This window comes from Lacerta agilis, chromosome 3, assembly GCF_009819535.1.
Source record: "Lacerta agilis isolate rLacAgi1 chromosome 3, rLacAgi1.pri, whole genome shotgun sequence".
Taxonomy (NCBI): Eukaryota; Metazoa; Chordata; class Lepidosauria; order Squamata; family Lacertidae; genus Lacerta; species Lacerta agilis.
This window is the reverse complement of record NC_046314.1, coordinates 39,250,229-39,322,317: the sequence shown is the minus strand read 5'-3', so window position 1 is coordinate 39,322,317 and position 72,089 is coordinate 39,250,229. Positions and strand designations below refer to the sequence as shown.

General features: G+C 43.1%; 1 protein-coding gene across 1 annotated transcript; it reads left to right on the top strand.

The window, feature by feature from the left end:
• Positions 1 to 32,690: 32,690 nt before the first annotated feature.
• TBX18 (T-box transcription factor 18) lies at positions 32,691 to 64,425 on the top strand. Its single transcript, XM_033143350.1, has 8 exons — positions 32,691 to 33,429; positions 36,074 to 36,269; positions 39,403 to 39,504; positions 43,859 to 44,030; positions 54,938 to 55,105; positions 55,895 to 55,959; positions 58,001 to 58,095; positions 63,601 to 64,425. Exons 1-8 carry the CDS (start codon positions 33,138 to 33,140, stop codon positions 64,323 to 64,325), a joined length of 1,815 nt encoding a protein of 604 aa, XP_032999241.1. The 5' UTR covers positions 32,691 to 33,137; the 3' UTR covers positions 64,326 to 64,425.
• Positions 64,426 to 72,089: the final 7,664 nt, after the last annotated feature.

Sequence of the window (72,089 nt, the reverse complement as noted above, 5' to 3'; positions counted from 1 at the left end):
TCTGAAGGAAATCAGCCCTGAGTGCTCACTGGAAGGACAGATCCTGAAGCTGAGGCTCCAATATTTTGGCCACCTCATGAGAAGAGAAGACTCCCTGGAAAAGACCCTGGTGTTGGGAAAGATTGAGAGAAATGAGAAGGGGACGACAGAGGATGAGATGGTTGAACAGTGTTCTCGAAGCTACTGACATGAGTCTGACCAGACTGTTGGAGCCAGTGGAAGACAGGAATGCCTGGTATGCTCTGGTCCATGGGGTCACGAAGAGTCGGACACGACTAAATGACTAAACAACAAAATATTGTAACATTGATTCTGCAACTAAATTATTAATATGGTTGTATAATTTTCATCCAGGGCCTATTTGGGCATAGTACAAAATGTCTTTAAAACATGACACTGTCCAAAAGGGAACTAAGTGATCTAAGATGGTCAGTGCCAATCAGACTGTAGACATAGGAACAAAGGAAGCATGAGTCAGCCAATTGGTCCATCTAGCTGGATATTGTCTCCACTGACTGACAACAGCTGTCCAGGGTTTCAGAGAGAGATCTCTTCCAGCCCTACGTGGAGTTGCCAGGAATTGAACCTGAGACTTTCTGCATGCAAAGCAGATGCTTTTCCATTGAGCTATGGTCCTACCCAAAACAAGTCCACGAGGAAATAAGATAAGATAAGATTTCTTTATTGTCATTGTACAAGTACAAGTACAACGCTGTACAAGTGCAACGAAATAAGAGGGAGCTACCAGCATATTCTAGAGAACTACAATGTTTGAAGACATACCAAAAAAGAAATGTTAAATAACAAGAAGCAGAGATATTGAGTTCCCACCACCACTGCCCCGTGCCACAATCAGCCTCATGCTGACTGAGCATGTTCACTAGCCAAATCATGTTGAAAAGGAAAATAGAAAACTTGCGGGGGCGGGGAATGCAATAGGCTGTTGGAGGTGGGAATGGCTGGTTGGTAGAAACCAGTCGACTTGTGCAAAGCAGCCTTACTGAATTCTCCTGATTTTCCCCATGCACCTGTGGCCTCCAGACATTGTCGTGACCCTCAGGAGCAGCTGTTACAGGAGGCACAGGGAGCTGTAGTTGGGACAGGAGACGGGAAAGGTCCGCTGCATGAGCGCTGTTCCACTTGCTTGTCTGTCAATCCAGCCAAACGTCTGAAAGCCCGGAGAGCTGAAGCTGCATCAGAAGACCCATATAACTACAGTCGCAGTGCTGAAAAATGGCTCCCCCGGTCGTTTCGTCCACCAGCAGCTCAATAAGGCTCCTGCAAATGCAGTCTTGGTTGGGAAGCGCCAGTTAGAACTGGCTGACTGACTGCATTTAGCTTTGCGGGTCACACAAGCAGTGAAGGCCTGTGGAGATAAATGAATGTAGACTCGCCTCTGATAATGCCTCTAGCATTGTAATATTGGTGTAAGGGTTACAGAGCGAAAACTGCTGCATAAGTGATCTGTCAATTTGCTCCAGTAGATGGCAGTCTCTCTATTAACTACAGATCTTCTTTGGAGTACTAGTAATATTCCCTACTTATGCAGCTGACTCAGGAGCAGGAATAATAAGGATCCCCCCCCCCGGTGTAAACACACCCACGTCGTTCTGTCTCAGGGACTACTTTTCTTCTGCTTATCCCATGTGCTTTCTCAAATTATTATATATTCTGGAACATAATGAACGCGTTGCTCTTTCGGTGTGGAAAAATAACTTGTCCTATAATTTCACTACGTTCTTTGAAGAGATGTCAAACTTATTACAGATGCACCGCATTTCAACTTAACAAGCTCTTTTTCTCCACAACCATCCTTTAGAATCAAAAGAGCATTCATTTACAAAAGAAGAAAATATTTGTATCTCTCAGTTCTTTCCTCTCTCTTCCTCTCTTTAAAATAAAGTACAGATCATGCAAGGTTTTTTTTTAATGTACATACACTGCAGCACTCAACATTTTAATTGCCACTTCCTCCATGAAAAATATTGGAAATCTTCCATCTTGCCATTAGCACTTCCAAAATAGCTGTTAACAATATCTTCTCCAGACGCAGAAACGTTACAATTAATGCTGGAATGTTCTTCAAAGACTATTGCCTAAAATATATCCTATAAATGCAATTCAATGGAATTCTGCTGCTTTAATATTCATTAAATGTGTTGAGGGAAGTGACTTAGCAACCAGAAAAGACCAGCCCACAATCAGGCTGCTTGAAGTGGGTGAAAAAAGGAAGTGGGGGTGTTTCCTGTCAAGTTAGATCAGGCTCAGCTGAAAAGGAACAGGGTGGCTTTAGTTGGGGGGGGGAGAGAAGCAGGGTAGTATCTCATGGTTTGGTCTGAAGGCGCATGAGGACACCACCTTGCTATCAGGTCTGGTTAGTGTCTGGATGAGACACCTCCTGGGAACCCACTTTGAGTTCCTTTAAGCGGGGGGAAGTGTGAAATAAATGCAAGAAAATTAATAATAACTAGCATCAGATGAAGGCGGGTTCACTTGGGAGTAAGTCCCATTCCATAGTGGGGCCTACTTACAAGTGGACTTATATATCAAATTGCACTGCATTGGCCTTTATGGGGAGTCTGGAGAGGATCTGATTAGCAAACACATCCGTTCCAGGGAAACAGCATTTTCTCAGGAAAGCACCACGGTTTTGCTACACTTGGTCCCACTCTCCCAAGCTGCAAGAAGTTCCAGCAGTACAGAGATCTCCTAAACTTCCTTTGTAAGAAGCAGTTGTTGTGGTGGGCAGTGGCGGAGCAAGCCGATCGGGCGCCTAGGGCAGCTTGTGTGCCCTGCAGGGGTGGGGCCAGCTGCCCGCGGGGGCTGGGCAGAGCGAGCCAGGGCAGGACTCTCTGCGGGGCCTCCAAGGAATCTGTCTGCCTCTTCCCCCTCAGCTGCAGACGGACTGTTTGGAACAGCGCGGAGAGACGCTGGCTCGGGTGCGCTGCAGGCCCCGCAGTGAGTACCACCTGGCATTTTGTCACCCCCCTCACTGCCCCCACTGCACCCCCCTTTGTCTACCACTGGTGGTGGGACAGTGTCCTAGAGACACTCAGACCCTATTTTCCAGGGACGTCCCTGATTTAGAGAAGTCATCGTGGTTTCTGATTTGATCCTGGAATGTCCCACTTTTCCTTTGGGTGTCCCTATTTTCATTGGAGAAATATTGGAGAGTGTGGAGTTATCTGACCCCCGAGCCATCTGAAGTCAATCTTGTATAGGGAAGTTTAAAATATATATATATGTTAAATGATTTGTTTTTTTTTTATATGTTGGAAGCCGCCCAGAGTAGCTGGGGCAACCCAGTAAGATATGTGGGGTATAAATAGTAAAATAGTCATTATGGAATGGGACGTCCCTATTTTCCTCAGAGAAATGGTCCCTCCCAACACCAGCATATCTGTGTGAAAGGTCCGGCCCATCCTTGAGGCAAAGTGAGGCAGTGGCTTCAGGACAGCAGGCTTGGGGCAGGTGGAAGGGGCTTCCAAGAAGTGCACAGCTTACCGCCGCCACCTCCTCTGCACCTGATGGAGGGCAGGTAGCAGCCAGGTGGGGGGGGGCACACAGCTGATGAGGAGGAGGTAGGCAGCAAAGGAGGAGTTGGGAGAGTTGCATTTCATGTTTTGCCTCTAGCAGCAAAATGTCCTGGGCCAGCCCTGCTGTGGGACAGGACAGGGGTGACATCCAGGGCTTTACAAGCACAGTGACAGGAGAACAGGATTGGCTCCACTTCTGGGTCTGCACAGCCCTTACCTCTCTGCCTTCTGGCTCCTGTCCAGGTAAGTAGCTAAGATGCTGGTGTCAGGAGAGTGGCTGTACAGCAGCATCACACCAGCTGCTCCTACTTAGATGCCCAGCTCCAGGATGTGGTGCTGGGGTACCATGGATCAAACCTATGGCAGTTATTAAGGGTAATCAGCTACTCTCACTCCTCTGCAACAAAAATAGCAATTGGTCCTCTCTCTATCTCTCTCTCTCTCCCCCCCTGGTGCCCATTCAAGGTACAGACTGGATCCCATCCTCAGCAGCTTCTTTTCAGCCACTTCTGTTGAAGAGCAAGAAGAACCAAAGCTGGACCAGAAGCAGTCAGAAGCAGTTGATACCAGAGTTGATTTGGACTTACCTTTCTTGGACCCATTATCTGGCCAGGACCAATTTCTATGTTTGTTGAGGTGTGAGAGTGGCTGGTTCTACAAGCAAAACATACATTGAAAGCACATTCCACCACCACTCCAAAAAAAAGAAAGAAAAAGAATTATGGGAACTGTAATTTGTAAAGGATGTTTGGAATTGGATCACTGTGAGGATAGTGGGGTTGTGCTTTAACTGTGCAGTAAATGTATGGTGTGTACACAGCCTTGGGTGTGGTTAATTTAGTTAATAGCTAAAGGAAATTAATTTGTGGTTTCCCCCGTTAAGATTGTGGAACTCAAATTAGTAAGATTTGGGGGGGGGGGTTAGGAACTGGGAACTATGCAGCAATGCCTATCAGTATTGATTGTTGACGGGGGGCCATCTCCATGCGTGAGGCCTGGGGCAATTGCCCCCTCCTGAATAAGGATGTTCCAAGGCCAATTCAATGTGTTGATTTTTGACCTTTAAGCCCTACATAGCTTGGGATCAGGCTACCTGAAAGATCATTGTCCCCTCCTCCTATTTGGAGTCACCTTCCCCCCTCTACTCACTGCTAAAACAGCTACCTAGAAGGGCCCTAGCAAGAGCAGAGGGAACAGGTTTGTGAGGAGCCCATCTGATTCACCAAGGCCCTAGGCCACTTCTTCACTGGGCTGATTGATGGCACCAGGCCTGACCTAGACATTGCTCAGTTCTTGCCTAAAAAGCCTGGAACAGCGCAGCATCTGGGGCATTCTGGAAAGAAAAAACGAAAGTGGCCAGGAGTGACTGCCTTAATCTGTTCTTCCTTGGCTGCAGCCACTAGCAAAAAAAAAAAAAAATGAAATGAAAAGCACAACCAAATGAAAGCAAGAGAAAAATTGATGAGCATAAGTAACTAAACAAATGTAATATTAATGAATAAAGGATGAAACCAATGTGAATTTAATGACTGACTAAATGAAAGAAGACTTTAAAACAAGCAAAGAACTGAATTGGAGTGGGGGGAGGTTTGTGCACATCACAGCATTACTAGAAGAAGGTTCAGTCTGCCATTGCGGTAGCACTTAAGGACCAAAACACTTTTGTTTTCTAAGGTTTGGGGGAAGAAAGTTCAGAAATCCTTATTTTCTGACATCCGATGCCCTTTTAAAATGTGTTGAAGGGTTTATTGGGTTGTTTTTGTTTTTGTTTTTATTATGTATTTTGTGATTTCATTTTGTGATTTTATATTGTAACCACCCTGAGACCTTTGGGTATAGGGCAGTATCAATAATAATAATAATAATATACTTCAAACTTGTCCTTGAATTTAACATGAGTCTCTCTTTTTTGGCTTCATAGAAGTTAAGTTGCTCCAAGTCCAAGTCATTTGGCTTAAGCAGCCTCCGGCCAGAAATCCTGGGAAAGAGATGGACTATCATGGATTGAAAAGCTACAGAACGCCCCCACCCACCCACCCCAATCAAAGAAAAAGCTGCAGCAGTCTCTGGTTCTTCTTTTTGTCAGCCAGAGAGAAATTGGACGGCCTTCACAAAAGCAATAAAAAGAGCAACAGGCAGCATGATTCTGAATGATCGTCGCACAACTTTAAGTAGCATTCAGACTCAAAAGGGCAAAAGCCAAGAGTTTTAAATACAACAATAAATGGAAGTTTGGGGATTGAAGTGACTATTTCCACTCCAGCAGTGGAATTTCTACAGTGCATGAAATCAAAAAGTTGCCCATTTACAGTGTACATGAGCATGACATCATTGACAACTAACTAATATTCTCAGTGTATCCAGAGCCTTCTACTGCCAAAGAATAAATTGCTTTCAAGACATGTCTACATGCTTCACACACACACTTTAGCTCTCGTATGTAAAATGAACCCTAGAGTTCAATCTCTTGGCTTCCCAGACACAGAGACAGGGTACATACAGACCACTGCTATTTTCAGGTGGGTTTCAGTGGCATACCAGCAAATTCAGGTTGTACAATTTGAGCAGGATGGCAGGTCTTGCCATCCAAGTGTCCCTATTTTCCAGGGACATCCCTGATATAGAAAAGCCGACCTGGTTTCTGATTTGATCCCAGAATGTCACGCTTTTCCTTAGCACATCCCTATTTTCACTGGAGAAATGTTGGAGGGTATGGAGTTATCAGACCCTCAAGACAAGGAGATACGATACAACCTTTACACTAGAAGACAACTGAAGGCAGCCCTGTATGGGGAGGTTTTTATGTTTAATGTTGTATTATGTTTTTATATATGTTGGAAATTACTCATAGTAGTTGGCGCAACCCAGTCAGATGAGTGGGGTATTGTTGTTTCTGCTGCTGCTGAATAGGACATCCCTATTTTCAGAAATGTTGGAAGATATGGTCTTGTCCAACAAACTTGTTTCATTGATATATAAAACTTTTTGAGAAAAGGAAAGCAATGTGGACTAGACCCATGGGGAAGGTAGGCAAAACCCCAAAATTGAGGACAATCTGTATACCAACCAGAACCAGCTATAGAGCTCCACCAGCAGTTTTTTGCATGACATCCTGGGATGTATTTCAAAACAAAGACCACTGCAAGAGTTGGTTCCATTAAAACATATATTTGACACTGACACAGGCATCCATGCCAAGAACCTCTACTTCATTCCTATCTAATGGATTTGGAAGATCTTAATCAAAACAAGACTCTGCTTTGGTAGTTTAGTTAGTTGTTCCTTTGTGATTCTTTTTAATGAGCCTGGAAATAAAATCTTAAAAATACATATTTTCATTTTTTTAAAGTTTAGTCCTCTTCCACCCCACCCTCATTTCTAGCTAACTAACCTTTTAGATATAAAAGATGATAGGAAAGACACGGTAATCACACATGTACCAAATTTTGCAGGAAGCTGTGGAGAAAGAGCCCTTATTAAAAGCAGCTCTTTTTGATGGTTTTTTCTCCCTTTTCCTCTCCCAGGTCACCAGCTGAAGACACAAGCCAACTGGAGGGCCTCTGCTTGTGCTGTAGAAGTCTTTCATCTATTGTGTGTGTTGGACAAATAAATGTTCTCCTCTGTAAACAGCTTTGATATCCTACTCACTCAGAACAGCTACTTCTGTACAAGTCATCTGGGTCTCTCAGAACATAGATGAATTGTCTGTTTAGCAGGTTACTCTCTCCCTCTCTCCCTCTCTTTCTCTCTATATATAATCGTAGCAAAGAAGCTGGGATGATCAAACCAATGGGTGGGATTCTCTAGATTTGTTTAAGGCCTGCAGATGTCTATTGAGAGTGCCATGAGTGCTAGGCATTGTTTGTTGGGACTGGGGAGTAGAATTGTTTGTAATGTGCAGACTTCCCATGTGTCATTTTGGGGACAGGCAGTGTCCCCAAAGTTTCCCTGATTCTCATCATGCTGGAAAATGCAGCCATCAGACAATGGTGCAACAGCTAGAGAATACTTTCATAGGCTGTCTGTCAGTATGTTTTTATTATTTGTGTTCTGCAATGTGTTTTTAATGTTGTACACCACCCTGGGATCTTCTGATAAAAGGCAGTAGATAAATGGAATAAATAATAATAATGACATTGACATTGACATTGACATGGCCATTAAATTGGACTTGGTTGGTCCTATGTGGAGATTTTGAGAGCTGTTTTCATGATGTATAAAATGAGGTTACACACTGACTTCAGGAAAGGGGCGTGACTTCATGTGGTCCAGCCCCTGACAATTGGAACAGATCTTATGCATAGCCTATCTCTGCCAGATGTCCATCCAGATGTCTATCCATTGTAGCTGCTCACTAGTTGAAAGTGGGAAATAACACATTATAATTCCTGGAAATTATTAGAAACAAATCATACCAGTTCTCAGAAACATTTATTAAGAAACACTGCTGCTACAATACACAGAGCCTCTAGACTCTGCTTAGTGGAATTGGTTTTTGAAAATGTTCTCTGAGAAAGGGGAGAATGTGCCTCTTCATTTATTCCAGTCATAGAAGCCCAACTGAATCCATGATCTAATAAATTTGCTTTGGCAGCAACAGTTTCTTTTCTCTTGGAAAAAAAGTAAGCTTGTGAAATGTGAAGGTCCATTGAATACACTCCTCACAGTATATGGACAATAGAAAATTCGCTTGCTAGTGTTAGTTAGAACTATGCTGGCAACTATAACTCTCTATGGCAGGAGTGGGGAACTCTCTCCCCCCCCCCAGGGCTGCATTGTCCCAAGGGTAATGTGTCAGGGGCACCATAGGGGTGAGGCCAGAGTCCAAAATGTGCAGTCAAAAGTGAGTGGCTCCACCCACCACATTCTTTCTTTCTCTTCCTCTTCCTCTCCCTCTCCCTCCCCACTATCCCCTCTCCACCACCACCCCTCTCTCTCACACACACAAACATACATTCACACACACACCTCTGTAATTTGCATCGGGGAAGAGTCTTATCATTCATATTATGCATGAATCTGTGCGTTGATTCTTGCATATATACACACACATCTCACCGTTTAATAAATAAATAATAAAGAAATTCCTCTTCAACCAGGTCTTTGGTTGATTCTAAGGTATTTTAAATGTGTTGTGGGAGGGGGAGTTATTGTTTAAAAGGTAAAGGTAAAGGACCCCTGGATGGTTAAGTCCAATCAAAGGTGACTATGGGGTTGCGGCGCTCATCTCGCTTTCAGGCCGAGGGAGACGGAGTTTGTCCACAGACAGCTTTCTGGGTCATGCGGCCAGCGTGGCTAAACCGCTTCTGGAGCAATGGAAGACTGTGACGGAAGCCAGAGCACACGGAAACCTTCCCAACACCTATTTATCTACTTGCACTGGTGTGCTTTCGAACTGCTAGTTTGGCAGCATGGGTGGCGCTGTGGTTTAAACCACTGAGCCTCTTGGGCTTGCTGATCAGAAGGTTGGCAGTTCAAATCCCCATGACGGAGTGAGCTCCTGTTGTTCTGTCCCAGCGCCATCTTGTGTTGCATGTTAATAATGCAAAGCGCTGTTTTTTAACTAATGTAGCTGCCTCTGCCTCTCTCTCTCTCTCTCTCTCTCTCTCTCTCTCTTAAGAGTGCTGCCATTTTGGTGTTAGAATCCAATCTGCTGCACTCATTGTACTTTTCCAGGTTTCAGCCATGCAATTGAACAAGATGAGCACCAAACACTAGCAAGCTCATCTGAGCTCACCCACAACCTGAACTTTGCTCTATTTTCTGGACTGCTATGGATGTAGTACAGATTTTTTTGATGCCACACCCAAACATGGACCAACTCTTATACCCATCCATCAACAAGCCACAGTTTCAGTTTCCAGATGGAGGGGTAGGAGGGTGGGCAAGTGACATACCCCAAGCCTTGCCCATGACCCTCATAAATTCTACCCTTGGTTAATTCAACTTGTGAAGGTGAGGTCAGAACCACCCCCAAAGCAGGATGTTTCCTAGGGGGCTGGGCAGTTTCTCTTCCAGACATTTCTGTCAGCTTGCGTTATAAAAATCACAACAGAATCTGTATCTTTAAGAACTCAATTGGGAATAGCATGTACACCACTTTGGGTTCCATGACGGAAGATGAGCTATAAAAGTAAAGAGGGGGCGTGTGGAACTGAATTTTCCTTGGGCTCGTTCTTAATCCAACTAAGGCCTACTAATTGACTGCAACTTAGAATTTGGCTTCGTATTTCTTCTTTTATGTATGGTTATGTATGCATAGAATGACTCTTTTTCTACCTCAATGTATTTTCAAGGATTTTGCAGTGAGTTGCATAAAGATGGCATCACTCCCATGGCTTCATTCTCTTGGGTAAACAGAACTATATAAAAGCATAGCCCTTTAGGGCACTGGCTTGCTCAAGCTATTGCAATGAGAGTCAACTTTCTTTCTACCTCGCAGGGTCCTCCCTTGCCACCTGAAGTGGAATTCCACCCCCCGCTGTCACACCTGATCTACCTTGACCACCTAACGAGTGGTCTCTTTTATCACCTTGGCTTCACCAACTGGCCAGTTCCTTTGGACATCATTAGGTCAAATAATGAACCTCGTGCTGTGGCTCTTTAACTCTGAACGTCTACTTCAGATTCAATTAAATTTCTGAGAGTAGGCAAGAGGCCATTGGAACGTTGTTTTTTCCTTTGCTTTAATGGGCTTTGGCCTGGGAGGCTAGTGCTTTAGTAGTTGATCCAGCATAATAGAGGCCTTTAAAATTCCCCCCTTGAGATCTCACTAACTATATCCACCAACTGAAGTCCTGAGTATGATGAAAGTGCTACATATTTCTAACTCTGGACAAAAATATTGCAGTGCAAACAGAGGTTGTTGGCGTTTCCCACCCCCCACCCCCACCCCAATAAATGGAGTATTTTGAAGTAATGAAAAAACCATGGCTAGCCAAAACTCATAGCCAAAGCTTGAGAAGCTGAGCAAAAAAGAGCCATTTTGTTTCATGGAAGCGGAGTCTGCAAGACCTGCATCTCGGCCCCTCTCTCACGGAAGGAAGGCAGAGCTGGCATTGCTTTGTGGTTTACAACAAGAGCAATGAACTGAGGAGGCCATCATTCAAATGATGTTTACAGCCATTATTTATCATATCCCTCCCTTCCACTGGGATACTTGAAACAACTAATCAAATCATTGCTGCCGACAACAGTTACACTAAATCAATACCTTTTTGTGTGTGCAAACCAGTGTGGGCAATTGTTGTTGGGAACGGAATAAATATAGGCCAATGAAACAAATATGCTAACAACAATCATAACTGTGTAACACAAAATGGAGGACTGGCTCCTCCCTCTGCTGCTGGCAATTCATAGTCAACTGCTGACTGCCATGAAGATTGTAAATAACATGAGGGACTCACTTACTGTATATGAGTCTGACCAATAGGGCTCGTCTTCACCTTTACTCACCCTGTATTTTGATAGTATTGCATACTGATTAATTCTCCCCGGTCCAAGAGCTTTTCTCATTGTTCCATGACTGTGCCTTGCTAGAATCCAATCTTACCCACTGAATTGGATCTTATCAGAAAATCCAGAGAGAGATTTTACTTAACCAAGCTTCAGTTCAGCAGGTAAGATCGGATTTCACAAGGCACAGCCCTTAGTGAATGAGGCCTTAGTCCATCTATTCTTGATGCAAAGAAAGACAGAAAGATAGAAAGACCAAAAAAAGGACATTGTATAGATACAGAATAAGTGATCCCTTTGGACATGATCTTTTTACCATTCCAACAGAAAAAAAAAATTGTGTAGCTTGTACACAAGTGCCGTGCTTCACAGAGCTGGACCAGCTGTAATAAACCACAGCATAGCATCACATTTTGAAGGCTGCAGAAGGTTCCTAGACTGACACAGCACAATAATGTATAGATTACAATAACGCCATTGCAGAACAGATCTGCAGAAGCATCATGATCTCCCAAACTAAAATCCAGAGTTATGATGATCCCCAAAACTTTTTACTATGGACAACCAAAACAAGGTCATTTCCCATGCTTAGAACTTCTCTGATTATGTCATCTTTGGACCTGTAGTTCCAAGCACTTCATTATTCTTTTTCCTAAATTCCATAGTGATTGGTCTTGAGCCTTCACAGAATGGTTGACTGAACTGACAAATCATTTGTTTGTCTGTTTTAAAATAATATTTGCTAGGAAACCGATCTCTCCATATTTGGACTTATCTACTTTTGATAACTGGGGAACAACTGGGTGTAACAACTCAGGGTGGCTCCAGGTGACCTGCTTATTCAGTTTGCCTCCTAATTTGCTTACGCAAAATTTAGGCAACAACCTGGAGACATGTTCAGATCCTTAGATGCGGAGTGGCTGACAAAACAATGCAGCCAATGAAATGTGCCTTACAAAAGGGAGCCCAATCATCATCTGATCCTCTGGTGGGGGAACCTATGGCCCTACAGATATTTGACTACAACTCCCATTGTTCCTGAATGTTGACCCTGCTGGGGCAGATGGGAGTTGAAGTCCAAGAACATCTGGATGGCCAAAGGCTCCCCCGCTCCTGCTCTAATGATTTGGAAGTAGCAATATTACATAAGCAGAAAACATCCACGAAGCATCCTGTGTCCTATATATCAAAACATCCCAAAAATGTTCACAGTGAGGATCAAAGAGCCCCTGGCCTTTATTATGCAGAATTTCTTCCACTGGAAGCTTAGGTTGCACAGTTGTCATGAACTTGGGAGGGGGATTTCACATGTTTTGATGCTTTGGAAGAAGAAAATCCTGCTTGGTCCTAGAGAAACTCATTATTTTTATAAGAACAAAACAGTATTTATATTCATAGCTTGGAATGCCTTTCTTCAAAGCCCAACTCTAGCTATGCATCCAAAATCCATGATGCACTTCTAAGGACAGAGAAGCGAGTCAACATTTGCCTCTTGGAAGATCATTTGCTTGCTTGGGTGCCCATTAAACCCTGCCAAGTATTATTTCCTATTCTCATGTACCGTCTTACAGAATGTAAACAAAAGTGCCATCTGGCTCTTCTTTAATTCTATTAGGCTCCCTTTGATCTTATGTAAACTCTGATCAGGGAACGATCTAAGGCTCCTTTCTCCACTTTAAACATGTGCATAACTTCCATCAATGTCAATGTGCCTGTGGAGAGAGAAATAGAAGTTGTGTAATGTATACTGCACTTTGGCATCTTTGTGTTTTGGGGAAGGGAGAGAAAATGTAAATAGTAAAGACACTTGTGCCCAGTATAGATTCAGTGCCAAAGAAACTCCCTTCAACTTTCTAGGTCTGTTAGGTACTGCAGGTCTGAAATCATGGTCCTCGAATATTCATCCAACCAGCCAGGCCCTGTGCAACAAACCCATTTTCAGCACACACACAAAAATCAAACTTTTGCAATAAAGAAAGTGACAGGGGAAATTCATTGAAGAGCTTAGGGCGACAATTGCTTCATGCAGCATCATATAACCTCCTCATGAACAGATCAGAATGCATGGTCATAAGCAGCTGACATCATATAACGTTCTTGCGGAGGGAGTAGGTGGAAAACAGATGTAGTATGCATGCGCATTCAACTGCCTAACAGCATCCATGTCACCGAGGAGATCATAGGCGCAGAGACAAGAAAAGAAGAGCTGTTCCATTGTCTGGAGAGGTCACTTCCTGGTTCACATGGAGAAGCTGTTTTTAACAGATCCCTGCAATGGAAGCACACATCAGTACTGAAGCAGCAGCACTGGATGTTGAATTTTGTGCCCCTAAGAATTTTGTGCCCAGGGCAACCCACCCATGTCCTCCCACGCTACATCACTGCACCCCCCCCCCTTGGGGCCTCAAATCTCAGCCATGTCCTATGCAGCACCAAAATTTGGCATACACCCCATTTCTTGCCTTCCATTAAATATCATAGTTGCAGTGATCAGTTGGGTGGTTCTAAGCAGTATTAAAATAGCTCAAATAAATAAATAGGCAAGAGGCATTGTTACACTTCAAGGGCCTGTCAAAAGCTCTCAAGCACAGTTGGTGGGAGATGTAGCCTGGGAAAATCCCACAGGCCAGATAGAAAGGACTGGAGGGCTGCACTAGACCCCTGGCTCTCTGACCCCCAGGGTATAGGGTTGCTGCCTTATGTGCACATTGTATGTGTAACACACAGCAGAGTAATTGAAATGGCTTAATCTGTGTGAGTTTCTAGTGTGGCTCCATTACTTACAAGTGGCAAAGCCATGAGTGACTTAATACAGTTTATCCCACATGAGTGCTAATAAAGAATTTATTCTGCAGCACTCTGTGTGTTCTGTACATTCCTCATGTTTCAGAAACGGTGGGGGGGGTACTTATGGAAGGGTGTTCCCCCGCCCAACAATCCTTCTAGCCATAAAGCCAGGTGCTCTACATACAGCGAGTCCAACTGCTTGGAATTCAAAGAGGGGAGAGAAAACTAACTAATAAATCCGAGACACCTTTTAAAATGACTTTAAATTGCAATTTAGTATATAAAAATGTCACGGCTTGATAGGTGATGGTTTGGGGCTTTCCAAGGATGTGGGCATCGTTTCTTCAAGCAGACATGTCATTAGGCACCGTGAGGTATATTTGCAGACGGGCTGTAGGTCCCACACACTTTTTTCTTTTTTCTTTTGGCCTGTTAAACTTAAAAACTGCAGTTGGCACACACTCCTTTTCACAGCTGTAAAACCATTTGCCTGTCCAAACGGGCAGAGGCAGAGGTGTAAATGCTTTAGCTTCCATGAATCAATTGGGCCTACCCAAAGAAACAAAAAGGAAAAGATTCATCTGCAATCAACGTTTCTTAGAGATGATTCAACAACAAGCATTGGCTATTGCCAAGTGCGCTCATGTGCCCCTCTGTGCAGAGCTTGTATGCACATAGAGTACCTAAACAAACATGCTTCATCATTCATTTCAATGCAGGAAAAGTTCCATACTTCACTAACTCATGGCTTCTAACCCTAAGAGCTATGTTGTACCTCCACTGTTGTCAGAAGCTGGGAGGGTGCTGTTGTGCTTCCCACTTTGGCATCTGGTTGGCCACTGCATCCGCAGTGGATTTATACAGGACCGGCCTCACACCATTCTGCTGTATTAGTTGTTCTGCAAGATGCTTCTGCAATGTAATTGCAGTATTGCCGCCTGGAGAGGCACAATAGCACTATAGTGTAATGTAAGTGGGACCACCACCACCCCCAAAAAACCATCACATTTCTGGTATAAAAAGTTACAGGATTTCACCAGAAAGCTATGGGCCATGCACCAACTGGAAATGAAGCCATATGGCCATCCTGAAACATTTGCAGGTGCAAACAGTATTGAAACTGAGATATTGTGTAAATGTCCCAATACCGTCATGGGCACAAATCATCAGGCTAGCACCATTGAAAGGTCTGTCTGTGTGGATCAAATGGTGGGATCTGCTGCACTGTTAAATCCCATGCTCTAGTCCGCTGGCTCACAAACTCCAGAGCAGGGGTCAGCAACCTTTTTCAGCCGTGGGCCATCATCCCTCAGATCATGTGGTGGGCCGGACTATATTTTTTTTGGGGGGTGAACAAATTCCTATGCCCCACAAATAACTCAGAGATGCATTTTAAATAAAAGTAAAAACACGCTGATTCACAGACTGTCCGCGGGCCGGATTTAGAAGGTGATTGGGCCGCATCCAGCCCATGGGCCTTAGGTTGCCTACCCCTGCTCCAGAGGCAAGGTAGATGCATTTCTCTAGAGAAGTCTTTTGGTCTGGTCTGGATGATTGCAAAGGAATTGGATTTTGGCAAGCTTTTAAAAAAATATATCTTTCTTCCAGATGATAAGAAAAATTAGACTCTGACCCTAGACCCAGATTAGGAGGCGGGGGCAGTGAGAGAGGGAAAGAAAGAAAATTGTGCTGCATGTTGAAAAAAATATGCTGTCTCTTCTGAGACTGCTAACCAGATGGTGTCCAAGTTTCTCATTTCTATGCACATGTATATATCTTACAGTATTCTAATATGCAGGCAGGTAGATAGATGGATACTTTTTTATATTTTAATGTACATCTGATGCAGGCTGCTTCCAGGTTCCTCCCACAGACTCAGCGAATACTTCACTGGTGGGGAGGGGGTGTCACAGCCACTTCTGCTCCTATAACCTCCAGCGCTGCTTCCGATAAAGAATATTATTGTGGGGGGGTCTGCAAGTACAAACCATGAATCATAAATATGTGTGTGTGTTGCGCTAGTTCCATTAATAGGTTGCAAGTACAATGATGAACCCATCCCATAATTAATTTTTTTTTGCTGACATACCCACTCAACATCCATGCACACACACCGGCTCAAACATTGCTGAAGATTGTAGGATGCATTCTAGGCACATGTTCGGTTCACAAAAGGCAGCAAAACCCATATTAGTATGAACTTAATCTGAAGTTGGTCCCCACATTATTTTTCAGTGCTCAAAGTACTCTACAATCTGCTTACTTGGGTCTTTCATGGTACTCCAGCATTCCAGTTTGGTGGAGTCAAAGAAGCAAACTTGTTCTAGCCCTGAGCTTGATTACTGTGCCGCAAATTGGTTCTAAAAGGCAATGGGCGGCTTTAGGTGACACAACAAACCATGGATTTCATAATTAACCAGGGTTTATCATGATGGGAATAAGCTTTGTGCTCACATACTGTCTCCCTTGCCTCACCTCCAACAGAGCCATGAGGAACTGATCAAGAACTTTCACTTCCATTTTTCATAAACACCAGAGTCATGCCTGCAGTGGCCCATGCTGGGTTGGCCCTTTCAGTTTGTCAAGGAAATTGTCAGCATGATGAGCTGAACGTTAACCAGTTTACCAGATGAGATCCTTGACACTCCCCCCCCAAAAAAAAATCTTTTAAGGATAGACAATGTTGTCTGCACTCACATTCAGTAGGTGCTTGTGCAAACAGTTTACTGTGTCACATGGAGATTTGTTTATTGGGTGCAGATTTTTTAAAATGTTATTTTGCCATTAAGAAACTGCCTTTCTTAGATTATTCTATTTGCACATATCTGTTGTCAAATTTGAACTGGAAACAGAATTATTATTATTATTATTATTATTATCACCATCATCATATATTTATTTATACCCCACCTTTTGCCCTGCAGGGAATCAAGGTGGTTAGATATCATGCCCACCCCATCCCACCCACCTCCTCCCCCCCCTTTCTGCCTAATGTCTCAACACCCAAAATTGATCTGTAAAAATGTTACATGGAAAAATGCGAGAGACATTGTACACATTTTTGTAAACCAAGAAAATCTTTAATTAAAAAAAATAAAAATAAAAATAATACCAAAGACCAAGTAGTCGCTTTTCCTTGGTCATGAAAGTGGTGTATTCTGTGGGAGTGTTTTGCTTCCATTGTGAAGGACTTTGGTCCTCTTAGAGCAGGGCTATGTATCTGTGGCTCTGCAGAGCTGAACAAAAACTCTCAACATCCCTGCTCATAAGCCATGCAGTATGGGGCTGATGGGAGCCATAGGGCTCTCCCAGTGCAGTTTTTATGCATAAGCAGTTCCTGCATTCAATATTTACCATTCTGATTCAGTTAGAAGAGATGTTGTGGCCACTTTTGTGTTTTATAAAAGCCACCAACTATACTCTCAGCAAGCAAGTGTATCAGTTAGATGCTAGGCCATCCAGTTATGAGCATAACAGAATGAGTGGAACTGTCTCTGCAGCAGCCCCTAGCTGTGGAATTCCATTGTTATATCTCTAAAAATGGTGGCACGACTGACAATTTGAATTTGAAAGTTTTCATGCCCTTGTTATTATTTAATTAGTTAATTTATACCCTGCCCTTCCTCCCAAAGGAGCCTATATGTAAACTAAAGATGAGAAGAGGTTCGGTATACACTGCAATTTACATATCAATTACAGTGTAATTTTTTTAAAAAAAAAAAATTTAAATGACCCAATAACATCAGCTCAAGCTTTCAGAAGAATTCCATAAGCAAACAGTTTTACGATAATTGAAAGAATGTGCCATTGGGATGGGGAGAAGCATGCTTCTCCAAAATCTCATTAAATAATTTGATCTGAGTTAAATCACTGGAAAATTGAGCTTTGGCTAAGAAGTGGGCTGCAAATCCAAGAAATAAACACTGAAAGGCAGCAGTCCCTCCTTTCATCACTACTCAGCTTAGGTCCCTTAGTGCACTATTGATCTAGCCATATGAATATTGGCTAACACGTTGCCCAAAATCCTGACACTCAATGGTTAGAATGAAAGCATGGCATTTTTGTCACTCAGCTGGTGCACTAAACTGGTGGGATTTCCTTAACAGTGGCAGTTTTAGGATACCAACCTCAAGCCACATTTCTCTGAATAACTGTATGAGGGGGGGGGGGAAATTACATGAAAGGGAGTTGAATCCTCCAAGTTGTTTCCACAGACTCTGTTAGCAAAGCTTGGTGTTAAAAGTCTTTCTGTTGAGAATGTCAAATCCTTGCAAGTGTTTTCCAGCCCCTTTGAAATTTCAGTGCTACTATCACAGCTTTGTAAATCTTCCTGAATGTTTGAATTTATTCTTACACATTCTCGCGGCCCCAGAAATTGGCATTAGAAAACCAATGTGTGTTGTGTGTTTTTTTAAATTAACTGCTCCTATGGATCCCCTATTGTGATGCCACAATGGCAAAACATATTTCCCCAGGCCCAATTTTTACATTAAAAGATTGGAGGGGGGGTATCATTGACTGCTCACATGGGTTCTCTGCTGTGATGTCAAAAGGTTTATTGTGACCTTCAAAGGAACCCCCCCCCCATTTGTCCATGTAACAAAATACATATTTTAAAATGTTTTTCCCCTAACTGCTCATTGTTCTTCACCAACTTTGCTGTGATCCTGTCCTGTCTGTATCCCCAAAGGCAACCAATTTATTTTTATGCATTAACAATCATCAATAAAACAGACAAAATAAGCAAATGGTGAATAAGCAAATATGTATAACTAAATCGTACGTCTGGATAGAGTCAGTGAGATTTTTAAAAATAGTTTTCAGCAGATGTGTAAAGCAGGATAATAAGAGTCACATTTTTAGTATTCACAAACATTGACCTTCACTGTATTCTGGATGTGGCTTGATTTTCTAGCTGGATAGCTGTGGATTTATTCCTATATATCTGTGTCTGGAACGTATATAGCCTACCTCACTGCAATGGATTAACTAGGGGAAATAGCTATTGTTTGATCAGGGAAAGCTCCCCTGGCGCCCTCCCCGTCCCAGCCTAGTCCAGCGCAAAATGAGAATCGGAGATCCCAGGCAGGCTGCTATAAAGGCGTCAGAAGAATGCTGAAAGGCTCCCCCAAACAGGCACGCCCCGTCTCTTTCTCCCTGTGCTCAGAGTCTGGCGGGCGAAGTGAAAGAGACAAGACCTTCACCAAATTCAGCGCGAAAAGAAGCCGCACGGAGGGAGGGGGGTGGGAGATGCGATTCCCTGTTGGAGAGGTGATCGGTGGGGTCACTGAGAAGGGCGATCCATTCCCCACTTCCCCGCCCCCGCGGAGTGCTCCGAATCCCAGCTGCCGTCGAATAAACGTGCCGTTTGTTCCTTGCACCTCGAAAAAGGGTGTCTCCGCGGAGTCCTTTCTTTCGAGGACAGGCGCCGAGGCGCTGCTTCCGCTTACCCTCAAGGCAGGCCCTGCCCAGCCCAGTTCCGAGGGCAGCAGCATCCCGCTGATAGGGTCCACACGTCGGATCCGAAGTCACTTCCTTTCCGGTTTGTTCCTGGCAGTGGGCGTCAGACGTGCTCTCGCTCGCTCGCTCGCTCTCACGCGCGCCTAGGGCGTCGGCAGGGCTACTCTGGGCTTAACTGTTTGCAGGATCGCCGCAATATGCCGCCGCACTTCCTCCCATCCCGGCGAAAGTCTCCCTCCCTCGTACCGGTTTCTCTGCTTGGGCAGAGCAGGCGAGCTCTGTAGGCGAGCGGCGCTCCGCGGGAAGGGGGGGGGACTTTTCTGCGCCCTCCAGCGTAAGTGAGGCGCTTTGCGGTCCCGCTGGCTTCTATGCCTTCTTACCTTTTCCATTGACTTGGTCTGGATCGGGTGGCCTGCGTTTAAATCTATAGGGAAGGGCTCTCCGTAAGAGATAAATTAGAATAAGAATTACTTGTTGTTCCACTGCGAGGAAGCGGGGGACTAATCTCCTCCTTGCTTCTCAGCCCACAATGCGATTCAGCCGGAATACGCCCCATTGAATACGATGTGAGCTGCTGCCGAGTAAACGCGCGCATAATATTGGGCCACAATAGCGATTTATTTCGGGGCTTGGTGGGATAGGCAGCGCGATCCTACGCCTATTTCCTAAGTAATAAGTCCCAGTGACTTCATGAGACTGGATCCCAAGCAAGCCTCTTCATTTCCAGCGCAAAGTGCTCTTAAAATGCGTGCCAAATGGTTCGGGTGTCGCTAGCCCGCGGCTCCGTCTCTAAGGGGACTCATCCCTAACTTAGGCTGCTTCGGGCCTAATTTGCTATTTGTACAGACAGATTTCCCACCCGTCGAAAAGAAAAGAAATTTTAGCTGATCTCAACAGTTCTGGGCAAGCAGGTTTCCTAATCTTTGCGCCTGCAAATTGTCTGCCGTTTTCAAACCGCGAGGCGTGAATCCTTACCCAGGCGACCCTGACCACCTTTGGAGAGTCTTGCTGGTTTAAATGGAAGAACGAAGCAGCTGCAGATACATTGTCCGGCGACCCAACCCCATTAAACTCAGTGGGACTGAATTGTGGATAAACGTGGGCGGCAGGTGTAGCCAACGTGGCGCCCACGAGATGCTTGCTGGACTCCCAATTCCCATCACCCCTGCCTGGTCCAGTATGGCCAAGGTGATGAAAGTTGTAGTTTAGCAATATCTGAAGGGCGTCGCGTTGGCGACCTCGGATGCACAGGATCGCGCTGCCCGTCTCCCCCAAAAGCCCTGTCATTCGACGGAGCTGACTCTCCAGGGAAGTGTGCTTAACCGAACAGCGCAAGCATTTCCTAAGAAAACAGTCCCATTGATTTCAGGGAGGCGCAAGTCGTATAGGATCGCAGACAAGTGCATAGGATCACAGCCGAAATGTACTGAACATGGGTTGGATCCTACTCCAGGATGACCTTAGAGAAGAAAGAAAGTCTTCCCTGGAGGGCCCGTTGCATTTGAGCCTCCTCAGCCAATAGATGGTGCGTCGTGAGCATACCCCAAAGCCCAGATCACAAGATTCCCTCCAAAAAAAGTTTCCTTTTCAATCAGTTCACGCCTGCGCCTGTTCCCCCGACTTCGCCACGTTCCCCACCTCGCTCTCGCCTCTGCGTGTCCTTCCCAGCAATTCCAGGTCTCTTATCTTCCAAGGAAGGTATATTGCAAAAATTAACATTACAGATGTCCTACACACTGCGAAGCCCATAAAAACGCGTTTACAACGGTGACTTAAAAAAAAAAAAACACCTCGAAATTTATAACTTTCATATGGACCTTTCTGGTGCAATATGCAACCTCCATATGTTTCCTACATTCATAATTCAATTCTTCATTTCTTTCTTTCTTTTTCTCGCCCGTTCTTTTTCTCCCTTTGTGGGGGTTTCCCCCCCCCTCCTCTCTCTCTCTCTCCCCCTGGACAGCTGGAGCAGGTAGTGCTTCTCCAAGTCCATCTCGTGTAACCTGAGAACCCGCCTTGCGCGCCGAGCGAGGCTCGCTCGCAGCAGCAACCGGCCCAGAAGAAACAAACCTCTCCCGGCCTTCGCCTCCCCAGCGCCCCGCGCGCTTCTCCTCCGCGGAGGCGGCCTGCTGGCTCTCCGGAACTCGCGCAAGGCAGCGCCGCGCACATCCAGGGATATGGCCATTGACTTAGTGCCTACACAGAGAACTAGGGGTGTTTTTGCCCAAATCGTGCTTTTCTGTTATTTTCATTTACGGCAAACACACTTTGGCGGATTGGCCCTGCGTGTTACGTTTAGAGTTTGCCACTGAAGAAAGGAACGAGAGCAGAAGTGTTACTGCGCGCTCCCAAGTCGGTTTGTACATAGCCAGAGTTGCAGTGAAGTGAAGTTTAGACTGCGGATTGGTCTTTCTAAAGGACACCACCTCTTTCTTGCTGCATACGTGTGCCACTTATGCTCAAGGTGACGTACATGGGTCTCCTCTTTCCGTATTATCCTCACAACAGGGGTTCTAACTTGAATAAAATATTGGGGGGGGGCAGGTGAGCCCCGCCCTGCATAATCGATCACATGACGCGGTTCACGCAGACCATTTGAATGGCAATGGCCATCAACTTTGGCTGGGGTGCAGCCCCCTCAAATATTTTATTGGGGAAGGGCGAAGACCCCCCTCGGCCTCTAGGAGTTGGGTCCTATGCCTCCCGACATCCCTGCGAGGTAGACTAAGAGGCAGGGACTGTCCCAAGGTTACCCAGTGAGCCTCATAGCTGAGAGGGGATTCGAACCCTCAAGTCCTAGTCCACCAAACTGGTAGCATAAGGCGCATCACTTCGGCATGCGGTAGACCAGCCCACAGCTCCTTCTGGGTGACGCGCTGGTCTTCCTGTCCCAGAGTCCTGCCTTGATAGGCACCCCAATCCTAGATACGTCGGCTGAAATCATTGCATTTAGAGGAACCGGCTTCCGTAATAATAATAATAATAATAATAATAATAATAATAATAATAATACCCGGATCCTAAAAATGGCACGGATCAGAGTGGAAATGCCACCACCGCCTGAATAAGAATTACAGTACAGGTTCACCTTTACCATGAGGGAGAATAAGAGTTATTATGGCCATACAGTAAGTCGTGAGTGGTTAGATAATAACAGTTTTCTTATCTAACTTTCTTATCTAAGTTTCCTTATCTTTTTCAGTTTGTAAATGAAGTTATATCTGAGCTAGGGACTTTTCACCCACGAAAATCCTACCCATGCCTCATTGTGTAGGTGTGTAAAAGGAAGGAAGGAAGGAAGGAAGGAAGGAAGGAAGGAAGGAAGGAAGGAAGGAAGGAAGGAAGGAAGGAAGGAAGGAAGGAAGCCCAACTGTGCTCAGTGGAGTTCACCTGTTTATGGATGGGTTTAGGATCGCAGCCTTTAGAAGATGCCAGCCACGAGGCGCTGGGATATGACATCAAAAGCAGCAAGAAGCCACGTTAGAGATGGTGAGGAAGGAGAAGGAAAAGGAGAAGGAGAAGGAGAAGGAGAAGGAGAAGGAGAAGGAGAAGGAGAAGCCTTTATTAGGACCAACCAAAATTGTCCCGAAAACGTGGCAAGCTTTCGAGTTCTCCAAAGCTCTTCAGATGCTCCACCAAGCTTCCTCTACTTTAGGCGTCCTTGTTTCCAGGAGTGCCAACTTGAATAAAATATGGGGGAGGGGGAGCAGGTAAGCCCCGACCAGCATAACTGATCACAAGACCCTTGCATACCGTTTGAATGGCAATGCCCAAGAACGGAGGGGACGGAGGGACCTCGGCTCGGCCCCTAGAAGCTGGCTCCTATGCTTAATTCTAATTTCCAGAATTAGTATTTAGGGTGGGTGCCTGTGGCTCTCCTTCGAAGCAAGCACTTCTGCACCAATAGAGGTTTCGTTTAAGGAGGCGCGTTTGATGTCAGGAGTGTTGAGCAGGAAGACATCCTGAATCCAAAAACTAGCGGAGGGGCCCGGTTTACACAGGAAGGCAAGATGAGTTTCACACAGGCGATAAAGGGAACTCTGTAGGGGAGAGGGTTGTTACTGAGCATTCCCTAATCCAGATCTTAAAAGAGGAGGACTCTTTGCTGAGCCAGCGTCGTTCACACAACCGGTGGTTCTCAGTCCTGGCTACTAAGGAGCTTGAAAACGGTTTTAAATTTGTCGTCTAAGGTCAGAACAAACCGGATCCTCTACTGCCACAACTTGTTCACCGCTTCCTTCGACTGGATTGCGGGCAGTGTCTCTTAAGAGTTTGGGGTTTGTCTGGTTAGTTCTTCTCCAGGGCAAATTTATCTTCTCAAGAGGGTCAGCCCACACCTCCAGACCCTCAAGACAGGACTTTGGGGCAGAGGGCTAGGGCCAGGGCCCCTCTCAGCACTTCCGTTTTGAAGGCAGAGAAACGGTTGCGATGCATTGACAACTAAAGAGCGGAGGGTGTAAAAACCACAAAGTCCAAATTTGCAAATGTCAGCGATTTCACCCTCTGTTGGAAATAAGAGATCGTATTTTGCCTTGATAGCGCTGGTGAGTTTCTACCGCCAGAAGCTCTATTAATTCCATTCCTCCAGAGTTTTTATCAGCCAGGAAATGCAGGCGAGAATAAAGAGTTTATTTCCATCCTACAACCTTATCCTGGTCGCTTTGATCCTTTCCCACGGAAGGACTCCCGGGTCTACTTTTTGAGCTCAGAGTGTCAGGGAGGAGGCAGCCGGCCGACCTTACAAGGGCGTAGCCTCGGAAGTCAGTCCTGGAAATTGCGAAACGTGTCTCCCCCCCCCCCCCAGTGAGAAAATCTGCGCGGCAGAAGATGGCTGCGCGGCAGAAGATAGCCCAAACGGCCAAGCCCCATTGAAGCCAGCAGGGCTTAAACATTCCCAGTCAAGAAGCAGGCAGGGTGCTGGCTCAACCAATTGCAGCAACAAGGCAGGATACAGTATTTCATATTATTATTTATATCATTAATCTTGTTGTTACACCGCTCAACGCCAAAGTAGGCTTCTAGTTCTAGCAGATTTACAAAATCAATCAAATCTCCTCCAAACGAAAGCGAGCTTCCTGTCACCCGGGCCCCACGTCCATTCTCAACAATGCCCAGGCGGAAAGATCTTGTATATTTGCATTTTGCCCGGTGGGCCTCCGCTCGGTAGAGCAGAATGAATCCCACTAGCTTGGGGAAGGGGGTTGTTTCTAAGCAAGGGTAGGAGGAATTAGGAGCCCGGGCTGATTTTGAAAGGCAAGGTTCAATCCTGGAAGACATGAAATAATAACTGAGTGGTCTCTGAGCATGTGCAAAGAACCGTTCCTTCAGCAGGCACTCTGCAATGAGTCCGCCCCTCCTCGCCCACTCCCCTGCAGCTGAAATGGGAGAAGGGCGGCAGGGCTTGCAGACATTCCTCCCTTCTCCTTCCTTCCTTCCTTCCTTCCTTCCTTCTTCTTTCCTTTCCTTCCTTCCATCATTAACAGTGAATCACCGTTTCACCTCGTTCATTTCAAGGCGAAATGGAATCTGAAGTCCGTATGGCTCCAAAGCCCTTGCAGGGTTTGTGCCAGGTTTAGCAGCCACATTGGGGGGGGGGGGAGACAAACACCTGTGGCCCATCCCTCCGGGGTCTTTGCCCCAAGCCGCAGCCAGATCCGTGTTTGGGAGGAAGACGAGGGCGCACTTCTCTCGCCCCTGCCTTCTTCCTGCCTCACGTCTGTTGGGAGCTACACTGACTGCACCCCGACTCCACAAAGTAGTTAAGGGTCTAGTAGCCCAGTTTGTGCACCAAATCGACCCGAAAAGCATTCCCACCCATTTGCTGCTGCAGTGTTTGCCATGACTTCGACGGGACGGGGCTGTGCTTTTGAGGACCGCGATGTCCTTCGCGGCTGCAGCGCCCGGTTGGACAGAGGCGCGGCCTTAAAACTCACTGGCGTCCCTCGGAGCTCAGCGGGACGCAAACACCTAAGTGAGAGAACCTGCTAATACAATTTCCATCATCCGTGCCTATCGGCCCCTTGCTGGTTGGTTGGGTGGGTGGGTGGGTGGGTGGATGGAAGGATCTTTGGATCTTTGCGCGCGTTTCAAAGACCTCCGGGGGTCTGCCAAGAGCGTCGCTCTCTGGCCCACCCGGGCAGAGAACGGCTGAACCAAAACAACCGCCTGGATCAGAAGGCAGGTCTCCTGCCAAGAGTTACTCATTAGCATCGGCTGGTCAGGGGGGTCGGAAGTCCCTGCGGAAGTCTGCGGGACGCACCTCCACTGGAGCGCAACCTGGAAGAAGCGAGACGACTCCGCTCCGAGTCCCGTTGCTAAGCACACAACAAGGGACGCGCCGATTCCACCACCCGCAGAGTGCACGCGTAAGACGCGTTTTGGGGTTAGGCCAAGCGTCCTCGGGATGGGGGATTAGGGGCTGCTAGGCTAGGACAAAGGGCCGGGCGGAAAATCGCGCTGCTAAACCTCGCCTGCCTTTCCGTGGGGCTTGCGCAGGAAGACTGACCCCGCGTACTTTATGCAGCAGCACTCCTACTCTCCTAGGATCGCTTGTTTGGGAGTGAGGGTAAGGACGCCTAGGATCGCATTTACTCCACATCTTGTAGGGCAGTGGGCCTCACTTCCAGTTGAGGGTGGGCCCTTGGAAACACACACACACACACACACACACACACACACACACCCCTAGTACACCCTTAGCAAAGGGATGCTTACAAGCACTAGAATGTCTTCTACTTATTGGACGGAGCAGGCGGTTTAAAGTGATCCAGGATGATGATCCTGAACATGGACGTATCCAAGGGAGGGGGAAGGGAGGGGCAGCTCCCCCCCCCCATCAATAAAAAAAATACACAGCAAACTGAGGTTCTGAATAAATGTATTGGAGGAACCAGATGTAGATTCCTCTTAAACCCGCATATCTTGTGGAGGAAACAAATCAGGGATAATACTCTTATTCCATTTACACCGGCGTTATAGAAACTTTTCCGGGACCCTTCTGTTACTCCCTAAACAATAGGGAACTTTTAAACAATCTTTCGGCGTGCTTAGTATGAGTCCTATATCTGATGCAGCCCATGTATATAGTACTGGGAGATACGCTGCTCGCACCACGAGTCCTGTCAAAGCTTCGGTGCAGACGCTGCTTGTACTGCCTGCGATGAACGCAGCCGAAAGCTGGTTGCTGTTGCGGTACCGATGAATTCATCCTCGTACAGTTCTCAGATGAGACTGGAGGGGAGAAGACAGAATTCGAGTTCACCTTTTCCTCCGTGCTCCCTTCCAGTCATGGAAGTAAATTATATTTTATTCCAACAGATTTGTTTATTTTATTTTTTATTTTTTTAAAAACCTCAAGTTCCAATGAACTCAAAGCGGTTTCAAAATATGCTCTCAGATCGGGTGTCATTGACTCGACGGCAGTCGAGTGACAGCGATTTGCGGATTGCGGCCTATCCCGCGGATGGGAAGTGTGCAACGGGACTTACTCGCGTGTAAAGCGGGTCCCGCTCAACGAGTGGGAATTAAGTCCGAGGGGGCGTCCTGCAGATGTACTCCCGTCCCATGCCGGAGATGAAAAGCACTCGAGCGCGTGTTAGCTTTCACGCAGACCGCGAATCTGGAGAGAGTGTGTGTGTTTGTGTGAGTGTGTCCTCAGAGGAAAAATAGTCCACCAAGAGAAATCGCACCCTCCCCTTTTTAATTTTGATTTCCAATATGTTTCTTCCAGCCTCACGTCACGATCTTTGAAGTACCTTTAAAAAAAAAAAACGTTCTACCATTGCTTTGTTGGCTGATCATGAACGTGCAACAGGGGAAAGGAGGGAGGGAGGGAGCGGAGAAGGAGAGAGAGAGAGAAGCGCTAAAGAAGCAAAGGGGAAGGAGGAGGCTTAAGATTCCTCCTTGTTCCAGAGTCTGATTTGGCCCGGGAAGGCGAAAAGGAGAAAGTGTCCTGTTTTCAGAACGAGCCACGCCACGTCTACTGTCCTCGGTTTTGCAGCAGTCTTGCGCGCTGCAATGGTAGGCATGGTCTATTCGGTCGTAAGCTCCACGGACTTCCATTGGACACACTTCCTGGACACTTGCATACAGGATTGCAACCCAGATTTATTTCCCCATGACAATAATTCCAGAGCAAGCTATAAAATAATAGCTTAACTCGTTCTCTCCCACTTTTTTTTTAGCTCAACATAAAATAGACAGTGCCCCTGGAAATATTTTGATTGATCTTCAATAATCAGCAGACGTTTTACCTGGGAACCGCAGCAGGCAAACAAGGGGTTTGTTTTGGAACTCAGATTCCTCCCCCCCCCCAGCCATTAAAAAAAATCTACGCGTGTATAAGATGTATAAATAACGGAGGTAATGTCTGTCGATGGATTTCAACAACATTTACTTCCCAGCCAGTATATTTAGGATGCCAGAAAAAGGCACGTGAACGGGAAATAACATAACATCCATTTTTTGCGGAGGGAGAGATTTATTTCTTTTTACTAACAAGTTGGCTTCGGCTACAGTCTTGTGTTCGCTTACTTACACGATGCCCTCATACCGATTCTAAGCTAAACGCGTTTAATAGGAGAAGGGATTTCTCGTAACGGATCAACAGTATTAGTGGTGGAATCCTGTTGATAAAAGTGACTACCCTTCTTATCGAACTCAATGCAGTCCCCATCTCAGCATTTCATCTCAGTTGTTAAGACACTCACTCACATTAAGGGGAACAGATGCAGCATTCACAACATCTCATATCGGCGTCGCGCTGCAGTTTAAACCGACTGGTTTTATCTGCACCAGCAGCTTAAGAGACCAGCGGATGGGTCCTTAAAGATATATCTCGTCCCCATCCTCTATAGCAGCCTTTGCAAGACTCTCTTAAAACGATTTTTTGGAAACATTATTTTTTGGCAGATCGTCTGCCTGCAACCATGAAGAGGAGAGTCCGGAGGAATGAATGACAACCTTGCTGGTACTTGCACAAATTGCTTGGTTCCTGCGCACTCTCCCAGCCTTTTTCTCAAAGGGATGCGGAGGCAGAATTCACCTTCCGTTGCACTTATAGAAAGCCCGGCGAATCCAAGCATCTATTATCTATTATTTTAAAGTCAAGCAGGACACTGACAGACAGCTGCGGACCACCGGGTGGAAAATCTGGGCTCCGGGAGGGAGCAAGTGACTGAAAGATCCCAGCATTTTATTTTGGCGAAACGGGACTCTCCTTAGTGGCGGCGAGAGGTGCGCCAAGGTGCCTTTCGTACCACCGCGCAGCCGGATCCTGTGCGTGTGGATTTGGAAGCAAGCCTCCCTGTGTCGGGGGAGGCTGACTCCCAATTTAACTGTGTGTGGGACTGCCTGCCCCCCCCCCCCTCGCGCCACCTTTTCTCTCCAGGACCACAGTGGTGAGATGCGATGGTCTTCCTTTTTGCTCAGCGCAGTTTCATTTGAGATTCTCTACGTTCTGTCACACTAACGCGCCACATTACACGCCGGGACACGTTGACCTGCCTCGCTGAGTAGAAGGTGCAGGGGGGTCCTGCTATTTTTGGGGGTGGGGTGGGAAGACGGTACCCCGAAGCCTCATATCTCGGAACAAGGCACCTCTTCAGCCCTGGAGGGCAAAGTCGGGAAAGAAGCCAGTTCAGCCTTAGTTGTTGAACGGAAATTCGTTTTAATCGTGCCCTGTCAAATGCTTTGCCCCGCTAATACCTCTCTCTCTCTGTCTCTCTCTACACACACACACACACACACACACGGGAATACATTTGTTTCAAAGTTATTTATCTCCCACTTCCCTTTCTTCTCCTCTTCCCTTTCCTGTTAAGGGGTCTTGGTAAATCAAACAACTTTATAGAGAGAGAGAGAGAGAAACAAAGTTGCGTTCAATTGACATTGCTTTCTGCCGATTGAATGTGATTGTTACCCTTTGGGTCGATAGCTGAATGGTTAAACGGGTGGGTGGAGAATTCCTTAGAGGCCCTTGAACACCAGCAGGAGAGACCAAGGAAGGAAGGAAGGAAGGAAGGAAGGAAGGAAGGAAGGAAGGAAGGAAGGAAGGAAGTCTCAGAAGATGTAATCTGTAGCCAATTTCTATTCTGTCTCTCTCTTCCTGCATAAAGGGAAGCGTTTCCTTGGCACACGCCAGTCTGCTTAAGAGTCACTTTGACTTGCTCCCAAGGAAGCGTGCACAGAATTGCAGCCTCTACAGCTAAATTCTGTTGCTGATCCCTTCTACCCCTTCCGGAACTGCCCTTTGTTTCTAAAAAAATAATAATACTAATAATAATCAACTCTCCGATTTACCCCTCTGAACACAAGACAAGACTGAGAAGGGAAAGTATTTTCCCAGGAGACCCGCTGCTGCTTTAGGTTCCAGTGGAAGGGGCAGACCGCCATTGGCAACTGCTTGCCTGGGTGACCCCAGTCGAAAAGAGCCGCCCCACCGAGACCCACCAGCGACCTCTTTTCTCTAAGACTCTCGCAGGAGCTTTAAAGTTTAGCTCTCCTTGGGCGTCAGAGCCAAACGGGCTTAAATCTATGGGGCAGGGCTTGGAGCGTAGCTCTGTTGCTTGGCTAGCAGTATTAACAGCCCGATCCATAGCATAACTTGGATCAGTGGCACTGACTTTCAACCAGGCTTGCTGAGGATAGTAGGCTAGTGATTATATATGCATGTGTGTATGTGTATTGGGGGGGGGAGCGAATTATCACCGAAGCTTTTGAACTTCCAGAGTCCGCTTCTTGTAAATGCTGACCTCTCCAACTGCCCCGGCCGCCAATGAAGCGACAGATGGATTTACATTTTTTTTGTGACATGTTAAATTCCATCCTCCAAACGTTCCCATTCGCTCTGTTGCTCGGGCTTCAGAGATGCATCGTTTTAAGAGGTGTAACAGCAAGAATAACAACAATATTATAAATGAACAGGAGGGAAACACGAGCGCGCGCATTCAACTTCAGACTCTCAAAAATGTGCTCGGGGAAAGGATTGCTCACGGTCACCCAAAGAGAGTAAAATAAAGAACTACATCGACACACTGTGTAAGAGAACTGCTCCTCCGCTGTGGCTTAGAAGTGGGACAAAAACTGAAACACGAATCCCTCCTAGATTAAACTATGCAGTTCATAATTCATTGTAGAATAAATTGAGTTTAAAAAAAACCTCCCCAAACCGACCTAGATTATTTCCAAGGTGGGTTCCAATTGAGTGTGTTTAGGCTGTGAGATTACCTGCTCCAGAGTAATCCCATTAACAACCCTGGGGCTCCTTCGGAATGATCGCAGTATGCGAATGACAAATCACTGTGTCTGAATACCTTTAGTTCCAGGCGACCAATTTTATAACCTGCTTAGTTAAAGAACAAAGATGTCCGCGCAACTGCAAAAAGGAGAGGTGATATTTGCGCCTTTCTCGGTCTCCTTTGGGGGGAAGGGAGGGAGAGAAATCGAATAAAGGAATCACAATACTAAATAACAAAGTAAGGCCAAGCTTGGGGGGGGAGCAATAAATAAATATTTAATAAAACAGTTTGGATCTGAAAATGATTACTGGTGAAATAAATCAGGTAACGATGCCCCAAGCTCTGTCAGGGACAGCTCTCTCTGGTGCGCGATTATGTGATGATTGTACCTGGAAAAAGGCTCAACTGAAATCAACAGTATTTTCTTCTAAGAAAATGCATATAGGGGTGTAGAAGTACCCGCCATCGAAGGCACACACGTTCACAAAGAGAGGAGAGGAGAGAGATGGTTTTGAAGCCTGCTCGCAGTGTTGGGATGAAGCCCGCTTGTTGCTTATAATTTAAGAATTTTATTGAAAAAAATAAATTGGTACTACAAACACCCTGAGCAGGAAAAGAACACACACACACACACACACACACACACACACACACAAATACACGAATACACATTCTAGGGCTGTTCATCCGACTGGCTTTCTTCAGAGGCAATAAACAAGTAACTTTTTAAATGATAATATAACAAAAAACTTATTTTATTTTCGCTTCTGAGAATGTTCGCAAAGATAGCGTACATAATTCTGAATAAACATAAGGAGGTCCACAGCTCAATTTGGAAAGTGTATACAGTGTGGTTAATTTGTATAATCCGCCCCGGGTTGTATGCTAATGGTTTGGGAAATTATCAATTGAATCGCAAAAGGGAGGGGGGGTTAAAACAGAAGAGGTGGTGCATGGATTAATATTTATTTACCAGGCACCATCAGAAACAAATTCATATGAGATTAAAATTATATTTTAACCTTGCAGTCGGTAGGCCTATATTATCCGATGAGTAGTATCTATTATTCGATTAAAGTTTTCAGCCCTAGGGCATTAGTTAGACTCTAAGGAGGAATATAAGGGGAAAGGAGACAGTGGGTGGCACTATACCCGCATTGACTTTATGGGAATCGCAGACTCCTGGGAATATAATTGATGGAAATAAAAGGATCCCGCCTTTCACCGGGGGTGGGGGGTAGGGGGAAATCCTTATGTTCAATTCACATTTGAAAGAATATAGGTCTCTGCTCTTGCGCAGGAGAGCTTCCCAGTAGATGGTGCGCTACGTCTTCAGTGCTCGGGTGCAGTTTTAAACATATCTAAAGATCCCTCTATATGGAGGATTAAATATGTAGCTCTTATTCTACACATGATTTTTTTTTTTACTATTCATATATTTTTTTAAAAAACTAAATGTTCACTGCTCAGTTTATGCCGGAAAGGAACAAAACAATTGTCCTTAGGAAATATATCCATAAGAATGCATTAATTATTCTCTCCGCCTCTAAATAATTTTTTTTGCCATACTTTAAATAAGTATTTATATCTCAATTAATTTATTGTTTATTTTGGGGTTGGGGAGCAAAGTGAAAAACGACTGCAAACGGCTTGCGCTATACCAGCCTGAGCTGTCTGTAATTTTGTAAAGCGTTCTGAGACTTCTCCTTCTGCAACATTTACACCGCTTGAGCACACGTTACCCTTGCAAGCACAGGCGCGGTTATTTCCATTTTACGGATGGAGAACTGAGGCTGAAAAACCGGGACTCTCCCAGAGCGACCCAACGGGTCTCCCCAAGGAGGTGGAACTAGAACCCAGCCCCCCCTTTACTCCTGATACCACCCAGATCTGGATTACTAGATAGGTCCACTTGATTAGTTGATTTTTGGTTAAATGGTAGATAAATCCGGCACCTTGCCTGGAGAAACCAAAGGGCTGTAAGAATATGAAAGAGACGGGGTTGCTTTGGGGTGCTAGGAACGGGAGAGAGGGTGGCAGGCACTCCCTAGGTTGCTCCCCCGCTCCCCATTCACTTGCATAACCTTCTAAGGAAGAAGCAAGCTGTTTTTTGGGGAGGAGGGTGGGGGGGACCCGTAATTTCTGATTGGCCGAGGGCACCTCCTGATTGACAACCGTTCCGGTCCTGCGGGCTCCGCCCCGTCGCCGTCCCTTTATTGACACTAATGAGCAAGTTCTTCCCACCGGTCTCCTGCCTGGAAGTGCTGACAGATCAAGGCAACAAATTTCAATTACAAGCCCTAATTTGTGTCCGCAGAGCGTTTGTTACCCATGTCAGAGCTGTTTGGCCCCTCAGACGAAGCAGAGCTTGCAGGAAGAAGAGGAGGAGGGGGAGGAGGGAGAGAAGAAGAAGAAGAAGAAGAAGAAGAAGAAGAAGAAGAAGAAGAAGAGAAGCGCTGCTTTTCCAAAAAGGAATAGATCGGGCTTGGAAAGAAAAGAGGAGGAGGAGAAGGAGGGGGGACACGAACCCCAAACCTCTTTGGGCTGCCTTAAGTCGGATGTAAAAGAGGAGGAGGCGACGCGAAGGCGGACGGCGCGGCCTGGAAGGAGGCGATCAGGCGCCCGGGGAAGAGTCGCGGAGGGCTCCGAGCCCGGCTCGGGCATGGCGGAGAAAAGGCGAGCGTCCCCGTGCGCCATGCTGAGCCTCAAGGCGCACGCCTTCTCTGTGGAAGCCCTCATCGGCGCCGAGAAGCAGCAGCAGCAGCAGCAACAGGAGCAGCAACAGCCGCCGAAGCGGAGGAAAGTGACCGGGGAAGAGGCGCCACCGGCGGCCGCCGAAGGGGCGAGCAGCTGCGGGAAGGGCGCCGCGGAAGGCGCGGACGCTTTGGCGCCTAGCGCCGAGACGGGGCCGGCCGCGGCCGAGAGGAGCTGCGGCGTCCGGGCTCTGCCTCCCGGTGAGTGAGCGAGTCAGCCCCCTTAGCGCCCCGGCCTGTGTTGTTGCCGGGTGGGGAATCCCCCTCTCGGGCTCCCCTTCTTTCCGTGAAAGCCCGCCTTCCCAGGCGCCCCGCTTCCGAAGGCTCCCCACCCCGGTCCCCACCCCGGTCTTTCCCCCCGGGGGCGATCGTGCTCTCCTTGCACCCAAACCGAGTGGCCTCTCCGGGGACAGCTGTCAAGGCCCAGACCTTGCCCTCGGTACCCTGCTAAGAACCAGGCGATCTTAACTGTGCCCAAGTCCCGTCCCCCCCACGCAGCTTTCCCATGTCTGAGTGGGTGGGCGAGTGGGAGGAAATGCAAGATCAACCCGCTATTGTTTAAAGAATACTTCCGATGGCGTGAGAATAACACCCCCCTCTAACGATCGTTTTCATTATTCAGCATTAACTTTATGCACATTGCAATATCCGTGCGACTCCTCTCCATTCTGATCTGTAGCCCAGTCCTATGGGTTTCCTCATCTGGTTGAGTTCAATGGGACTTGATCCCAAGGAAGCGCCCAAAGGCATGCGAACACGAACGAGTCTTGTGACGCTAAACCAAACGGGTTACAGTACTTGGTTTCAGACAGTGGGCACAATCCAAAAGAAATCAGGCATGCGTAAATCTTACTGGTACCGAAAGGAGGAAAATTCTTTCCAGTAGCACCTTAGAGACCAACTAAGTTTGTTCTTGGTACGAGCTTTCGTGTGCATGCACACTTCTTCAGATACGAAAGCTCGTACCAAGAACAAGCTTGGTTGGTCTCTAAGGTGCTACTGGAAGGATTTTTTATTATTATTTTTTTTTTACTATGGCAGACCAACACGGCTACCTACCTGTAACTACATGCATGAGGGTTTCTCTTCAAATTACTGGTTGTGATAGTACTATTAGATGTTCTTAACTTTATCAGATAATTGCAGATGGTTTTAACCCTTATTTAGCCTGCATTTCTTGCTCATCCTATTTTATTTTAGAGCTGAGTTAATATACATTAATAAATCATCCAGTTTATACCAAATCCACTCTTAACTATTTCTAATTCTAGCTGATGTATTTTTTATTCTTAATAGGAATGCTCAAGCACACCCACTTATGTCTTAATTGTTCTGTTTAGGTGCCAAACTAATGAACAGATACTTAATAACATTCTCGGTCTTTTTTCCACACTATTGTTTTAATATCTGCTTCAGCTTTAACTAATTAGAAACACAGATGTTTTAAGTGCCCCCAGTCAGAAGATATTGGATCTCTTTTATTAAATATCAAATCAACATATACAAATAATAATTATATGGAACAACACGTTCCATATTATTTGTTTATAGTCATTCATTTTTATTATTTTGGTGCCCTCCCACAAAAAATGGAACTAAAGTGGCTAGTACATTATCTTAGGGATTTAGGGAGAAAATGGATTAGCATCCTTTATTTAAAAAAAGAAAAAAGAAACCAGTTCCTTTTATATTTAATCCATTTCAAATCCTTAGGGTTTATTTTCAAATGTGTTTTGGATTGGAATGCTTGGCTTTCTATTTTAGACTGCAACCCTATGCCCACTTATATGGGAGTAAATTCTATTGCACTCAGTGGGTCTTGCTGAGTAGCGTCTAGGGTCGCACGGGCAATCTAGGTACAACCCACAGAAATCTTAAGAACGTCTCTACAGTACAGTTTAAACGCCGATTTTATTGCTTCGAACATGTATACTTTTATAGCATTTGGGCCTGCGCAGTTTTGCACCACATAATCCCCCAGAACTGTTGCAGAACCTGCCCAAAAGTCCCCCAGAGAAAATGCGTGTGTTCGTCGTTCAGCGAAGAAAATAGCTGTAGTTTATGAAAACTCATGCCATGATAAAGATGCCGCAAGACTAATTCTTGCAGAAAAACCGAGGCTCGGAGTTGCGCTGTTATTGCGCGGAGACGGAGTTGCGCTATTCTTGAGGAAAAGATGAACCTCGAACTAGATTGGCAGCTCGATCCTGACCCTGGTTCGTGGTCCATAGCAAGCTAGTAAGCGCGACTTCAACTGACACCGACGGGCCTTCCTCGAAGCGAAGGCCCTCGATCTCCCAGCAGTCGGGCTCGAGGTGGCCGGCTTCCGCCAAGCCGCCCTCGTTGACCCGAACCGGGGCTTCCTTCTGCTCGGAGGAACGGCCACGTCTTTCTCAAGGACGCGCGCGCCTGCTACCAAAAGACCCCCCCCCCCCGGCGCTCGTTTCCCTGGTGTGCCGGTGAGGGAAACGGGCACTTCTTTCCTTCCCGCCTTTGGCCGGGCCCGGCGGCGTTTCTGCAAGCGAATCCCTTTCCCACCCCTCTTCCTTTTGCGTTCTGGCCCCGCGCAGAAGAGCGTGCAAGGCTGCGCCGAAGCGAGCAAAAATGCGGCACTGGGGAAGGCGCAGGACGCACGTGCTGCTGCTCGGAGAAGGAAGGGGCCCCCGGCGCCCTTTTCGGGCTTGGCCCGTGATCCCTAGAAACGCCGGCCTCTCCCGAGTAGCCAAAGACGCGCAAGGCAGCAATAACGGCACATGGATGCCTCTCTAGATTTGGCGCCACCGGGACTCGCGTTTCTTTTCCCGGCGCTCTCTCTAATTCGTCGCCCCCTTTCCTCCTCCTGCAGGTGGCTGCGAGGACAGCTTCCTGAGCGCTACGTCGCCGCCGCTGTCCCCCGGAGGCCCCGCCAAGCCCAAAGGTTCCTCCAGGCCTGCTTCTCCCTTGCTGGCCCCGCCAGTGCCTCGCGTCGACCTGCAGGGCGCAGAGCTCTGGAAGCGCTTTCACGAGATCGGCACCGAGATGATCATCACCAAGGCGGGAAGGTAAGAAACGAAACCCGAAACCACACGAGCAAAGCAAGGCCTCCCGGACCCAGCCAGGCAGCCAGCCATAGGAAAAGACCGGTCGAAACACTTTAGAAAGAGCGACAGGACCGCAGCGCCCTTAGGTGCCTTTCCCGCTTTCGCGAAAGGCAATGCGCCACTTGGAGACGGGCCGAGGTTTTGCTTTTCCTCTCCTGGCAGAGATTTGCCTCCCCGCGAAATTTCGTTGCGGATGCCATGCATCCATTTTGCGCACTCTTGCCAGTTCTCTTCCTCACATTCAGCCGGAGGGGATTGCATCAAAACAGTCCCATTCATCTCTTAATAGCTTTAGTTTATCTGCTGAACAATCCTAAAAGGTATCTGAAGAAGTGTGGATGCACACAAAAGCTCATATCAAGAGCAAACTTAGTTGGTCTCTAAGGGTGGTACTGGAAGGATTTTTTTGTTTTGTTTTGTTTTAACCCTAAAAGGTGTTTTGTTTCCAAGCGGCATTCTGTTACTGTAAACTACTTGTGAGGAGGTCTTTGTAAACTATTGAGTTCTGTGTTGTTTGTTTAAGGTTTGGTTATTAGATAGGTCATTCTGCCCCTGACCTAGACATACTAATTTTAAAGTAAGTGGCAATAAGGCTTTGCAAACTAACAGCCTGATCTGGAGTACTTGAAATAAAATCACTTGATTTAAAATTGAATTGTTTCCAAGTGATGGGGTCATTTTAGAAGTGAGCTGTCTGCCTCTTAAGAAGTCTGTATTGACTGTGTAGAAATATATATGAGATTTGTATAATTACAATGCCTGGCATTTTTAGCATGACTAAAATTCTACTACAGTAGATGTTTTTTGAGTACATTATTGCAGAAGATCAAGTCAAATCCACATATACAGGAGAACCCACTGATCTCTCTTAGTTTTGCGATGTGGATGGCTTAATATGTTATATGTTGTGGCATGTTGTTTCACAAGATAGCTTGCTGCACCATCTTAATTAAATACAAAGTCTTTATGCTGCAGAAGCTGGATGTTTAAATTGCCTCTTAATTTCTGTAATGCTTAAAGTTGTGAATACGATCCCAAATCTGTCAGTATGTCAAAATGAATTAAGCAAATTGATTTATTCAGCTGGATAGGCCACAGTCATTTCAGATGATATAGAAATATGTGGACTTCTAGGTTTCCTGTTCATTATGTTAAAGGGCATGAATGCTAGGTTCTTAGAAGAACTTTTTTTACTTCCCTTTCCAAAGGATACACATGGTAAAAACCTGCACAGTATAAAAGTATCTGAACTTATTAGAAATTACAGAAACATATTTTATTGAATCCATATGTTGCCTTCTACATTTTCAGAGGGGCTTTATTAATGATTGAAGTGCAGTCTTAAACAGCACAAGGCAACATTTGTCTTAAAAGTTGTCCTGTCAAAATTTTTCTTTTTTATCTTACAGGTGCACTGAAATAACAGCAAGAACTAGTTAGCAGCAGCTAGTTTTGCCCTCTTTTTTAGTTAGCCATGATGTCAATAACTCCTTTCCTCCTTCCAAAATCTAACTTTGATTTCATGCATTTCGAACAACATCAGTAATACAAGAAAATAGCATTGCACGTTCATTTGTATAGAAAGAAAAAATATAGCATGCCTTTGTGAAAAAAAATCATTCAAAACAGATGAATAGAGACAGGTATCAGGTATACGTTAATTTGAAAATAAAATGTATTTTAAACTTCTACAACCTATAACCACTTCAGTTTGATTCTAGCAAAGCTTCACATGTGCACCCTTGTATTAGTGTAGATTTGATTTCAATTCCTGTCCCTAAGAAAATGAACTTAATAATATCTAAAAATGAAGATTTTACATATCTTCTGAATTCATAGAACACATCCCTTAAATGATCCCTCTGCAAGCCCAGTTGAAATGAATGGGAGCTGTGCTCTTTGATTGTACTTTGTCTATACTAGTATAATAAATCCTATGACATTGTCATGATTCTATATTTAGACTGTCATTCCACAGAATTCCATTATAGAATTGCTAATTGTTTGATATTGTTAAATAATAAAAAGTCTGCAGTCCCAAGCATATTTATGCAATCTGAAGAGAAACCAGAGTATATTTATTAGAGAGTAAGTACTTTTGAAGTTAGTGGGAATTTCGTATGAGAAAACAGGTTAGGATTGCACCTCAAGTAACTAATTCACCTTCTAGTGAAATCCTATTCATGTCTGCACAGAAGTAAGCCCTGTTGAGTTTAATGGGATTTACTCCTAGTTAAGTTTGTATAGGACTGCAAACTTAGACTTAAATTGTAGCCCAATCCTGATTGCATTTCTGCAGAAGTAAATCCCATTCACTTGAATGGGACTTGTTTCTAATGTCATCTTAAGCATATAAGGAAAGTCGCGCTGGATCAGACCATAGACCCATTTAGTCCAGCATTCTGTTTTCCCGCTGGGAAACTAGATGCCATTAGGAAACCCCTGAGCAGGCGATGATCATGACGACACTCTCACTGGCTCATGGTTAATACTCTCTTAAAAATATTTTTATGTGATCTAGGTAATCAGTACAAGCCTGCACTGGAAAAAAGAAGCAAGCATCACCTGTGTGGCTGCTGCTCATGATTTCAATACACAGTTGTGTACATGGGGAACATGTTCACTGCACACAAAGCCAGTGCTGGATCCAATGATCTATTGGCCTGTGGCTTAGAAATTACTTCCATTTGCTTAGAATCCAGACTGCAATCTCGGAAAAATCTGTTCTTTTGTGAATTACAGTTCTAAATTAAGCACGTTTTCTTAGAATTACCCCCCTTTAAAAAAAACTGCTAAAAGAAAATCTCCGTTAAAAAAACTACTTAACAATTGCATCTGAATGATTTGGCAGTTTGCTCTTTGAAGAAACTTCAGGGGAAAAACACAAGTGTTGTTCAGCAAAAAAATAATAATTAAAATCCATGGAGGCGTGTGCCATAAGTCTACTTTGTGAATGAGTACAATTATTTAAAAAGAGAAGCTTCCCACAAATAACTTTAAATGAAAAAGAGTTGGAGTTAGATTCCACAAACATGTTGCTGTTTCTGTATTCCATGTCTGTTTTTTATTAAATGCTCTTCTTTTCTGTGTTCAGACGGATGTTTCCTGCGATGAGAGTGAAAATTTCAGGCCTAGACCCTCATCAGCAATACTATATTGCCATGGACATTGTCCCTGTGGATAACAAAAGATACAGGTAATTGCAGTACAGTATATAAGACTTTGGGATATCAGGAACTGCAAAAGAATATTGCTAGTTTGGAAATTAACAGAAGGTTGTGCTTAACTCCCAAATTCCTATCTTCATCTCACTGCATGAAAAATAAGTGCCTTGTGCCAAGCACGTGAGAACAATCAAGGCTTGTTTTATTGAACTGCTTTGTACATTGGTTCATATTTTGAACGCATTCTACATTATCCAAATCGTTTCCCCCCGTCCCCGTCACAAGCTGCTGTCCTTGAGCCCCCTTACTTGGGAATACTTATTAAAGCTGGGAAGACTTGGGTGGATTGTCCATAACCTGTATAAACCACTATGCTAACCCAGTTAAAGAACAGCACTATGAGATAATATTACGTATTTTCAGTGGCTAAATACATTCAGATCAGCAGTTCTCTGCCTAAGGTTATTTAACATTAATAAGTTGAAGTGCAAAAATTACTTAGATCCTGTGCTAAACAGATAACTTACTTGAACTATCAAATTATTTCAAGAGAGTGTTTGTATGAGGCACAGGTTCGCGTATAATTGCAGAATAGCACTTTTGGTGGCTTTGTTTAGTTATTCAACAGCGTTTCTGTCTGTGCAGCCATTTGCAGTAATTGGCTAGTAGCTATCAGTAATCACTCCTTAAATGCTTTAACATAAGGTCTTGATCATGTAGACCTCGACCAAGGCAATGCATATCTAAGTAATCATTTCCCTCTAGAACTCCTGGCATGAATTTGTAGGAATGGGAACACAGTGACTTCTTTTAGCAATTTAAGAGATGACAGATCTGCATCCCAAGTATATTTGCTGTTGCATTAAAGAAGGGTTGCCCAAATGGTTCTCTGTGTTCTTGCCTATTAGCACTTTTAATGATACCATCATTAGAACAGCTTTTTTTTTAATTCTTCCGTTAAGAAGCCCAAGTTATCGAACTTAAGGAAGATAACTTCCGTATGCTTAACTTTCTTACTCCCAGTCCTGTATTGTTGTATAAATAGGTTCAGCCATGCCTTGTGTATGGTCTGAATCTTTTGCTCCTTTTTTAAACAAGTCATCTTACTGTACAGTACATATTATGTGTTGTTATCATTTCTGTTTTACGTTTAACAAGTTTCTCAGCAAATTGACAATTCAAAAGTGAGGGCAAACTTGCAGTTCCGTTATAGATTGTATGATATTAAGGAACAGAGAATGCTTTTTGGTCCAGGCTCTGATATGGACATGGAATTTGTATAAGCAAAGCCTGTGTCCATTTTTTTCTGGCAAAGAATGTTGTGTATACTCATACCTCATGGATTTATGGAGCATTTACCACAAGCATTGTGAAAACTGGAATGATTTCTTTTGTTGTTGACGACTTTCTTATCTGCCCTTCAATATAAGTGAGCTATGGCAATTTAAAAATGTAACATTAAAACAGTTTAAAGCAAATTACTGTTATAAGAATAGGGCAGGTACTGAAAATATCTCAGGTGTCCTAGGCCAAGATGAAGAAGTGTGTCTTGAGCATGTGAGAAATGCGAAATGAAGTTGCTATGTGCGCCTCTGCATTGACACAGAGCTCTGTATATTCATTGGAGAGCTTTACCATCTTTTTGCTTGTAGCCATTTCATGAAAGTACTCATGAGACATGCTTCCAACATAATTTACTTACAGTTGTAATACCAGGCTGTGACTCCAGCATTAATTTGGGAAAAAATCTATGCAACTCTCTGATATTTTCTTAATATATGGAATATTGCTGCTTTCAGATGGCCTGGTTCACTTCTACGTTTTGACAGAATATCTGGATTTAAATGGTTAATTTAAATGTGTCAGAATAATTAGGATCATTACGGTTTTACTTTATTTTACCTAGGTTGTGCCTTGCACTAGCAGGAGCATGGCATAATCACGCTTGCTTTGTTGAACTTGTTTGCCCTTGCCACATTGTTATTAAATTTCAATTTAATATTTGTCCGTGTATATAAAAGGAAAACACTGGATACACTGTTTAGTGAGTCTTAAAATTGTATAACTGGCTAGATTGTGGTCTGTAATCTTTCCTTTGGCTCAACATAAATTAGATTGTTTTTTAAAGATCAGTGTCTTGGGTCTGAATTGGAGTTAGATAACATTTGATGAGTTAGTCTAAAGCGTACAAAGCTAAATAAGGTTTTCTTCAGAGGAGATCCCATTGAACTTGATAAGTATTCATGAACACTCATACATTTGGCATATTTTTGCAATGGCATATCTCTAAAGTTAGCAACAACATACAGTATTTCAAGATTGAAATTAGTAATGAAATAAAATCACCAGTAGATTGGTTTGACTGAATTTTATGTCTGCGATTCACACACGCAGATGATTTTGCTGTACATTTCAGTCTTCCTATATGTCAGACGGCATACTCATTTCCTCCGCCACCCCCGTTCCTCTTGAACTGAGGTAGAAAGCTTTATCATATAATGGATTTAATTAAAAGTAAAATGACTAATATTATTTTAAATGGCATACATGGGACCAGCGCTTTGTAGATTGTGTCCATAGGATCAGATTCTGAGTTTTTGTGAGCAGAACATGGGGCGTTTCCTCTGTCTGGTGTGGGTGGGTGAGACAGATAGGTGTTTTTCTCAGATTTCTCCCTTTTTTCTGCAATCCCTTGCACCTCTTGAAAATCTGCTCTGTGAGGTAGGGGGTCATCTGGAATAGGTAGTGCTGGTGCAGGATCTGCAAAGGGAAGAGAAATTGATGAATCAGCCAGCAGGAGCGTTTGCTAGGACTACAACCTTTCAGCAAACGGTAGGAGCCTTTCCATTTGAAGAAGGGACACTTTGAATTCAAGCCAATGATCCCAGTTCTGCTTCTCTTGATGTCAAGGCCATTATTCAACTATAGTCATAAGCAGTTTAAAATAAATTTCTGATATTTAATAATTCATTATTTAAGCCCAGTTAAAGTTTAATGCTGTTGTAAATATAAGAAATGAAACGTTAAGATAATACTTAGGACCATAGTACAGTATAGTTTGCAAACAGAAAAAGGACAGTGGTATTTTTTAAAAGTTTCTGTAATAAAATAGATTAGGTTATAACCGCATCACTGCAATAGATCTCCCTATTTCAGTAATTGTGAGGCTGGCATGGAGTTCCAGTGCCCTGAAGTGTTTTAATATTCACTGTAGCCCCAGCACATAATTCAAGCCTACTTGCAAGAGTTCTGTGTTTGCAGTTGCATATAGATGGGCTTTTGGCTTGTGTATAGGTGTAAGAAGGCATCAATTTCCATTCCGACCTGTGTTTGTTGGGGGCAGTGCTGTTTCCAGTCTGCTGCAGTTCGGCTTCTGACAAAAGCTACACTATTCATCTTGCTTTCTTCTGTCACATAATTTTACATAGATAATTAAGCAATTAATTTCACAGTTGCTTTATGTTTACATTACTCTGCACCGTTCGTTTCAGTGCAAATGAAACAGTGCAAATGAGATGAGGGGAGTTATCAATTACGTATCATTTTCAGACAGAAAACAAGAGCGACAGTGAATACTGATAATTATTGCTGGATTGATTCTTGTTCCAGTCATGGGATGAATAAGTGAGCACTGCCAAGTTCTCCCATTTCTGTTGGAATTCTCCGACATTCTTAGATTTTAAAAATACTTTTATAAGACAAAATGTCCATTTTTTCTTGATTGTGTCAGCTGTGATTACTTGTGCCATACTACAATTAAACAATTATATTTTCAGTGTGAGAGCAAATAGCACTTATAATGTTTACTCCCTTTTAGAACTAAATGTCCTAAAATTAAAACGCACACGAAAAAGTTAAGGCTGTTTTAGAATGCTTTAAAAAGTTTCACCTTACAGAGGTTTTTTATAATGGCTGAAAATGCTTCATAAATATATTCATTGGCTCAGTATGCAATAAATTATTTTAAATGGATTGACCTATAAGTGAAAATATTATTCTGGTTATAAGATAAAGCTCAGAATTATTGTAATTTTGTGGCCTTTAAAAGAGATCTTCCTAGAATTTTGCTTTCAGTTGAAACAATCCATTTGTAATGTTAAATATTAGGCTACAACTTTTCCTGAATTCCTTCTGATATTTAGCTAATTAGTGCAACCCCCATTTGAAGATTTTCAACAGCTAGTTTAATTTGGGGAAAAGGGCTAAATAAAACAAAAATAGTTGGTACCAAACTGTTATTTCCCATTATAAATAAATACTGCTGCCCAGAAGTCAGTTGCTCTTTCTCCTTCCCCCATCTGTTCCCCCCCTTTGTTTCTCCACAATGATCAAGCAATGCCACCACATTATTTCCATTCTGAATCTCATGCAGAATTCTTTCTATAGGTATGTTTATCACAGCTCCAAATGGATGGTAGCTGGGAATGCTGATTCGCCTGTTCCTCCCCGTGTGTACATCCACCCAGATTCACCCGCCTCAGGAGAGACTTGGATGAGGCAGGTGATTAGCTTTGACAAGCTGAAACTTACAAACAATGAATTAGATGACCAGGGACATGTGAGTATATTATTTTCTACAATGTGCATTTAATCATCAATTGTGTATGTGTGTGTGTGTGTGTGTGTGTGTGTGTATATATATATATATATATATATATATATATACACCAATTCTTTTTGACCTACACTCTCACATTAGCAAAAACTGATTGATGTTGTGATGCTTAGGCCAGGTTAGATATAGACATGTTTCCTTTCCCTGCCACAACAGTTCATCAGTAACTGTGTGCCATTTCCCCTCGCAGAATGATTTGGACTGTTGGAGAAGCAGAACTGAGCCTCATAAGTAAGGGCTCGTCTACACTTCTGCTTTTCCAGCTGCTTTCCCCTGGGGAAAACTGCTCTTTAGTGCTGAATCAGAACAAACAAAATTGGGTTTTCAGCAGATTTCTGTTCGTTCTGATTTAAAGCTAAACAGCGGGTTTTCCCCGGGAAAGGAACAGGGCAAGGGGGAAACTGCTTGGATTGTTGCCTAGAAAACCGCTTGGATCTGTGCTTCCTACAAGCAGAAGTATGGATAGGCCCTAAATTAACTTAATTGAAAGTGCAGATCTACCTGAACACATTGGCATTGTATACATAGTCTTCAGATCCCCCTCTCCAGAAGTAAGGTGAAACAATATGTCTGTACTTAATGTAAACATCTTCAATATCTAGCAACCTTAACTGGGCAAAATAACATTCAATTAATGATTTTTAGAAATAAAATCATTTGAGCAAAAGCCTCGTGAGGTGTTAATAACAGTATTTAAAAGGAGCAACGTGAGAGCTACATTCCCTCTGATAGTGATTTATTACCTACCTTATGGAGCAAGACCTTTTCACAGCTGAAGCTCATTACTTCAGCAACACTGGCAGGGAATTGTGCAGTTAAGTGTTCTGTTTGCAAGCTCCAGATTGTTTAGCTATGACAACACCTCACATGACAAAATACACTATGGTAATATTTCATTTTCTCTTCAATGCTTATGAGATGGAAGATAGACAGGAGAACTAATACCTTTCAGTTAATCCTTAAAATACCCACGTTTCCTGCCTTGGTAAAAAATTATATAAAATGGTTTTGAGATGGGACTCTTTGAACATTTTGAAAATTCATTAATAAAGGAATATATTAACCTCTTTTAAAGAGAACACTGCGGTGGATTTCTAAAAACTGAGGGATGTGACGGCCATCCTAATATTCTTACAGACACGACCACACTCTTGTGAGAACGCTTCCCTCTTGGGCACATGAGGGAAGGATTTGCATGCTATGATTTCTTCAAGGCCACCTCTGGCTGTTCTGTAGCCCTGATCTATACCGAATACTCTAAGCACTTTTAAGAGTCTGTAATTTTGTTAATGAAGTTATGAATGAATCTGCTACTTCTTCCACGAGCAAGTTGTTAGCCAAATCGTTGGGAATTACTTGCACCAAATCAGCTTCTTTTGAGTTCTAAGGAAGGATGAAATTACAAGGTCAGTTGTTTTAGAATGTCTGGGAATACAGTGGTGCTGACTTTAGTTCAGTCAAGGCTGTATGGAATTTTGATGCACATAACTATGTTTTGCACTTTGCCTGAATTTCCCCCCGGCCATCCATGAGTAACAGTTCAGAGATAGGAGTTGGAAATTGGAATGCTTGGCCGATTGTTTTGTAAACGTCAATATGATGTTTTAGAAAATAAACAAAGCATCCTATAATACATTTCTGTAAGCCAGCTGAAAGCTAATTTTAATTTTTGTGTGTGTGTCTCTGTAACTTTGAGCACTAGTTTCTCCCTTGGTTGCTGGGGTTTGATTCTGCAATCATCAGGTGAATCATCAGGTGAATTAGATGGAAGAGGAATATTTATTTAAAAATTATATATATCCTGTTCTTCCTCACTAAGGAGATTGGAACAGTGTAAAGTAAAATATAACAGGCAATATAAAAACAACCCAGCAGACTATTTCAGTTTCAGTTCAGCAGGCCAAAATATCTGAGAGAGCTTATTAAAAATAGAGTATTTAATTTCTCTCCTGAATATAATCAGCAAGGATCTGAATGAATTTCCTTGGGGTGGGGTGAGTTTCAGAAGTGAGGTCTGCTTTTTTCTGCATGGTCACCTTATGAATATCTGTAGGGACAGGATCTGTCTGGAATGCTTTAGTTCTAGGTCAGAATTATATGGAGAAAGACCTTCAGATAAACTGGTTTCCAGCCACTTAGAGCTTTTTAGAACTCACACTTCAAATCTTATCCAGAAATTAATAGGAAGCCAAGGAGTTGGTACAAAAGTGGTGCTTGTAGTGGGGATAACATGAACCCTATATTTCACCCCCGTATCAAGTCTGGTTGTTGCATTCTGAACGAGTTCACATTTCTGAACTGACACCTCTCATATCTTGATTTCTACATGGTGCTCTGCTTTTGAACATAGATCACCACAGCAATTTTGAGAGATCCCAGAAAAGGGATGCAGCTGGCATAACAATCTTAATTCTGCAAAGGTGCTTCTGACTGAAGCCTGACAACCCAGGTCCAAAGCTGGGTCCAAATACAGCCTCAAGCTGCAAGGCTGTGTTATCAGAGGGAGTGTAGCCTCTTCTATGGCATCAGTTGGACACTGAAACTGAAACCTTTTGTACTGAAGAACCTCTGCCTTGCCCAGATTTAGCTTTGGTTTGTTAGTGCTCATTCTGCCCATAACTGATATCTGAGCTAGCACTGGTCTAGAACATCTACAACCCCCTTGGTATCATTAGAAAGAGCTGAGCAATAGATACAGGTGAATTAACTATTTCGGGAGCACTGTTGCATACCTACAGCTACTATGAACAGGAGCAATAGGATTGGATATTAACTAATGAGGCCACTTAAAGAAAGAAAGTAGGGTATAGGGTGCAGTATATCAAGTGCAGATCTGGACCCATCATTTCAAATAAACTCTAAGAGCCAAACATGGGAGACTCCTAAAATTGAGTTTTATTCAGCAAAGGTTCTGGAGTCTGCAGTTGACCACGCATGAATGGATTGCTTATAATGATTATTTTCATTGGACACAGCAGGTAGACAATCCTCTGTGAGTTAGATAATGGTAGTCTACAAACAAAGTATTGGGGTGGAAAGAGCAAGTTTCCAAATTGTGTGATAATGAGGTTTAACTTCTTTCCCCTCTGAATTGAAAAACTCTATCGTGGTTGGAATTACTTGAGCACTCCACTTTAATGAGTACTTCAGCTTGGAGGAAAGTCAAGTAGCTTTTTCCTAGAGTATTTCAAAATACACATTGAACTGATTCAGTCCCGAAATGTGCCTTGAAAATTAGAATATAGGTTTTGGAGACAAAAGATTTTATAAGAAATTCATCTTTCTAAAATTGGAAAGTTTGCAAAGAATGTCATTTATTGTTACCAGAAAATGCAGAAATGTAAACCAGAGAACTGGCTGTTCCAACGTGTAAACTTTCATTCTTTTGCTTTACAGCAAAATGAAAAAAGTGTTTTGAGATGGCTGAAAGATTGCCCATGTAGAATAAATCACAGCGGAAAATGTTTCTTATATAAATGCAGAGAGGAAAGTTGGAGGTAGAGTTATACAAGCTGGTATTCAGAACAGTTATGCTCTTGCAAAATAAATTACTTTTATTATAATCAAGGCCTGAAAGATTCTTAGCACAGTGCTTATTCCCAGTTGAACCAATGATAAGCAAGGATGCATACATATTGCTTGCTCACATTTGGATGAGACAAAGAATACCACCTTACTTACCTTACCGATTACTACCGTTGCTCCTTTCCCTGATTTAGTACAGAACCAGAGACACAGAATACAGATAATTTAGATACAAAAGGTGCCTCCAGTTTTCCTTATTATTTTTTCTTCTTGCTTTTTTTTTAAGGCAGATCTGTGGCACAAACAGCCTCTCAAATAAGTAATCAATTTGTTAAGTATTACTCCTCTCTGTACTGTTCTTTGAACCAGACATAGCATAGGAACATATATGCCTGAGTGGTGGGCGTGCCCAACTTAAAGGAATTCTGAACTGGTTTTTAGGGAAATACAATGAATAGTGAATTTTTAAAAATCAAAATAACGCAGCAGTTAGCCCTTCTTAATGTGGTCACGGATGAAAATAAAGCTCTACAAAACAAAGATTTAGTTTGACTTCACAGCAGTTAATAGGCAACAATGCTAGCACGGACTCTGAAAAATCTAGAGGGGCTTAGTAAAGAAAAGTAGTATACTCAAATGTGGCCGTATTTGAAAAATTGACAGAAAAGCGTTGACTAGCAACCACTCAAAACAAACACAGAGATATCTGTTTGGTATGACTTTATTGCTTACACAAATCAACAGCAAGTTGCCTGAAGAAGCCCACCGATTTTATACGTCTGTCCGCTTACAGATGATGTAGCAGCATCACGGAACACAGGGAAGATGAGGTTATTTTTGCAAAAGGGAAATAGGGAAAGGTAAAATTTTAGATTTAAGACTTTAAATTCGACATTTGAAGGTCACAGATACTCTAATACAAGCACCCCCAAACTTGGCCCTCCAGCTCTTTTGGGACTACAACTCCCACTATCCCTAGCTAACAGGACCAGTAGTGAGGGATGATGGGAATTGTAGTTCCAAAACATCTAGAGGGCCGAGTTTGGGGGTGCCTGCTCTAATATTAAACTCCACTATGTATTGGTCCCATACTTTCACAAGCATTACACACTCTTAAGACAGTTACTTAGGTATTATTTTCTGTTGCTGACTACCTGTTGTGTGTTTTCTTGTTATTTAAAACCAAGGGCAGAATGGGAAGTTTGTATGCCTATATTTTATTTACAGATTCGGAATTTAGATGGAGCGTTGGTTGCAATATTTGTTAGCTTTCTTTTTCTTTTTAAGGCAGGTTTATGGATAAGATAATGAATAAAAACAGGGAATTATGTTAACTTTATTGATACTTATCTCCGTACGTATAGTATGTATACTTTATCATGTCGTTTAATAAAAGTAAGTTTGAGAACTGCAAAAGAAAACATTTTTATATATTGTGTCTGCACTTGTTCCAAGAATTTCAACGGTATTCAAAAATAGCCTCTTTTTGTCATGCTTATGAAAATACAGCTGGAAGCATGAAAGCATCACTAAATAGAACACAAAAAAATTCTGCCAACATATTAGCATTTTTAAAACCTTGCAATATCTTAAGTCTGTGATCCAGCACAAAACTAGTCAGGCTAAGTTTACTAATCTGTTGCCTCAGCTTTTAAGTGGCTAAAAATATAAACTGACAACATTTGATGATAGCAACACCTGTTGGTTGCCATTGACTCCAGCTGGTTGGATATATAGGTGAATGTTCCAGGTGCAACTGGGGTTCTAAATGTGGATTAACTGTTAATGATCCATCAGGTTTTTCATGTGCGGAGGCTACAACATGGGGGTGAAATTATGGCCAGGATCAAAAGATTAGCTCCTGCATGGGAAAGCTAGCAACTAACTGAACTGTTTTCTATTTCAAGACATAAACACAGATCCCCTTCTATATATCTTGCACAAGACATGTACCCACAATTTAGCTGAAGCAGAGCAATGAGAGCAGTATTTTTCTGCATGTAATCCTCTCAATCTTGACCACAAATTATAGAGCTGTAAAGTGCAATTTTGACCAGTTACTGTTGCGAAGCTAAATGTTTGTGGGTGATGGATATTTTGGGTACGTTTTGCAGAATATCTATAGTACTGGTAATCTGTAACCACACTACTGCATTGGCTGGGTTTTAGCTGATTCAGGCTACAGCCCTGTTCTCGTTCACCTGGGAGTAAAACTTGGTGAACTCAATGTAGCTTACTTCTGAGTGGGGACATATAGATTTGCACTAGTAGACCCAGATTTCAAAGCTTTATTTACAGTAAGGGTGCATCTCTACTGCACAAGACAGGAGCATTGGAATGAGAAGTGGGAGAAGGAAGACAAAGATTCAAAATATATTTCTCTCTAGTCTTTGTTGCTAATCCAAAATTATCTTGTGTGTGTGTGTGTGCGTGCACGAACGTGTCCGTGTACTCAAATCCGAAGTTTACTAAAGATTGCCTGTCTGTAAAACTGTAGGTGTGGTGGTACTGGTTCTTGATGCTATGAAAGTGATGCTGAAATCTAGCTTTACAGGTGCTTTACAGACACTTTAAAAATGTTGTATGCCTTAATAGAAGCTCTTTGTAATTTTGGATTTGGAATCCATCAGGCCGCACACAGCTGATTTTGTAATCTTGCATTATATCGCTTATATCATGTATCAGTGCAAGAAAACTTTTAGTGTGTCTGCTTAGACACTGCATTCAGTGAGGATTATTTCCACGTAAACGTGTGCAGAGTTGCAACCTCAGTCAGGGAATTCATCTCCCATTGATGAATTTCATTGTGAAGATAAAAGCTATCCACTCTCCACTTCCCTGAGAAATTCCAGAGATGCAACGTTTCCCTAGGTTTGGCGTTCTTTCAGAAGAATTTGCTGTACTTTTTTTAGTATTTGAGTTCATTTGCAAATATGCATAGGTGAGTGGTGGTGGTGGTGGATGGTGTGGTGGCACCAGCCCTGGGACCTTTGGTCAGTCATGTTGTTACTGCTTCCCAGGAGAGGGAGGGACAACACATTGGGGAGGTTGGCATGGTGCTAACACACTGGCCAAGTCAATTTGGCACTCCTGCCAGTCCATTTGCACCGTAACAACCTCCCTGCTGCCTTGCCCTTCCATCTCCTGGCAAGCAGCAGTGATACGACCTACGAGAGGTCAGGTGAGTGGCAGTGCTGCACCACACTGTCCTTTATTGTAGGTGAGGTAGAAGGTAACAGTGACCCACTGCCCTACAGAAACTTTTCAGAGAGAGACAGCTCCCGAAGCAATGTACAGTGGTACCTCGGTTTACGAACTTAATCCATTCCAGAAGTCTGTTCTTAAACCGAAACCGTTCTTAAACCGAGGCACGCTTTCCCTAATGAGGCCTCCCACTGCCAGTGCCCTTCCACCGTTTGGCTTCCGTTCTTAGACCGAGGTAAAGTTCACAAACCGGGACACTGCTTCCGGTTTTGCGGAGTTCGTAAACGGAATAGTTTGTAAACAGGGCTGTTCTTAAGCCAAGGTACCACTGTATTCATCTGTCTCTCACTCAGAAAACTGCAGCCTGCTTCTCTCCATCTCGTGTTTCCTTCTCTCTCCCCGCTACATACACTTACTTAGATGATATCATCCTTTGGGGAAAGAAATGGGATATATATATTCCCTGCCCCCTTCTTCGACTAGTTTTTTTCTTATTCAAAAAATGCCAAAGAGGTCCTGTGTCGACAAGCAGTCTGATCCATGTTCATCCATTGGGTGACGTTGGACTGTTCACTGCCTCTCAGCCCAATCTACCTCACAAGGTCATTGTGGGGGTTAAATGAGGAGGGGGAGAACCATCTAGATCACCTTGAGCTTCGGGGGGGGGGGCAAAAGTGGGATATAAATGATAATAATAATAATAATAATAATAATAATAATAATAATAATAATATGCATGGTGTGAATGTGATTATACACAAAATGGCATGCTAGGTCGAAGCCAGTGTGTTCAGGATTGCAGCATAATTTCTTACTTTTCAGGGTCCTTTAACAAATCATAACGTAAAGATCAAAACCTTTCTCGAAATGTGATATTTAACCAAGCAGAAAGTGTTTTTTGTATCTTGCTCTGTATTAGGTGCAGAATTTGGGGGATCTTACCTAAGCATGCTTTTTGGTTTTCTTCTGATGTAATGGTCTGACTTCAGTCTAGTGAAAGTTCAAGTATCCAGAAAGTTGCTTATCCAAAACAGTGTCATGTTCCCCAGTGAGGAATTAATTCATATAAAAGCATCTCAGATAGACAATACCTCATTTTTTTTCAAATGTAAAAGGCTTTCTTTTATTTGGGTAATTAGGTTTCATGGTATTTAGCATTCAGCGTGATGCCAAAAATGGAGGGCAGTGGGAAGGATGACATGCACTGCTGAATTTAGTATTCTGTGGCTAATAATGAAACAGGAAATTAAAAAATTCCCTCCTTTTTAATTAGATTTTCTATCGCCTGGTGCCCATGGAACTTTTTATATATAATCTCCCCATGGGCTTCCAAAAGTAATAGTTAATGTTTTTGATTCTGAACTATTCACAGTCAATTCATATGCAACATAGAACGAACGCAAAGCTTTCTCCAAGTGAGTTTGAAAATCATGATTCATGCAGCATTATGAAAATATTTAGGCATTTGCTTCATTGCACGTGACTAGTTTTGAATCAGAAGGAAAGAGCAGAAGTTGCTAATTCAGGAACAAGAGAGGAGACCTCACAGATTCACTGGAAATGTTTTATTTAGTCCAAAGCATTTCCAGTTTTAATTATTTCTTTCAGGACTCTGGTTAACCAAAGCTGTCTTCGATACAGTGTCAGTGTAAACATTTTTCATCCCCTTTTGAGATCTTCTCTTGCTCTTTCTACTTCCAGTTTTAAACAAGGTAACTAAGTATTTTGGGGCCATTTAGCTAGCTTTTGTTCTGTTCAGTCTCAGTGATTATCACCATATGCTTACATGTAGACGAACCCACATATACAAATGAACAATGACTGTTCTTCATTCTCTGGGTGGAATCCAGTGTTCCTTCTACTTCTACTTACACTATGGGATGCCATCTTCCTCTCATTTCCTCCATTAGCTCCCTTGTCCTGCAAAATCTGCTCAAGAGGGTCCCCCAACCCTTCAGAGCAGAATTCGAGGGTGTTCAGAGAGTTTTGGGAAGGAGGAGAGGACAAAAAGGCCTGTTGCACAAGTGGAAGTTCTTTCTGCTTGCTCTCTAGAATGAGGTCTGTCTTAAGTGCGATCCTATAGTGCAGCTGAACTTGGTGGGGAGCTTTAGGATTTGGCAAAAGCCCCACTCCACCAGCAAAGCATCAGTTACACCACTTGCCACGACACCTTACACTGCCCTAGCCTATCAGGTGAACTTGGGTGGTGCGGATTGGTCCTGTGGGTTCCTAGGGAGAAACTACTTGGGTCCTGAGGTGATTGTGATCAACAGCATTGTGTTTTCCTTTTCCTTTTCTTTTGGTTTATTGTGTTTAGCAAGCAGCCATTACACACATAAAATAATAATAACAACAGGAATACTGCTACTAATCATGGTTGACATTTCTACTCCCCGACCCCTAGTGGATAAATCATTTCCCACCCACCCCCCTCATCTTTCGTTAAGGCTTTACAGATTTGTGTAACAAGAAATTTAGATGCTCTAAAGCAGGGGTAGGCAACCTAAGGCCCGAGGGCTGGATGCGGCCCAATTGCCTTCTCCATCTGGCCCGCGGATGGTCCGGGAATCAGTGTGTTTTTTACATGAGTAGAATGTGTCCTTTTATTTAAAATGCATCTCTGGGTTATTTGTGGGGCATAGGAATTTGTTCATTCCCCCCAAAAAATATAGTCCGGCACACCACATGAGGGAATGTGGACCGGCCCACGGTTGAAAAAGGTTGCTGGCCCCTGTTCTAAAGGGTATATCTCTCTCAACATCGGACAGCAAAAAACAAGAGACAACCTTCCCTTCTGCGATCTTAGCAATGGGTGGATATAATTCTTTCTGAAATCGTCATAGAAAGGGCACTCAAGGAGTACATGAGTTATGTCCTCTACTGATATAGAATCGCAGCCGCAAACTCTATCCTTCTTAGGAACTCCTTTATGTCAGCCTGACCAGTCTGCCTGTGTAAAGGCTATCCTCATTTTAGCATTTGGTAAATCTACCAGATATCTTGGCAGGGATAATGGGATAAAAGGAGCATACAATTTATTAGATTGACAGATGTTGGTCTCGGCCACTTGTGATTGCATCTCGGCGTCTCTCAGCCTATGCAGTATTCATTCTTTAGCTCTCTCAAAACCCTGAATCACAAGAAAGGGGGCAGAGAGTCCTAAGCTCATGGCAAGCGTCGTGTTTGGGGACTTGAACCTTTTCCTGTAGGGAAAGCTGTGCACTTGCTGCTTATGCTGTGGTGGTTTGGGGGCCATGCTCCCAGATCAGTCGTGGTGGGTTGGCTCGGTTGCTTTCATTTCTGTGCAGTTGGCGGGTGGTATCTATTCCCCATCCTGGGAATTGGCAGCCATTTTGGAGTTGCCAAGGACACCGGGATGTGACTGGCATTTTTGAGGCCTTTAAAAATGTTTCTATCATGTTTCCCATCCCCCTCCTGGCCTGAGCTCATATTGGATACAGCAGCTGTTGGCCCTACATAGTGATGGTGTATCCCCGTCGCCCCTTGCTAGTTGGTATAATTGCAGTATAGGATTGCTCTGTCCATGGTCAATGTTTGGCTGTCCTCCTGTAAATATATCCATGCTACATATTTCAATAATAACAGTAGTAAGGATTTAAAAATAAAATAAAAAATTGTGTACATGCAATACATGAAAAACAAAACATAACTAATATTCTTTGTAACTATTTATATGTTGGGCGTATTCAGCGGTTGAGTTTTCATATTTCTTCATGATTCAAGAAACAGAAAGTCCCAGAGTACTTTTTAAAGTCTTTGGACAGATCTGGAGGGAATCCATCTGCAATCTGGCCACATAAGTTCCCCTTTAGCCTCTGGTAACATGGTTACAAAACTATCTCTCATGGGCACTTTGTTGAACTGAAGCCAGGCTAATTTTGAGGTTGCTTACTTCTTTCTTCAAAGCATTTTCCCCTTGCTCTTTTGCCGAAAAAGGCTCCAAGAGTAGCTGACGTATATCAGGTATAAGAGATGTGTCACATTGCCTTTAGTTCGTCCTCAGATAGAACAAAACAGGAAGTGTTTAAAATACTGGCATAGAAGAAACAGGGAGTCTTTTCTTGCAAAACCAATTCTTTCTCTCTTTCTTTTTGATGTAGATTATCCTCCATTCTATGCACAAATATCAGCCACGTGTCCATGTCATTCGGAAGGACTGTGGGGATGACCTCTCCCCAGTCAAACTCATTCCTTCGGGAGAAGGAGTGAAGGCATTCTCCTTTCCTGAAACTGTTTTCACAACTGTCACGGCATACCAGAACCAACAGGTAACTTTTGCTCTCCTTCCTTTTTAATGCTCCTGATTTACTGGATTTTCATTTAATTACAAGCAAATGGCTGGGGAAGAAGGAACCTCTGTCTTGACACTAAGTGAGAAAGAAAACCATCTAATGTCTGTTAAGCTAGTAGGTCTCAAACCATTTCCCCCTCATAGACCACTTCAGAATTACTGATGTTCTTGGCAGATCACTTGATCCCCCCCCCCTCGCCTGTTGTAGCAATTATAACATGCCGTACTAGGCATGGCATTATTTTAATTGTATTTTTTTGCTGCTTCTTTTATTTCTTATATTGCGTTTTATTGTATTACAATTAGCATTTCATAGAATGCAAATTGTAATTTAAAAATATATTATAAAAATACAAGAGTCAATACAAATATGATTAAAGATCAACATGAGTATTTAATGCAAACATGCCATGGACCCTTGGTTGTCCTATGGACCACACTGTGGGAACCCCTGTTTCAAACTATTTAATTCCAGTTACAGGTGGGTAGCCGTGTTGGTCTGCCATAGTCAAAACAAAATCGAAAATTCTTTCTAGTAGCACCTTAGAGACCAACTGGGTTTGTTCCTGGTATGAGCTTTCGTGTGCATGCACACGAAAGCTCATACCAGGAACAAAACTATTTAATGGCATCTTAGTGCTTTGAAATATACTGTAGTTGCAATTTAGCAATGCTGCAGACATTCAGTGTTAACAGAGTGGCTTTTAAGATGTACTTGTTTATATCTCTGGACCTTCGTCACCAGCATATTCTGTTGCCTTTACAGATTACCCGACTCAAGATTGATAGGAATCCATTTGCCAAAGGATTTAGAGATTCTGGACGCAACAGGTGAGCTTTGGAACACCTGCAGTTTACTCTTGCCATTGATGATGGGGCTAGACTGTTCTAAATGCTTTAGAGAAGTTTCACCGAATACTTTGCACTTCCTTTTGTATAATGCCTTGCTTATGACCGGAGAGAGTGCTGTGTGCGTTAGTTTTTTGGCACGTGCTTTTGTTGCATTGCTTTAATGAGATTTTATGAGATTTGGAACATAAAATCTACAATGCAAATTTGAATCACTTTTGTATCACAGGTTTGCTAACCCAAAGCAAACGCTGGCTTTAAAATAAATTGTTTTGTAAGAGAAACAGTGGCTTTGTGCTTTAAAAGCTCTCTCTTCCTGTTGAACATTTGCAAAGTTAGAATTTATATTCTTGAGAACAGCTTAGATTCTTCACATAGGTCATAGAAAACGATCCTATAAAAATCTTTTACTTGCGGGATATGAACATTTCTCTTTCTTAAGTACTTCAGGAGAAAAATACGATTGCTTTAGTGAAATAAAATTGGTCATGTGGTAATATAAATTAGAATGGCGGTAAAATGTGAAAATGATTGAAAGCATCTTGTATAAATTATCACCTTGGCTACGCTCCTCCAGGAGGTGGGCTTTTATCTCTACTTTAACTACAAATGAAAAGCCTCCATTAGCACAGGGCGGGGGCAGACTATTTTTAAAATCCACATTTAGCTAATACTTCTGTAACTCTTTCATGGAAAATTTCTTCAGTGTTTCTGGCAACGAAACCTTAGAGAAGCAGCATAATTGGACTGCCTTCAACTGCTGTGCTGAAATTCAATTCACATCTTGATTTAACTGTCCAAAGAAAGCAAATTCCATAAGTTAATTGTGCATTGTATGAAGAAGTGCTGTGTTTTGTCTTGGCTGTTAAGTGTCTATGAGTCAGCCCCAAGCTGCAGGTATATTAGGGAAATTACGAACAATATGTCTGTTATCACATCACTCATAATTTTCTAAACCTCTATCATGCCTGTACTGTCATCTTCTTTATATCAGATTAAAAATCCTTTAACTTCTTCTCATAGGAAATGTGCTCCAAGTAACCATTTATCATTTTGGTTGCCACTTTCTGGACTCCCCCCAGCTCTATAAAATTCAAAAATAGTTTAAAACTTGTATACTTAACTCACATGTGCCATCTGTGCAGGCTTTTAAGTGGGCTTTAAAAATTATTTAATTACAGTACTACTCTTTTTAATAATGGTAAGTATTTTAATTGGGCTGTGGTTATTCTGATTTTGCACTTTTTATGATTTTATAGTTTTATGGATTGCACTGTTAAAAAGTCTATTTATTGCTGGGTGTAGTTGTTTTGTATTATGGTTTTAAGCTTCTGGTTTTGAATACATTGGTTATTATATTATTAATCTGTTTTCAAAGAGAGCCCACTTGGAATGAAAGTTTACCTCAAAGGCAGGGTATAAATTTATTTATTAAATAAATAATTGTACATGTTTGGGTTTGGGGAAGCATATGTTGGCCAAGAGAAAATGTTTGTATCAAATTTATAAAGAATGTGTCTGAGAACTCTCACCATGCCTGTCCATAGTTCTCAGAAGAGATCCAGGTCCCATTATTTTCTGTGACTATGTTGATCTATCAAGTTGAGAAAACTGTTGTTGTTGTTGGCCTCTATGCAAAAGATAGCAAATGGACATTCTGACAATTTCAACAAGTGCTTACATAAAGACACAACATTAGGGAAGAATTTAATGTATTTTTAGCTTTTAAAATATTTGATTTAGCAGCAGCAACAAGGAAGAAAGCCAAAATCATGTGTCTTTGGCATATTCTTTGCGGGTCACAAGCAAGTTTATTGTAAATGGCTGTGAGGTCCAAACAACCACAGCTTGGCTGCTGTTTGGTTGAAAATATTGTCTTGGAACCAGATAGTTTTAATGTAATCCTTCCACTATATGTGTGTGTGAGAGAGAGAGACAGAGACAGAGAGCAATCATAAAGTACTGTGAAATATAATAAGAAATTATAGATTATTCAACTCATGATTTTTTTTATGTTGTATAGGATGGGATTAGAAGCTTTAGTAGAGTCTTATGCATTCTGGAGACCTTCACTGAGGACACTTACATTTGAAGATATACCTGGGATCGCAAAACAAGGTTTGAATCTCACTTGGGAACCTGAAGAATGCTAACGATTATTCACTGAGGGTGCAGTCTTGCTCCCATTTTGGTCAATGGAAAAATTTACATTGATTTGAACAGATTTCACCTTTAATCGCACGATGGCACAATAATATAATACCCAGCAATTCCAGCAAATGCATACATGAAAAAAAATCTGTGATTATCATTAACAGTGTTATTCTGTACATCCTCAGAAGTAAACTCCATATAGTGTAATGGGGTTTACTCCTAGGCAAGTACATAAAGGACTTCAGCCTAAATAACAGTTCTCATTTCACTGTTATGGGCATAAATATAACTTGTACTCTTATAATTTAATTTCAAAATTATAAATCCATATTGCAGGGCTTACTAACTGATGTGCTTGTGCATCACTCTTGACATGTGGGCCAAACTAGAGTCAACCCGTCACACTCTGTACGTGGCATCTGGTGAAAATGTTTCTTGAAATGCAAATAGTACCTTCTAGGAGAGGACTTTTCTCTGGACTATGGCAGGAAGAGAACATCTCCCTTTCCAGGCCACTTCACACATCTCTGAGGTTTGCATGCTTTTCCTTAGTGGCTATTTAAGCCACCAAAAAATGGTCCATGCCAATTGCATTCTTGCACGTAACCTGATCTCAAGCCATGGCTAGCTTAGCTGCAAGTCACATAAATGTAAGGCTACAGTTATGGTGATAATCAGAAACAGCATGACTTGCAGTGTGTCCCATCTACTTCATGGGTAGGGTACCAGAAGTGGCCAACCCTCCATGGGCCACTTTGACAGTTGGATGACCTCATCCACATGTCAGTCATCTGACATATGATATTACAAGATTTAACAATTGCTGCAGTTGCAAAGGAAGAATTGGGAGCACACTTCAGCTGCACTCCTGATTCTTCCTTTGCAAGTAACAAATTTTCCTGGGCCTGACAGCATATGATGCAAGGCATGGGAAAGTTGGTGTGATTCATCCAAAACAGCATGGAAAGCTAGCCACTGAAGCCTTGTGGACTTATTTATACCTGGTGCAAGAAGTCTCTCTCTGCCCCTGCACCATGGATCTACTATGTCAAGGTTTCTTCCATCTCTGTCTTGCAATTGCCTCTTCAATTGATACTTGCAGATACAGCTGTGGTGGTACAAGAAAGCCAGGTATATGTGACTTAATCCCAGGCTTCGTTGCTCCATTGTAAAATGCTAAGCACCTCACACTTCGCGGGGGGATCTATGATTTTACTTACTTGTATGCAGTGGTATCTCGGGTTACAGATGCTTCAGGTTACAGACACTTCAAGTTACAGACTCCGCTAACCCAGAAATAGTACCTCGGGTTAAGAACTTTGCTTCAGGATGAGATCAGAAATTGTGCGGCGGTGGGAGGCCCCATTAGCTAAAGTGGTACCTCAGGTTAAGAACAGTTTCAGGTTAAGAATGGACCTCCGGAACGAATTAAGTTCTTAACCCGAGGTACCACTGTACTAGTACTGTACAATGAATAATTCAGGTCTCTGCCCAAAAGCAGTTTTTAATCTGAAACTAAACAGAAAGAAGGAATAAGGGGCAGTAGGTAATTTGTGACCAGTTATATACGGATGTGGTTCACCCAGTTTGTGATGCTAGGCTAGTGCTGAACTTTGATTGGGGAGAGGCAGGTTCAGACCTCTTCTTATGGAGTGAGCCTGGCCAGTTGCTCATTCTCTTTTACCCTAACCTCTGTCAACTGTCCTCAGGGTTTTTGTAAGAATTAAAAGGCGGCAGCGGGGTTGGGGTGGGGGGAGACATATTTACCAGTCTGAGCTTTCTTAGATGGAAGGGTGGAATAAAAACACAAATAAATTAACTATGGATTTCCAATCTCCATTTGTATATTTTGAGAGCCTCTTCAGTTAAACAAAACAGTGAAAAAGCTAAACTGGCCCTAAGCAAATGGTATGTTCAGAGTTCATTAGAGGTGCCCCCGGATTAATGTTCAGAACGTGATGAGATGAGCAGGAAAAATTGCTGTCCATACCAAATGCTGAAAATTGATCTGGGTGCAGTTGAGCACTGCTTCACTGCACTGGTAACTTGTACCGTGCCTGGAGTTTTTCATGTGCTTTGGGTTAGTTTTTTTTTTTGTCATGGGTGTCAGCCTTTAGTCCTATTGAGCCACTTACCTCCCACAAGAAGAGGAAGATAGAAGGTTATCTTTATTTTGCCAGCAGTTGATTCAAGATGAAAACAGAACAATTCCTGATAGATATTTTAATTTTAATTGTTGCATTTATGATTAGGTGTAAGAGTCAGTATTATTTCACTCTGGTTTTAACATTCTCATTTTAGTATGTCCTGCTTAGCTTGCTGGCTAGTGGAACAAATTGTGAAACTTTGCCAATTCTAAACCTGAATTGCTACGTAATTCAGATATTACACATTAAAAAATGGGTCTGAGCTGAAAGTTCAACTTTAGTAAACGTGTCTTCAGTAAACTGCAAAAACTGATGAATTGCAAATCTTATAAAGGCCTTTCTATGAATTTTGCAGTGCAGTTCTCCGGTCAAGTAATGCGTACAAAAAATGTATATACATGGGTAAAGTGTCCATAAAAATGTACCTATTTGTGAAATAACATATATAATGCAATATATAATGCAAAATAATGCAATATTTTAAGGGAAGTTGCCTAGCAAAAATGTGTCTATAGGGCAGAATTAGTACTACAATGCTGAAAATTTTTCATGTGGATTTTATTTTATATAAAAACACCACAATCTGTTAAAAACTGAAGATTGGGAAAATGTGAAACAGAGAGAAACCAAAATTGGCATATTCGCCCAACCCTACTTGCAAAAAATGTTCCATTAACCTAGCATACGTTAAAATTTTTCTCATCAAAATTAATGTGAGTTAAAAATGATAACTTTGGCTGGATCAAGCACCAGACATTTTTGTTGATAGCTTTCAGTCCAAGAGCATGCCAAGATAATTTGTAGTATACTCACCCACACCCACACCTATACATACATATACTCTTTAGCCTTGTAACAACCCCCCCCCAGCACCTTTTAAAGACAATGCTCTTTAACATAACCAAAACTCCAATCTTCTGTTTTCCATGCTAAGTCATTTCAGAGTTATATTCAACAACAGCAAAATAATAGACAATAAGGCAAGAAGTTATTTTTTCTTTTAAAATCATTTGCTTCAGAATTTCATAAAAATTTTGCACTAGGCAAAAACTCCAGGGTGATTCAATTTTGCAAAAACTATGTAGGGGAAATGAGTGTGCCAGAAGTATTTTTTTTGATAGGAAGTTAGTTTTGGATCTGAAATCTGCATTATAGAGATGCTGATGTAGACGTCCCTTAGGACTTTGCTTGGTGTTTTTCATTCCATATTAATTGCCAGGGATTATGGTGATGTAAAATAAATACCCCTCCTAAATACCTAAAGGAGCAGAGTTAGAAGAAAGATACCATTTTAATAAGTTTCCTACTAGCTATGTATGGCTTTGTGAAAAAGAATCTCCTCTGTATTTCCTCCTCTTGCTTAGGGCCACACAAGCTGGTGTTAGCAGGTGTTTAGCATTAGAAAGAGAGCCCAAGAAAACTCTTCCATATGATACACTTCCCCATCTTTTTGGCTTGACATCCCGTTTAGAGAGTGTACTGGTGTCCTGTGGTCTTTAAAAGAAATAGGGGGGAAAATTCTAATTGCCCAGGCATTGGGACTTGGGAAAGGACCTTTGACTCCTCCTTATGAGATGCACCGATCCGGATTCCAAAATTAATGAGAACAACATGTTCATGTAACTAGTTCTAAGTGCTTCATGTGATTTTGCATAGCCGATACCAAGTGTAGCCTAAGGCAGACGTGGACAGATGCAAGCGGAGTTAAGACTTTTAAAAAGTAAATTAAAACAAAAAAAAGTACTCGCCACTGCTGTAGGAAGTATCCCCCTCAGTGAACTTCTGAATAATTCCTGCCACCTCCCAAAGCCACTGGATTCCCCTCTCGAAAAAAGAACTGCCGTTAGCAACAATAAACGTGTCGCCTGTGAATGGGCACTCAGTGTTGAACTTCGAAATTCACCAGCTGAGGCCAGGTAGAATTGAGCTGGTTGGGCTGGAAGAAGACTCGGAAAGTTTGCTCAAGGGCAGGTTACCTAGCAGAACCCATGTAAACACACCTTGGTATGAATGACACGTGTGAGCTAAAAATAGATATCAGAGTTGCTACAGATTGGAGTCAGCACAGAGCTCCAAAACTGGCCAGCAGTACTGCAGAAGGGGAGGAGACTGACAGCAGCTTGCTAATGTCTTGTATACAAATCTAAAGGCCATGTGGCCAGTGGACTGCAGTATGTTTCTGTTTAGTGGAAGCTTGCCCCCCCCAGTCCAACCATGTGTGTGTGTGTGCGTGCTGAGAAGCACCATGAAAACCATCCATCCCTATAAATGCACCATAGTTGCCGCAGTGTGAAATGGTGTGACTAGCAAGAGTTGGGCATCTCCGTGACCCTACTAGACAAATATTCCAGCCTCAGGATTGATTGATTTATGACATTTGTGTACCACTTAATCATTATAATTTCTAAGCAGTGTACCTAAATAGTAATAATTTTAAAAATCTGCTGGAATTGCTATTTGGATTCATGGATTCTTCTATATGTATATATATTTTTAAATGCATGCTACCCCTAGGGGGGCAAGCTTCCACTAAACAGAAACTTAACTGCAGTCCACTGGCCACATTGCCTTTAGTGGACTTAAAGTGGTGTATAAAATTATGTATTGTATGAACAGAGAGGTTTTCTCCCCCTCTCATAGTACCTGAGCAACTCAGAGATGCTGAATCCCGGAAGGTTTGGGGCACACTGGACTTTTCCCATTTTTAAACTATGGAATTTGCTCTTACAAGTCATAGCTACGGCCATCATATTGGATTACGTTCGGAGGGAGTTAGATATGTTCCATGGATAAGGCTAACCATATCTGTGAGAAAGGCCAGAGGCACTATGCCTCCGAATACCAATTTCTGAGAACCATAGGTTGTCCTCCTTGTGGCCTTGCCAGAGACCTCTGGTTGGGCACTGTGAGAAAAAGATGCTGAAGTAGATTGGTGTGATCCAGCAGGGCCCTTCTTCCATTGTTTATTATCAGTCATCTTGCTTGGAGCTTCAGTATTGCTCTTTGATAATTGCATTGTAGAAATATGTGGGTCTGCAGGGGGGGAAATGGCTTGCCTTCAACGAAAGTAACTTTAATACTTATGTGCAAAGGTATAGTTGTACTGTAGATGTACCATTTGAAGGGGGGAAATCTGGATTCAAATCCATCATTAGCTAGGAAGTTTGACAGATCTATATCAGTCTAACTTACCTTACAGGGGATTTGTCAAAAGAAAAGAGTGTAATCTTATTTAAGCCACCTGGAGGGTCAAATACATATGTAATAAATAATTCTCTTTTCCTAGGATGCTATTTTATACTTGGATATTTTCTTCTTCTAGGAAACGCTGGCTCTTCTACTTTGCTCCAGGGAACCGGAAATGGAGTACCAACCACTCACCCCCACCTGCTCCCGGGGTCCCCTTGTTCTTCTCCTGCCTTCCACCTTGCCCCCAACACTAGCCAGCTCTGCAGCCTTGCTCCAGCTGACTACACAGCTTGTGCCCGTTCCGGTCTAGCCCTTAACAGATACAGCACTTCCTTGGCCGAAACCTACAACAGGCTTACAAACCAATCCAGCGAGACCTTTGCAACCCCAAGGACTCCCTCCTATGTTGGTGTGTCGGGCAGTTCGACCGTGAACATGCCTGTGGCAGGCAGCGACGGCGATGCGTTTGGCTGCCCTCAGACAGGCTTATCGATGCAGATTTCAGGGATGTCTCCGCAGCTGCAGTATATCATGCCCTCGCCATCGGGCAACGCCTTCGCTGCAAATCAATCCCACCAGAGTTCCTACAACACTTTCAGGCTGCACAGCCCCTGTGCTCTGTACGGATACAACTTCTCCACGTCCCCCAAACTGGCTGCCAGTCCTGAGAAAATCGTTTCTTCCCAAGGAAGTTTCTTGGGGTCGTCGCCAAGTGGAACCATGACCGATCGGCAGATGTTGCCCCCTGTAGAAGGAGTGCACTTACTTAGCAGCGGGGGGCAGCAGAATTTCTTTGACTCTAGGACCCTGGGAAGCTTAACGCTGTCATCATCTCAAGTATCTGCACATATGGTTTGATAAAGCCTTTCGAAAACAAAAGTACATTGGTTTCTACAATGTATTTCCTTTTCGGGATTATGCTAAGGTGATTAATGTGCCTAGTAAGGTGTTTATGCTTTAAAAAAAAAGTCATCAAGGGAAGTTTGACTTAATCTTTTGATTTGCCTATCGGCATATATTTGAGTATGTGCTCGTGTTCAGAGTTAAGCCGAGTTTGTTTGCAGAGCAGCCCATTTAGTTTCCTGGTAGCAATAGACTCTTCATTTTATAACACGTTTGGCCATATGCAACAAATTAAGAAGGGCTTCCTGCAGCACTCTTTCCCCCCACATCTTTCCCCCTTTAAAGAACAAAACAACACTCAGGTCTGATTTAGATGAAGCAAAAAACACTTTTAAAATATATATATAACTACCATTTTGTAACAGCTGTCCTTAAAGCGTTCTTACCACAACAAGCTGGTGCCACAATGCACGCATTACTTCTCTGTTGTAAGAGAGATAATAAACATATGTGGGCTTGCATTAGGCTCAGTTCAGAAGTCTGTCAAATTTTCTAAATAAAGGGACTGGAGGATCTCCCTTCTCAATCTTTGCGGTGTATCTGGCTTTTCATTCGCACACCATTGCTTTGCGAACACCTAGGAGCACTATGAAGAGACAACGATCTAAATTAAGAATCGGAACAGGCAACACAGCCTATTCTTCTGTACAGAATGAATTTAAAGGAGGCTTGTTCCATGTGAAGAGAGTATAAAGATGATAGAGATTTTTATATTTTAAAATATTGAATATATGTTTGCAAACAAAAGACAAGGCAGGACTTCTACGTATTTCCATAAACTTTCTATTTAAGAATGGTGTTAGGAACGGTAGCAGAATGGTGGAGAGGGGCGGTGGCACCTGCCTGAGCTGACAGGAGGGTCACTGCTGCTTAAGAGGAAGGAGAAGCGGAGGGGCATGGTGCTAGCAAGGTTGGCACTCTGCAATTTGTATCAGCAGGAACACCATATTGTCACCACCAATGCATTTGCCCAGTGACCTGCCTGCTGCCTTGTCCCTCCCTCCTGGTAAGCAGCAATGATCTACCTACTGGGGTGTCAGGTAACCATCGCTACTATTTCCCACCATCCACTCCAGGGTAGGGTGCCGTGGAAAATCACCCCTTCTATTTCTGTAGTTCTACAAATAATTTGCTCACACACCTTTGTCACAGTATAGGTAAGGCTGCAATCCTATATGGTGCACCCTTTTCTGCAAGGAAGTCCCACTGCACAGTGGTGCTTACCTCTGGAGTAGACATGCATGATATCACACTGCAAACCTTACTGCTAGCTTGTTTTTGAGTGTGTTCCCAAGAGCAGAAGAATATATTGCAAAGGTTTGGGTCATCTGAAGCCGGCTCTTTCCAGGGACAGTGCCCTGCAGTGTGTTGACAGACTTCTGCCACATCTTGTGGTGACACTGGCAACTGGTGTAATGCAAGGAGCTTCAGTCAGAATGGAAAAAAATGGCCACGCTTCAGTAGATTGGCAGAAGCGGCAGTGTACATTTCTTATAACCTCTTTGAAACCCTACAAGTAGGATGTTTCTAGTTGCTGGGTAAGAAACCTAAACCATACATATTTTCTGCTTGCACCACCATGGGCAACAGTTCTTCCCCTTCAATACACAAAACTTTAGCATTTCCCTGCCCCCATCCCAACAAACACTTGATTATAATTTTTTTTCCTGGTTGTTTTCTGAATATTTGTTTTGCCCATAGACCTTGAAAGGAAGAAAAACATCAACGAGACACCATTAAAATAACTATACCGCTGTGCTATGTAGAATACTAGAACTACAACTGCAGAATAAACTGTTCGTTATCCTTTTAGCAATCTTACATCTGCAGAGCAGTGAAACAAGAGTAGAAGTATTTAGGTCTAGAAATAATTGTGTCTGGCTATTCCAATTGCAGGTAGAATTTGTTCAGACTTAAGCAGCGGCTCTTGTCAGATAAGTTCCAAGAAGTTCTTGTATCCGTTATCCTGGTATTTCAAATTGAGCGTCCAATTTTAAACTCAAGCCACAAGGTTGGGATCCAAAAAGCCTAGTGAACAAAGAAGAAGTGTTTCCACAGGTGCATAGGGTGTCAAAGAGTTTCCTTTCAGCAGCATCTCTTCACACCACTTTTGGACCCTACTCTGGGGAGCCCACCAACTTCCAAAATTGGCTTTTTGAGTGGCTATAGTGGGAAGGGCAGGAAATATGCACAGTGTTCTGTGCACGGCTCTTAGGATCCTGGCCGATATTGTGTGGTTCCTTAAACCCATAACATCAACCTCCTTGTGAAGGTTTATGTTTCACGTATTAGACGTCTGTTCTGCTAACCTGCATAACTGTAAATCTTGAAGTATATTGTGTGAACACTCAGCAAGCACAATGTCATAAAAGCACATTAGGTTTATAGTTCTGGACCCTCTTACTGTAGCAGCAAACTCTTGTTTCAGTAGGATTTCCCTGAAGATGCAGGATTGTAGTTCTAAAAGTGTTGGCATGACAAAAATGGTTGTGCCAATAAGTGGAAGCAAATATGGCACCTCAAATGATGCTAAACGTGTATCTGAATTGAAAAATTTTGAATTTAGGATTCTGGATGAGGTTCTCCTTGAGTTTGGATGTCTCATATCAGTGTTTTACACGTTTCTAATCTTAAGGTTGTCAGATATCCTGAACAATTGTTTTATTTGTTGCACGAATGCTGTTACAAAGGCAGTCAAGTTTCAGATAACAAAAATATATTAAATAAGATCCCTGCATTGCAGGGGCTTGGATTAGATGATCAGCTCTACAATTCTGTGATTCCAACACAGTTACAAGGAATCCTGCTATAATTGAAAACATTAATATTTAAGTTACACGAAATCTTAAATGGACATAATGCTATATTTAATTTTTTTAACGCAAATGAATTATATGTTGCCATCTTAAAGGAAGCTATACTAAGAAGTGATGAGGCAAAATTGACCATAAAGGTCAAGGTCCTGCTGTCTTGTAGCAAAAAAATGCAGAACAACTAAACCCCCTGGGTATGTATGCACAATTATAACAGTATCTGCTTTGTAATTTCTATTGGATTTCCATTATCCTGCCTTTTTTGCAACATTCCCCCCCCCATATATTAATAAAGCCATGGTATTATAATTGAAACACCTTTTCTCTTAAAATGCAGTTGCTGCTGTACATAGTAAATGGTGTATGATTACAAAGTCCAGCTTTTCATGGAATATAATGAATGCCAAATATGCAGTATATCTGTAATTATATATAGCTGTATTTTGTTTTTTAAAGCCACAGAAATGATATTAAAGTGTGTACCTAAAAACACTTTTTATTAAATTTTGAAAATAAAAATCCTTTAAAACCAACAACAACCCTAAACCTACAGCCATCCTCTTCAGAAAAGTGTCATGCATTTTGACTGTGTGTTACATTTCTTCTTGGGGAACTGTCAGTGTGATATATCTTCCTGTCACTTTCTCCCTGCAGGGTGTTAACATTTTAATATGGTAAACGTAATACAGGAGTGGAACCACCCGCCTCTCAACTACCGCTCCTTAGCTGTCTTTAACATAGCGTGAAACAAGAAAACCTTAAGTACTTGGTACAAGCTTACTTTCGGCAGTGGCAGTCAGAACTCATAACAGGAATTCTGTACAAGGAAATTGTGGTATGACTCTACCGCCTTCTAGGCATGGGCAGTGGAAAATTCTGGCGTAAAGACAAACCATGCAGCAAACTATGGTAGAGATTTTTCTCCCCATAATGTCTCTGGTCTCGATATGCTACAAAAATTAGGGTATAAATGCAACCAGCTGCAAGCTGCAGAGGGATGGGGGTTTGCAGTCACACAAGACAGGAAAAACCCCTTGTTTCTGTAGAATATGTAATGGCTGCATTATTGAAGAAGAAGAAGAAGAAGAAGAAGAAGAAGAGTTTGGATTTGATATCCCGCTTTTCACTACCCGAAGGAGTCTCAAAGCGGCTAACATTCTCCTTTCCCTTCCTCCCCCACAAGAAACACTCTGTGAGGTGAGTGGGGCTGAGAGACTTCAGAGAAGTGTGACTAGCCCAAGGTCGCCCAGCAGCTGCATGTGGAGGAGCGGAGACACGAACCCAGTTCCCCATATTACGAGTCTACCGCTTTTAGCCACTACACTACACTGCCTCTTGTCATTTAAAGGTCTCATCATGAGCCATTTCCCTCAAAACTCTTGTCTCAGGTGTAAAAGTTGAGGAAATAAGTACCACTTGGATGTCATTAGGCACACGGTCGGTAGGCTTGCAGGGAGAAATATATGTGGAGTTCTTTTACGTGCTTAAATTTAAACCTGTTGCTATCTATCCCCTCTTGTCATTTGAAGGTGAAGGTTGTGATAAATGTTGAGCACATGAAGAGTCTAATGCAGGCAGCCAACCAGCGACGTTTTTATTTTGGAACACTGGAATGAACGGCTTGCCGAGCTGAACTAGCCCCTGACAGACCCTTGCTATTTTGCCACATGCCTGAACTCATTCCAAAAGATGTGACAATAGGATGAGAGCTGTTTATCGGCCAGATCTAGAAAATTAACACTCGCATGTATGTTCCACTTGGCTTATCCCTCGCTCTGCACCCCCCAAGTATATGGTCTGTTCTTGCTGCCTGATAAAAGGAGGGAAAGATACGACTCTCTTCTCCAGATGTTTTAGACCACAGCTGTCACCAGGCCAAGAACATGGTCAATGGTGATGGGAGTTGTAGTCCTCAACATCTGGAGGGCACCATGTTGACTACTCCTGGCTTAAATGTTTCAGAATATATTGATTCACTGGCAAATGTTAGCAATGGATGATTGCACCGCACTCGAGGAGGTGTGGAGGTAGAAAATGGTATGGTGGGGACCACAATAGCAATATCTGCTATAATATGAAGGGGTCCTTGGAAACACAGCTATGGCTAAACCAGGTGAGGGTAGCCAATGGGTCTCAAATTCTCAGTGACTTAGGGACTTAGGATAGGTTCCCATGGATTGAGCAGATGAGACCAATAGTGGGTCCAACAGGTGGTTTCTTCACATGCTGTGGAGGGAAGTGAGGGGCAGATGGGGCTTGTCAACCTGGAGAAGGAAAGCTCTGATCCTAAACTTCTGTTAGCATGTGGAATATCTTCAGGAGAAGAAAAGGCTAAGGCCTAAATCCTACACTATATATAGCTCTCCTGAAATCTGGCAAGATTCAAACACCCACCCACCCATCAGGCAGGGTGAATATGCCTGCAAATTTCAAACAAGTCTGCCAAAAATAAAGGTATACAGGTAGATTGTTCCTCTATATCTAATCTCAAACTTTTTCTTTAAAGATTGCCAGCACAAAAAAGCCTGGACCTATTTTCTTGTAATTTTGTAGACTTTATCCTTCCTACTTGATGACCTGCAAATTCCATCTACTTCTGCAAAAAAACCCACCAAATACTGAAAGCGAGGATGAAACTTCATTCCTTCCCAAATTGGCCTTGGCCCCCAAGCCAATTTTTCCATCCTCCAAAGTACTCAATATCAAGGTGAGCCATTTCCCAAAGTGCTGAATCAAGATCTTGTGGTCCCTGATGTAAATACAGCACACAACTTCTGGGCTTTTGATGACACATCTTTCAATTTAGTTTTTCATGTCTGTGCTACTACTGAGTTATAATATTAGACTGTAGATTTCAAATTGTATTTTCTTTTATAGTAAGCTGCTATGGACATTTTTTGGGGGGTGTATCTAAATAATTTAACAAATTAATAGCTAGTAGAGGTATCCCACTTTGGGTAAATAGGCCTGATGCTGATAGGAATTTCTACACATGATCATGTGTCTCATAAAAAGCAGCTAGTGAATCTCCTCAGAGATCACTTTGGTCTTGACAAAATTTCCTCAAGTCTTTTATTGCTTATCACTGTTTCTGACATAATCATTATACAGTATATATGTGTAGGTGCACTACCTTGGGGGGCCAAAGGGCCTTTTGGTCAAAAGGCAGGCGTAAAAATAAACTACCTACCTTTATCCTCCATGGTAGATGTTCTGAGTCTGCCCTGTACCACCAAGTCCTTAATATACCATGTGTCGTATGCTGCAGCGCTCCATTCCCTGCTTCACAAGTGTATGGGATAGATAGTGTACAGTGGTACCTCAGGTTACATATGCTTCAGGTTACAAACTCCGCTAACCCAGAAATAACACTTCAGGTTAAGAACTTTGCTTCAGGAAATTGTGCTCTGGCGGTGCAGTGGCAGTGGGAGTTCCCATTAGCTAAAGTGGTGCTTCAGGTTAAGAACAGTTTCAGGTTAAGAACGGACCTCCAGAGCGAATTAAATTCTTAACCTGAGGTACCACTGTATTATTGACTCACAGAAAATTGAAGGTTTCTTTGAAGTGCAATAGGAATATGCAATAGGAAAAGAGACATCAGGGTGGGGTGAGTCCGCTCTAAGAGTTCAACAAATTGGCCTATTACTTTATTTCCCTCTCAAATGTTAACATTTTTGCCCAGGTTTGGTAAAGCAGCTTAAGAGGGAGAGGTGTACAAATAAACAGATTCGTGGACATGGCATGCTTTGCACTATTATTGTGGTAGTTCTTGTGGACTATGGTAGTCAGGAAATCTACACAGTCACAACGGAGGGGGCAAAGCACACTAAATGGTTCTCTTCAGTAGGTTTCACCATCCTGGTGCACACCTGATGTCATGGACTGCAACTGCCTGACCATTGGCATTGCTGTCCGGGGCTGATGAGAACCATAGTCCAAAGCATCTGCAATAGAAGGGCGACTGGAGGAACCCCAGTGTGTCGCACCAGCTTTACAAAGTGATCCATGTAGGATTGCACGAGGCAGCTACACTCATCGTTCTTGCCGTGTTTCTTGTGATTGTGAAGCAAAGAACTGGGAACAGAACAGAACCACAACCGTGCTCCAATGGACTGTGCTTCTGGCAAGCTTGCTTTGAGCCAATGGACTCCAATGTGATGATTTCCTCATGCTCAGAGAACCTCTGAGCCAAATCAAGTTGGTGGTTGCAGCTACTTTTCCTATGCTGCTGACCGTCATGTAGGCTTAGGTGAGTGCAGCAGTGTGGAGCACCAGGAATGGATTCTGGACAGCTTTCCTGGCCTGTTAATGGTTGGCAGAGTATTTGATGACAGTTGCAAGAATCCGATGCACAGCAGTATCCTTTACAGCAGTTTAATCTTTGTCATCAAATCCTCCAGCAGCCATGATTAATAGCAGCACTTGAGCCTAGTTTGAAAGTTGTATATTTGGCAGCTATGAACTTTGATCTATGGTTTCACTTTAAAGAATCATTATGACACAAACGTCTCCTGTGATCCTTCCCTCTAATTAAACCACACACAAATACAACATGGAGAAATCCGATGCTATTGATATAAGCTCTGTGTTTATTACGATATTTTAGGCACTTTATTAAAGTGGACTGTCCTTCCCAGCAAGATAGTAGATAAGCTCCCTAAGAACAATAATATCAACCAGAAGCATCACAAAAAGGAATTTCCCAAGGCCAGAGTTGGCTTGAAACTGGCTCTGTTGGTTTATACAGCACCCAAAGCTCAGTTAAAGGCTCAGACTTTTTAACCCAAGCTGACATTAGTTTAATTCAATGATCCCTGCTCTTGGGCAGGCTTTTCCACAAACCATTTCCCTTTCGCTGACTGACACACAGTAGCTACCCACAGAAAGCAGAACTGTGTGCAGCAAT

Bases quoted from the DNA above. Each gene is read 5' to 3' on its own strand.
- TBX18 (XM_033143350.1), top strand. From the start codon at position 33,138: ATGGCGGAGAAAAGGCGAGCGTCCCCGTGCGCCATGCTGAGCCTCAAG. The intron at 44,031-54,937 runs GTGAGTATATTA...TTTTTGATGTAG, and splicing joins AATTAGATGACCAGGGACAT to ATTATCCTCCATTCTATGCA. The intron at 55,106-55,894 runs GTAACTTTTGCT...TTGCCTTTACAG, and splicing joins CGGCATACCAGAACCAACAG to ATTACCCGACTCAAGATTGA.